Source organism: Hesperophylax consimilis, chromosome 10 (assembly GCF_061612785.1).
Source record: "Hesperophylax consimilis isolate HC1 chromosome 10, BYU_Hcon_1.0, whole genome shotgun sequence".
Lineage (NCBI taxonomy): Eukaryota > Metazoa > Arthropoda > Insecta > Trichoptera > Limnephilidae > Hesperophylax > Hesperophylax consimilis.
In genome coordinates, this window is record NC_142845.1 from 34,368,505 (window position 1) to 34,440,593 (window position 72,089).

Genomic DNA, 72,089 nt, shown 5'->3' on the forward strand with positions numbered 1-72,089 from the left:
CATGAAATCAAGATATCAAAATATTATTCAATAATATTGGATTCAACACCAGATATTTCCCACATTGACCAATTAACTTTCGTGATCCGATACATTCAAACCGACGGTACGCCCGTTGAACGTTTTCTTAAGTTTATCGCAAATGTCGGTCACAAATCACAAGACATAGCAAATGCTATTATTAAAACATTGGACATGATTGAAATTAATATATTAGACTGTAGAGGCCAGTCGTATGATAATGCCGCAAATATGTCAGGCATTTACAATGGATTACAGGCCAAAATAAAAGAACTATGTCCCCTAGCAGAATATATACCCTGCTCTGCACATTCGCTTAACCTAGTGGGTGAATGTGCCGCTGAATGCGCTCAAGAAGCTTGTTGGTTCTTTGGTCTCCTTCAAGAAATCTACACATTTTTTACAGCTTCAACTCAAAGATGGCAAACTCTACAAGCACAAATAATCCTAGGTAATGATAAAAAAAATAAAACTACTGTCAAAAATCCATCTGACACACGCTGGTCAGCTCGAGCAGATGCTTGCAAAAGTTTGAAAGAGTCATTTCCAGAAATTTGCAATGCTTTAATTGCTATCGAGAGCAATACAGAGCAAAAACGTTCTGTTGTATGTGAAGCTAAAGGCATAAGATTGAAATTAGAACGACTAGAAACTGCTTTCATGATCGTGTTTTGGGGTTTTATTTTAGTTCACATGAATAAAACCAATAAAAAATTACAGTCCGTTGATATTGATATTTGTACAGTTATTCAAATGTATGACAGTCTGATTCTAATAATTTCTTCAGAAAGGGAAAATTTTAATAAATATGAAGAGCAAGCCTTAGAATTCGTATTAGTCAGAGAATATGAAAAGGACATCAAGAGGATACGGAAGAGAAAACTCACAGCAGATGAATCTGCCGAAGATATTACTTTTTCATTATCTGGTCGGGAAACATTTAGAGTGACAGTATATTTAGTAATTATAGACAGACTTGTCGTTGAACTTCAAAAGAGACGAGAAGCGTACAGCAATTTTTATACCAAATTTTCGTTTTTAAGCAATTTGGTCAATTTGAACACCGAAGAAGTTCAAAATAGTGGTAGTATGTTACTAACAGTGTTGCCAACGAGGGCGATATATCGCCATTTAGGCTACTCAGAACGAGACAACAGAAACAATTCTCTAGCCACCCCCCCCCCCCATGAATTTTTTTTTCGGGACAAATTTTATTTTCTTGAAATTCTCTAGCCACCCCCCCCCCTCCCACGAAATTTTTATTTTCACGTAAAACCCACCTAACTACAAATTCGGCTACTTTAGGTACTTGTTAAAATTTATAATATGTGGTCGCTAGAGGGGCGCCGATGAGGTGCTTGCCTAGGGCGCTCTCAACAGTTAATCCGCCTCTGGCGGCAGTTGCAACCTTTATCTTTTTTCTTGATATGAAGATAGTTTATTGATTAACAGTGAAAAGTGTTACGCGATTCGATTCCAATTTACCTTAGCCGATATATTTATTTATAGTTCCCGTGAGCACATAGGCCATATGCCCATTGTATCTCTCATCCCATCTCCCAGTTTACCTCATTCCACAATCACCCGGTCCCTTTATACAGTTCACCAGGGGTGGCATTGGATATGTTGCTATGTCTTCTGGTTCCACAATGTGTCTTCCCAGGTCTCATCTCTTCTCTCCAATCTCCCTTGGTTCCCTGAAAGACCTACAAGAGAAGAGAGTCTCATCTCTCCTCTCCATTCCCCTTAGGTTCCGTGAAGGCCCCACAAGGGAAGAGTTCACAGTTGGCCGATATAATTATTTAAATTACCAAAACGAATTATTCGGCTATTAAAAACTGTGTCAAAACATCGATTTCTTTCGTGGGAAAATACAAAATGGTTACGATTTCCACTTGTACAAAAATACACTGTCTGCATCGTGCACACTTTTCTCCGAAACCTCATTTTCCATCTCTGTAAGTTTTTAGGGTAGTTTAACAAACATTATGTAAAAACTCTTATTTTTTAAATATTCAAAATTAATCTTGTGTTTTGGGGAAACCGATCGATAATACACACACTACGAAATATGGAATAAAATCTATCAACTATATTACCTACACACTCTATAACTCTCTTCCAAATATGTGACCGGTCGGTGGCTGAGTTGACATCGCGCTTGGGTACCACCCAGGCGTGGTGTGTTCGATTCCTCGGCTGGCTAAGTCCTCCTACAAAACGCAAGAAACATTTTCCGCTTACTGTGGTGGTAGTAGGAGATTTTCAAATATTGTCAGGTTATTCGTAACCCAGAAATGTTTATCTTTCTTTAAAAAAATGTATAAAAACAGCCAGCATAATCCAAAAATCTAAAGTAAGGTTTTAAAAGAATATTTTTTTAAAACATAAAAAATAAATACAAAACTAATAATTTTATTATCAAAATACCGATGTAAAATTGGACCTATTTACAGGTCCCACCTATGTATTGTAAGTTCCTCTCGTCCTACAATGAGTTTGTAACTCATCGCGATTGCTCTGGCAAGAAATAAAAATAATAAAAAATATGAAATAAAAATAAAAATATATTTATTTTTATTTTTATTACACAAGACTTAGAGGGTACATATGGTTTTTGTGATATTTCACCCTTCATGCTAGGGATGACCCTGTGTTATGGCGGGTGAATTTTACAGTTTGAACAGAATCTATACATTACTATGATATGAAAAACAAAAATGATGTAAAGCTAGTTTGGGTTGCAAGAAGAGAATGGATAAGTTAGAGGATTATAAGAAGATTATAAAATCTATTTACTAATAATTTGAGAAATTATTAGTAAATAGATCACACTAATTAATTATGTACATAAAATACCGCTAAGTTAGGGAGTAAGGACATATTATGTTTTGTCTGAAAGGTTATTAAATTGCTAGAGTGTAGAATGAATGGGTATTGTAGTTGTAATGTATTCCGTGTGTAAGGATCCATTTCGTACTTTGTTATTTTAAAGGAATGGGGTTGTTTCACGGTTTTTAGGTTTTCAGGGATAAGGTTAAAGATTTTAGGATCTAGGAAGAAAAATTGAGCTGACATGGTATATAGTGAAGGTACTTTGTAGTGACCGTTGGTTATTGTTCTGGTGGTGTAGTTGTGTTGTAAAAGAGTTTTGTTTTTATATTTGAACAGAAAATGTATTAGCGAAAATTTTAGGTGGAGTTGTCGTATGTTTAAGACCTTATACTCTATGAGGAGTCGAGTGGAGTGGTATCTTGTCGGTCGCTTGTTAATGACACGTATTACCATTTTTTGGGCTTTTAGAAGAGGTTCGATGGTAGATTGTGCACAGCCATCCCAGTTTATAATGCCGTAAGCTAGTAGAGATTGGCAGAGAGCGTAGTGTACAGTTTTAAGAATTGAGGTGGTAAGGATATTTCTTAGATTTTGAAAAGCATAAGAGAGCTTGCGGATGCGTGGGGTTAGACTGGCCAAGTGCTGATCCCAACAAAGATGTTGATCAATGATGACCCCCAGGTATTTTATGTGGGTTACTTATTCCAGAACTGGGCAATTACAGGAATAGCAAGTTCTCAGACAGGAGTGAATTATTATCTTCTGGTTGTTGGTAGGTTGGGTTGCAGCTGACAGACTGAAGGTTAAGAATGTTGTTTTTCCAGCATTAAGGGTGAGGAGATTATCATCCAACCATTTTTATAAGGTATATGTCGTTTTGAGCTATGTCGAATCCTCCTTTCCAGTTTTTGTGTCGGGATATAAGCACTGTGTCGTCTGCATAAGATATTAGTTTTCCGGTTATGGGAAGGTTACAGAGTTTATTTATATAAATGAGGAACAGAATATGGCCTAGGACACTTCCTTGTGGGACTCCGAATTGGATAGGTAAAAGGTTACTTACAGCTATGTTGTTAATTTTCACCGTTTGCGATCTATCAGTTAGGTATGATGAGAACCAGTTAAGAGTTCTACCTCGAATACCGATTTGAGTTAGCCTTTCTAGAAGTATGGGGTGGGAAACCGTGTCAAACGCTTTGGCTAAGTCTAAGAATATGGCTAAGCAGGAATCGCCTTCATCCAGGCTGTTAGTGATCTTATCAGACAAATCTATGATTGCAGATTCTGTGTTTAGGTTGTTTTGAAATCCAAACTGATTAGGCGAGAGAATCTTCTGGGTTTCTAGATGGGAGACAATCCTACTTTTAACGATTTTTTCAATGATTTTTGACAAGACACTTAGCAAGGAAATGGGTCTATAGTTTTCTATATTTGTTTTATCACCACCTTTTTGTATTGGGATAACCATTGCATGTTTAAGTTGATGAGGGAAGGAACCGCTTTTAAAGCTTAGATTAACGATTTGTTTTAACGGCTTAGTAATCAAGTGAACTACGTGTTTTATTATTTAGGGAGAAACATTTAAAAATATAATATACATTATTCGTAGAACTTAATAAAATGATTGATGCTTTGTGTTGGAAATATTTAATACCTAATTTGGCAATTTTGTTGACGTTTCAACCAAAAATAACACTATCGATAAAATGATAAAAAAGATAAACGATGTTGAACCTGGCTTTGATCCGAGGTTTGAGTTATCAAACAAATCGTTGGTTTATTATTTGGATTGATAAAGATCTTTTCAACATCTTTAACTCAGCTGCTAGTGGTAGATAAGATAAGCAATACGATAATTCTTGTACTATAATACTTCGTGGACATGACTAATAAATACGTCATTCAGTTTTTAGTACTGAGTATTGATTATTATCATGCGTGAATCACAGCATCTTTGTTTTTGTTAAAAATACATGGAACCTTTTGGAGTCTGATATCTTTTAGCTAATTTTCACGATTTTCTGATGCAAATAGTTATTTTAATGTATTTATGAACAATGATGTCTAATTCTGTAACTTGTCAACATGTAAAGTTGTGTCTTGAAAATTTAATTTTCTTGGGAAGGCACCCATCTACCAATAAAAAATCAGTCTAATGCCTATTGATCTGAAAAATAGCAAAAATAATTGTTTCAATTATTGGACAGGGTACCTAGAATAATTAATGGTATATTATTTTATTTATTTAATACATTACATTAGATACATGCATTTAGCATTAGTTATAACTGTATAAGTCTATTCAAAATAAGTACAAGTGTTATTATGAATTGTTCCATTTTTTATCCAAATTGAATAAATATTAAGTATTTAATAAATGTGCCATTTAAAAACCATGTTAACCATGTAAAATTTTAAATGACATTATTTAATAGTTTGTCAGACTCCACCCTCCCCAAGCCAATCAACCATTTAGTTAGGTATAATTGAACCGATGAAGGACATTTTGCATGTTTTAATATTTAATTCTTGGGGGATTTTTTATATAATTTCGGTCCTAGATATGCATACAACTTTTGATACTTTTCCGTATTCTGTACACGACTTCTTGTGATTTATTTATGATCAATTTTATCAAGATTTTCTAGATTTTTGTGTACGTGAAAAATAACATTTTTTATGTAATTTTGACGAACATCAAGTAGATTAAATTTTATGTAGAGCTGATCGATAGAGTACCTTTAGGGTTTACGCAAAATAACTCTAATAACGGATTTCTGGGCCTTCACAAGCGGATCTAAAATTGTTCTACCTGACGCTCCCCAACCAATGCAACCATTCGTTAAGATGGGGTTGAACAATCCGAAATATATTTTTCTTGGGTCTTGTTGTTTAATTATATTTCGTAATGCAAAGAATATGTGTATCATTTTTCTTACCCTTATTGAAAGGTTTTCGATTAGATAATTCCACTTTAGATTATTGTCTATAATAATACCTATATATTTGATGTTTTTTACACATTCCGAATTTTCACAGTTGCATTAATTCCACTTTCCGCATGTTTATGAGTTTGAGTCCATTCCTCTCTTTCAAATATAACCACTGTATCGTCTGCGAATGTAATAATTTTTCCACCCACCGTTAGTTCGCATAACTCATTGATGTAAATTATAAATAGAAGAGGCCCCAAAGTTAGTGTCCGTTACTCACCATGGATTTGTGTGGGGTTTATTGCTCACTCAGTACTGGTTCCCCACAAATTTTCTAAATGGAATTCCTAAGTATGATTCCCCACAATACTTTTTCATATCCATGGGGGAGGGGCGGGCGGGTTACTAGTTAATTTCTAAAAGAAAAAAATGTGATTTTAGAAAAAAATTGACCATAATTCAGAATATTTTTGATGACTTCGGTGGATTTTCGGATTTTTGCCGAAATCAGTATCTAATAGATCTAACGAAATATCGGTAGGTATGGGCATCGCTTCACTGGAAGTGTATGACTGCCTGGAATCATTCCTCCTGTCACAAAGAAAACAACAGGCGAAAAAAAAAACTTTATTTCACTTGGACAAAAGAAGGCCAAGTATTTGTTCGCAACACTGAGGATTCCGAAATCCTCAGAATTTCAAGTGAAAGTGACATATAAAATGTGACTTACGGTTCTCTAAATAAATCAATCAACACCTCTAGTCATCTCTATTATTATTTTAATCAGTTTTTGTCCTTCGATGTCCTATCAATCTATTTAATTCATATTATTAATCTGGTAAACTTTCTCAATTAATTTTTCACGTCATACCTATATTCTAATTTTATTTTATTTAAAATTTCTAAATATTAAAATTATTCAAATTGCCCTAATTTATTCAACTATTAAAATTATCTTCATTTATTTAATTTACTTAATTTTTTAAACCTTGTTATTAACTATTTTATATTTTGAACTTTTTTGTTGTTTGTAATTCTTTAATTATTTTTAATCATTTATCTAATTCAAATAGCTTGATAATGTCAAAAAACTTATTAAATTATTTTAAAATATTCAACTATCTCAATTTATTTAATTCCTCACTTTCCTTTGATTGTCTAAAATATTTTAGTACAAACAATAAATATATTTTAAACAAACTTATTATAATAAAAAAAATACTATTCACTCCTGTCCAAGACCTGATTCTTCCTGTAATTGCTCAAATTTGGCACAAATCACCAATTTAAAATATCAGGGAGTCTTGATTGATGAACATCTACTTTGGGATCAGCACACAGTCAGCATAACTCCCCGCATTCGCAAGCTATCTTATTTGTTTACAACTCTTGATTGATCAACATCTACACTGGGATCAGCACACAGTCAGCATAACTCCCCGCACTCGCAAGCTATCTTATTTGTTTACAACTCTTGATTGATCAACATCTACACTGGGATCAGCACACAGTCAGCATAACTCCCCGCATTCGCAAGCTATCTTATTTGTTTACAACTCTTGATTGATCAACATCTACACTGGGATCAGCACACAGTCAGCATAACTCCCCGCACTCGCAAGCTATCTTATTTGTTTACAACTCTTGATTGATCAACATCTACACTGGGATCAGCACACAGTCAGCATAACTCCCCGCACTCGCAAGCTATCTTATTTGTTTACAACTCTTGATTGATCAACATCTACACTGGGATCAGCACACAGTCAGCATAACTCCCCGCACTCGCAAGCTATCTTATTTGTTTACAACTCTTATAAATATCATAATTCCTAAAACTCTTACGAGTAAACCAGTATAATATGTTCTGTATCAATTTATATTATATACAGTAAATTTATTTTATTTCAAGATCTATTAAAATAAGATCCAGTATATAAGTCCCAGAGCTCGTACGTATGCCATCGACGATCATCCTCTTCCTTCTAACACGTCTTGTATGAAATGAAAAAGACAGAAGATACTAGAACGACGTCACATACGATCCTTCGCTGGGACTAGTATAAAATTATTAAAGGAATGTAAAGATGATGTAGCTATTTTATCGAAAAGGTTCACCTGACATCCCGTTGCTTTAATCATTGTTAAAAAGTCTGCCTACTCCTGCAGACACAAACTTTCGAAAATAACCTAAGCGAAACTTAAAATTATAACATTTTTTCTCATAAATACAAACATACTGACCTCTTCCATTTCATGGACATAAGTCAGTATAGAATAAATCCTATGTGCACAAAGTATGCAAATAATTAATCTTTTGTGCAAAAAACATAACTATACTCCATAACATCTGGAGCCAGTGCGACTATGACATCCCCGAATTGGGGTACGTTGTGAGGCTGAAGGTGGCGGGGAGAGGAAGGAGATGGGGAAGAGGATAGTGGGGAAGTACCTGACTGTTCAGATCTGGTCGCCAAACATGGCTAAAGCCATTTCAAGCAACGTTTCAATTCGGAACTATGGTCTTACACCAAAACAATACTTCCGGAACGTGCCGAAAATATAAATTTTGAAATGACACAAACCAATCAAATAAAATTTACTTGCGCACGCCGGAATTTGAACCCAATTAAAATATGATTTGATCGATGTGATTTTTAACAACAACAACCTATTGAGCAATACTTGTTTTCAAGAACTAACTAACTGGAAATGCCGATTCAAATTTGTGTGCTCCTGGTATTTTTTTGCTTTGTATGTATTTTATTATACCTTTTTCGATTTTATGTCCGGGCTAAATCTTCTCCGTAGGAAAAACTAAACCCTTCCACAAATGATCATCTAGTCCAGGGGTCTCCAAACTTTTCAGCCGGAGGGCCACATTGACTACTCCAGTGAGTTCGGAGGGCCAAAACCGTTTTAATTTCTAAAAACCCATATTTTCTGTCCTAGGGAGGGGGGGGGTATACAATAGAATTTTCAGGGATGAAAATATAGCTTTAGATAACGTAGCTTTGAAGATAATTTTTGATACTCGTTTCTCAGACCTTGATATCATTGCGAATCAAATAAAGATTTTTCAAAAAAATCCTCTTGATATATTCGCGCGATACTTGTGGACGCAATGTATTGGTGCCAAGTACCTCGCCAACGAGCATATTTATTTATTCGCACGAAAAAATTTGCGGAGTTTTCGCCCCTTCTGAGCAAGGTCTTAGCCATTAGCTGTCGCGGGTCCTTGATGACACTGGTCATAAGATGTCACGGGCCGGATGGAAGACACTGGCGGGCCGGATACGGCCCGCGGGCCGTAGTTTGGAGACCCCTGATCTAGTCAATCAACATTATGCAAGTGCACTATTCAAAATAAATACAAAACAATACAAGAACAACACGTCAACTCACAAGAGATCAAATGGGAAAATAATTCACCGACTCCAGATATTTTCATATCAGAGGGTTCGGCTCGGTAGAACTTCTAACAGGGCCTATAAATCCTACTGATCCCTCAGCATAAATATTTAAAAAATCTTTCGTTATCCTACATGTATTTAAAATGTCTGATTTTTGCATATTTATATATATATATATATATTAATTTTTTTTTTGATAAATCTAATACGCCTACATTTTTAATGAGAGAGCTAGGTATAATGCCAAAAGCCGAAGTTCTGGGAAGATAAAAGGTATGAATCTAGTGAGCAGTGTATCCAGGAGTGACGTACATATGAATATATCCCTCCCACTATGGCGCAAGGTGACGGGTCGAGAGACCAGTTGGAGATATCAAAGGGTCTCCCCAAACCAGCCTCTCCTGATCTGGCACGCCATGCAGCTGGTGGGCAGGCGCATCCTGAACACACCTCAACCCGGGCACCCCTGCTAATCATCACCAAACGTAGCGACATACTAGGGGTAACCTATGGCAGTGGTATCGGTTATCCTATAAATTGTCCCTGGCCTTGTGGTACGTAAAAGTTACAGAAAATCATACAAAAACTACTTGTACGTAATATTAACTCAATTACTTCAATGAGCTTGCATTTGAGTTTACACGAGGATTCCAATTGTTGACTCTACATTATAAATAGTGTAAGTCGCTAGCAATTCTGCACTTCGTTTTAATAGCTACAACAGCAGAAAATGCTCTTTCCTACAAATAAGTGCTAGAAAAAGGTAAATGCAATTGTAATACTTTCTCTTCTATATTTTCTAGCGAAGTAATCGATGCCTACATACACAGCTATTGACGTTTCTTGTCAATATTTTGATGTCCTTGAGAAGAGACAATACCTTAAAATAAAGCCAGAATCAAGGACGCAAGTGAAACATCTGTGCGTAAAAATATGCGACGCGCGGCTCTGATGTAGTAGACAGAGTTAAACAAAAGCTGACAATTTATTTATTGCATCTCACTATAGTAAATCATGCTTTTTTCTCATAAAAAAAACCTCACTAGGACTAAGCCTGTATAGAGGTTAACAATTTACATTTAAGTGAAGCAAACATAGAGTTATCACAAACATAAAGTAATCAGATGGGTAATTTGACAGTATATTGTAACAATATTTAAACCATAACCAATCAAAAAGAAACAAAGTAGATAATAAAGACGACTAGGGTGAAATGGGACTTGTATAAAATCTTATTATTTAAGAAAGGACAAGGATAAAAAAATATTAAGACAATCTAAATGACAGTATGATTTTTTTTATACAGGGTGTCCAGGGGTAAAGTGCGCTAACTTCAGTAGGTAGAACTTCTACCATCATGTAGAAGTAGAAGCAAAAAGACAAATTATTTTTTTTATATATTTTTTTTTTTTTTTTTTATTGTTGATACATTTTTTTTTACAATATTTCATATTTCAATTTAGTAATGTTGGCCTCACTGGGTTGTTTACCCGTGCTGAGGCCCCCATGTTATAATTAAAGAATTTATACATTTAAAAAAAAAATAAAAGAAAAGAAAAACAACATTAAAATAAAGATAAATTTAAAATAAAAAATAAAGATTAAAAATTAAAATACAATTATAACACTAAAAGAAAAATATCAAAAGAGAATGTAAATCGGCATTTATAATGATATATGTGTTTGTGTGTGTTGTGTGTTTTATATTTTTTTTTTTGTGTTGCGTGTATATGTTTTATTCTTTTATGTTATAGTATTTTGGTAATAATGTCTTTTTGTTCTTTAATCCATTTTTTTATTTTGTGTTTGAATTTATTTTTATTTTCCTCAATTTTTGTTTCAAGTGGAAGACTGTTGAATGCTTTAATAGCGTGGTATTTATGGTGTCTTTGTCCAAAGGTAGTGTTTACCGTCGGAGTTTTTATGTTTTCTTTGTACGCTTGTCTGACCGGTCTATTAGTGATATTTTGTGTTTGTTGGGGTTTGTTTTTTTGGTCGAAAATGTAGTTTAGTAGTGTTTTAACATATAATTGGCGTATATCAAGTACGTCACAGCTTTTAAATATTTGGTCTGTGTCGGTTAGTTAGTATATAGAAGATAACTCAACTGTTTTACCTTAAAACGTTGGAATGTCGAAAAAAAGTTTTTAACTAACCATCACGCCGTTTCTCCACAGGGGTAGGCAGAGAGAACGGACCGCCAAACAACTCGGTTTTGGGACACACTTCTTGCCTCATTCACATTCGTACATTGTCTCATATATACTCTTCTATTATTCTGACTCTTGACATGGCCCGAATCAAGTATCCGATTCACTTGATCGTGCCATGTCTTCCTCGGGCGTCGCTTACATCAGCCTTGCACTCTTTGTCTCTCCGGACATTATTTATTACCAATTCGTTGATAGCTTTTTTATTTTTCAAGTTCCAAGTTTGTTTGGCAGCTCTTCAAACCAACGTTACTTAACAGGAAAAATCACAATCATAACAAAATATTAAAATTTATTGATTTGTTTTTATAATTAGCATAACATAAGTAGATTTGTAAACCATCAAAAAATTCTTTCAATTTTTATTTCATTTAATAAATCACAACAAAATTTCTTTCTTTCTAAGTAGATAATTAAATACCTACCTTCTCTATTAACGGCTCAGGGTAATTCGTTCGCTTTTGGGAACAGTTCACATGGTCTTATTGAATTCGTTGTGTCTTCCATAAGAGGAAGCTACAAGCCAAAAATGTGTATATTCTTGGTATCCCTTATGTTGTAGGTAATAGGCATTCAAATCGCTTGACAAACGGAGTCTAGAAACGTTCGATTTCAAGCACAAAACTGGTTTTTATTTATTTTGTAAATAATTTTATAAGAAAGTAAAATAGTTAATCAAGTGAAACTGTCACAGATTATCTTACATATAATGCTGTATTTTTAAAAAGTTGTTTACTTTGGGCGTTCATACATATCTATTGCAAAAAAAAAATTAGTAGTTTACATTTATATTTTTTATTGAGTATTTATTATTTTATTTGTATTCTACTCAAGCGAAACGATAGGAAAACCTTCAATTTATCTAAAGCATATTTTTTGGTATTCCTAACGTACACCAATTCGTTATTAACGTTAATCAAAATAGTGGTAAATATTTAAATATTTTTTTGTTTGTTACTTTGAAATCTTGTGTAGAACCTTCACAGAACTTGAAAATCAACTTAACGAATGGTTCAAATTCTTTGAAACAACCCATCCTAAGGGTTATTTGAAATTTTTACGCATTCACAAAACCCTTATCTGTTTTGAAGCTTTAAGTACTAACCGGATGGCTATTTCTTTAAATATTTATTTATTTTACGAAAAATAATTTCAAAACCAATAATACACTGCAAAAGCGATAAAGAAAATATGGTTAGCATAATAAATTAAGGCGATGTACTACGTCGTGTAATATTTTAAATCGAGCCGCTATCAATAACACCCCTTACGTAGATGGCGATAAGGTTTAAATTTCCGCTTAACACCATCCGCCTGTTTTGATTTATGCATGAAAAAAACATGGCCAAAAGGTGCCTTTTATTTTATTTTGTGGATGTTCAAGCATAAATATTTAATTTGTTTCCGATAATTTTATAAATAAATTAATTTGCCACATTCGACAATAAAATCATAACCGAAAATGGGTTCGTAAGTAGGAGATTTTGAACTTTAAAGCAGTTTTCATAGGCCTTATGCATTATTTTTGTCTGGGCTTATAAAAAGACTTATCTAAAAATTACTCGATTATTTCAAAGGCCAAGATGTATTCTACTCGCAGTATTTAATTACAGCATCTGAAACATTTCTAGGCGACCAAATTTTCAAACCAAAAACACATTATTTTGCATTACTACGTATGGCATCGCCTTAATACGGGCTTCAAATGACAAATTCCTCTTTATCATGTTATTTCAATATCATTTTTAATATCGTCATGGACGTCTCTATTTTCACACATTTTCCTAGGAATTAAATAAACCATAAAACATTAATTGCTTCAAGCGTAGATTCTCCACTATTCAATAAGCCATGAATTTCGTAAGCAGAATGCAAAATGCACCAGAAACCACAAGAGTGCACAAGAGATACGTGACGTTAGCACGGAATTTGACGGTATCTCAATAATTAGTTAGTGGATTACGTTTCCACGGGCGGCGCTGAGCACAATTTATAACATTGCCATACGTTTCTATAATGTTGCTAGTTGCTAGTGATGAAATAGTATTTTATGGCTTTGAAAGGCCCAAATAAAAAAGCGTGACTTAAAATAAATTAAGTATTCGTGTAATCGATCTTTCAGACATTCCGACAAACATTCAGACCGCTTTAAGGTCGCCAAGTGCAAAATATGTCTTATCGACTCTAACCTAACGGCTAGGCACATTAGGCCGGAGTGACCGGTTAACCTTAAAATTACAAAAACGATGTATTTACATGTCACTAGAGCTCCTAACAAAGGACGATTTTTTAACATTTAATATTATTATTTATGGTTGCACTTTTTCTCACAATTTGTTTAAAGAATTACATTTAAAGTATTTGCATTGTGTTTGCAGATATTTTGAGATTTGAATACTACTCTTCTATGGAAGCTTTAGTTTGTGAGAGGAAGAGGAACGTACAGTACATTATTGCAGTTATTTACAATTAATTAATAATATGGTAGATACATATATTTTGAGATGTAGTAAGTACATTTCAATGAGAAAGTAAAAAAATCAATTATTACATGTATGTTAAATGGTAGGTAGCTAAAACGTATCTAAAATAATGTAAATAGTACATATAATAATTTTAACGTAAGTAATATTATAATATTACTCACATATTTTGAGAAGAAATTTTCACTTGTGGGAAAGTAATAAGATTAGTTTATTTTCAAGATCAATTTATGTGGAAACAACTTTTTTGGTAAGATTGTTTTTAAATAATTTTTCAGTGTTCAAAGTTTGAATTTTGCCATTAATGCTTCTAATTTCTTCCGGTAGTCGATTGAAAAAAGTTCTTCATTGGCAAGTATAATATTTTGTGCAAATGAAGTATTTAATTTTGGGCGTGGAAAATATATTTAAGTCGAGTACGGTTCTTAGTTAAATATTGGTACTTGTCTTTTTCTCTTATGATTTGAATTGTTGAATTATTAATGTACAGATCTTTCAAATAAAGGTAGGTACTTAAAATTCTTCAAATAAGCGATCTGTAGTCGGGTAGTCGCTGGGTTTTCTTAATATGATTTTTATTATTATTCTCTGTGTTGTTTCTCGCTCTTGCAAGTCTTTCAATAGACTTCCGTGAAAACAAACAGTGGCAACTTTTCTTAGACGCGAAGTGCATGAAACTCAAAATTACACCCGCGCATAGATTTCTTGGTGTCACACTTATTTACTAAAAAAATGCCCAATACAAGAAAAGATTTGTCGTGTCCTGTGTTTGGTTCCCAAACAAAGGACAAAATGGTGCTTACCAAGAAAGATGAGCTTTAAAAATATATTACCTAAATAAACACGACAAATTAATATTGTGATCAAAATTATTTTCATGAAACTTGCATGCTAATTTATTCACTTAGTCATAATTCATAACAATCGGCAGAAGACGATATTGGAATAGCCATTTTCAAAAATAGTTCATGCACAATCTTACATGAACTTGAAAACTAATTAAATAACACATCTTGCCTTTGGTTGTGGGCAATGCACGCTACTGGTAGGTGAGAATATGGTGGGAATCTGGGTGGTATTTCGTAAAATTTTCGCCACAACGCTAAGCAAATGTTTCACCTGTAGTTAATTATAATAATAATATATTCCATTTCACTTATTTGAATATCTTAGATCATACGGTCATAAATTAATTAATATATTTTGAATCGTAATAATTATTATGATTCAATGGGAAAAACAACATTATGCATTGTCATAATTTGATAAACCGGTCGGTGACTGAGATGATAAATAGTCGTGCACTCCACTTCCACCTCCACTCAGGCGCGTCGGGGACACGCAACATATTCCGCCTATATTGATGGTAGTAGGAGTTTTTCAAAAATTGTCGGTTTACTCGTAACCCGAGAATGTTTGCCACCCCTTATAAAAATAAAAATAAAATATTGCAATTGGTTGTAAGATATACCTACAAACAGTACCTACCATAGATATATTTCACTCAGTACCTCCCAACCACTTTCGACTTATTTCATTACTCTGTGCTACCAATCAATATTTTTTGATATTTCAGAATAATTAAACAAAGCTACTGAATACTATATAGAGCCATCTGTGGAAAGTTTTCGAGTGATGAATTATTAGAATCAAATAAGTTAGTGCAATGATTACACACACTTCCGATAGATGGGGTAAATCATTTATTCTTATTAGATTCTAACATAGTATTTTAAAATTAAAATAAATATATTTTAAAATTTAAAATGTATACTTTTTAATCATTTAGAAGTAAATAAAATGTTTTGTGAATAATATTTATTTAAAAAATATTTTCGTTGCGTAAGTACCCTCCTGAAAATTTGTGAATATGAAGTACCTACGCGATAATAATTTATTTTCTTGTTAGGTTGTTTCCGTGGAATCTGTCTGAAAACAGCAACATTCGCTTCAGTTCTGTCAATGTAGTAGGTAGTAGGTGCGGCCATGTTGATCTGCAGTAGAGAGCTATTTCATTAAATCTGTTTTGCGGGATACAACAGCTCCCAATATGCCCAAATGCGATGCCAAAACAAGATATATTCCTGCAACATTTGCCTGGACGCTGCTCTTGGGCACGACCACTCTTTTTTTCTATTTTCCGTAAGTCCTTTTGATTGCTTTCTTTCAACATCCTCTTTTCGTCGTTTTGACAACCCTAAGCGCTAATTAGATATAGGTTTCTATAAATAACGTGTTTAGTGTATTTCGGTGCTATCCGGCTTCCGAAATAATATTTTTTATGTTTATCCTACGTCTTAACACAATGGTTCTGACAGCCGAGTGTCTTTACGGTATGGTGCTCATCGCAGTTCTCTATACCCAGACGATTGCATATTTACACATTTCACGCGGTTTTATCTGATTATTTAGTTCACGCATCATTGGCATAATTCAATGATGAATTAATATGCTATATCACAACCACATGCAACTATTTAAATACTTCATTTCATGATATGACAATATGACCCACATTATTTTACAGTTCGATGTGTAGTTTTTCATATAGGGGATTATTAGTGTTCATTCGAGTCAATCAAATTGTATTTACAGTCCATATTTCATATTCTTGCGTTAAAACCGGAATGTTTTGATATTTGTACAATGTGGATACTGCTATCATTTATGATATTGATTTTCTATCGGAAATAAGTGACAAAAACACACGTTATTTACAAGTGCACACATTTGCTGTATTATGGCCAATATCAGTAGAAAATATGATAAATTCATTCCATTTAATGGTAATTGTTATTTTACATTTGTTTATTTTTCACTATTGGTTCTATTATTACATTGAACAACTTGTTGATTTTACAAGATTACAGTACATTATTACATTCAACCTTGATTCTACCAGTATGGTTTCCTTGATAGTAACATAATATCTACCTTTTATTATTTTAGTATCAGAGCAGAGTACTGGGCTTATCTTTTAATTTTACAAATTGTCGTTGGAGGCGGTATTGCTTATCCCAAAATGATAATCCAATAATCAGAATCAGAAATTATTTTTAACATTTTCAAGTGAGGAGTCATACCTGCTTAATTTGTTATGAATTTAAAGTGTGACAGATGTACTCTTCACAACATGTTTAAACCAATTTGTTTGGAGTGAGAATTGATTAGTCACACTACAGTCAAGTACTGGAGAAAGATTAATTATTTTATTATGCTTTCACTGTAATGCTGTCCGAAACTTTGGCTAAAGAAGGAGGTAGCACAACAAGGCATAATACCCCAAAAGTAATCAATCGTTTGTTTCCTTACTTTTGCTGTGAAAGTCAGTTCATTACATCGTAATCAATTTGTTACTATTTTTTTTACTAAATTACTTTAAAATTCTGTGGCAGAACTCAGTTAACCACAAAATTATTGTTCTTTAGTTTTCTATTTTTAAAAAAGCAGTGTAAAGTGTTGCCCAACTTATTTGAGGCATTTTTTTCTTTCTATAGTATTTTATTCATTCAACTTTCCATTTCACAATAATAGTAAGCATTCTGTACTTTTACAGAGAAAATAGATTATATTATCAAACATAATGAGTATAATGACTCACTTTTATTTGAAAATCTTTATCTCTGTGACATCATATTTGTTTTTGTAATAACTGATATCTTGTTGAATTTAAAGTCTAATTGTATGTTTTATTTTCTTACTTATTTATGTAATAGCAACAATTTTGAACATGTTAGGGCCCGTTCCCACTTCCGTTTTCAAATCGGGGGCGGGTCCCGTTTTAAAAACGGATGGCCAATGGCCCTGTTCACACTACCGTTTTAAAAACGGACCATACTCTACGAAAAAAAATAATTGTCGATTCAACAAAAACATGTTATTTGCTCATTCTTCAGTAATGGTGCGCAATGGACGACGATGAAGCTCTTGTTGTCATGTTGTACTTATTAAAAAGAAGAAAAAAAAGTGAAAAGAAAATTTTGGGTACACCCAATCATAGCCGAATGATTTTCTGTAGGAATTTTCCAAGTGTTAATTGGTGAGTTGAGAAGTGATGAACTAAAGTTCTTTAATTATTTTAGAATAATAATGATTGGATTATTTATATAGCGCCGTTTTCACCATGAAAAATCATCTCAAGGGCGCTTAATGGCTTAAGAGAATGTCTATCACTTCCTTTAACCATCTACTGGAATGAGTTTCAGAGAGCTTAACATATCAAAATACAAAATTGAGAAAGTGCATTTGTCCTGAAGAAAGGCTATCGATATTTTAAAGTAAGAAAACAATAACAACTCAAATATTTTTTATTATGTGTTTATTAAACTAATACGCTCTTCCGTGCATCTCATTAAAGATTTAAAATTTTAAAAAAGTAAACTTAAAAAAATAAAAATAAAAATTTTGATGTACAAAAGTTGTGTACACCGAGTGTTTTGTTTTTATTTAGTTAAAGATAAAATATTACCATACTCTTTCTTCGACCAGTGGTATTAAATTTTCGGGATTTTTTTCCTTATCCATTATTGTAGTTTTGATTTATTTACTTAACAAAATAACCAAATACAAGCACGCAGCGTGCCTGCTTCCTTGCGACAGGGAGCGGGCGGGGAGGGGTCGGGGTTTGGCGGGGACTCTGCCGGAACGACTGGACGACAAGTGTGAACAGCTCCATACAACACTATGAGCGAGCGTGTTCCGACACGATTTGAAAACGGACGCGCTGCGTAGGCGAGCCATCCGACAAAAAATGTCGGATCCGTTTTCAAATCGTGTCGGACAAGTGTGAACAGCTCCATACATCCACTACAGCCACTAGGGCATCCGTTTTGAAAACGGGACCCGCCCCCGATTTGAAAACGGAAGTGGGAACGGGCCCTTACTGTCTTCATCATTAGGGCTGTATTTTAAAGATATTATTATATAAATTAACTGTAATTTGCATTATTTCTTAGACACATATTTTTTCTTAATGATGATGGATGATCTTAATATAATTGCAGTGAAACTAAAAGACCAAAAGATTAAATGGAAAAATAATTGAGCCTTAAATGATTGATAAACAGTAGAAGTTTGAGATATCCTTCGTCTTGCCATAGATATTTTTTGTTTTTAATAACCGTAAGAAAAATTTATATCGACAACTGAGTTTAAAACTATACATACCTAAATTTACTAACAATTAGTCTCCGGCAAAATTTGTAACGGTACTTATTGTCCTAAGATTTATACTATATTCCTTCCTTTTCACCGAGCAAAGCTTTTTCTGAAAAGAGGAGAATTCGATTACATGCTGTGAGAATTGATCTGATTACTTCCCCAAATTACTAGTCAAGTTTCCTACTCTCTGGGCTATCCACCACTTCTACAGGATCTATTTGACTTGTTAAAACAATTGAGCCCTTGTGCTGAAAAATGCTTTATTGAAATAATGCTGTTTTTGTCTAAATACATTCAAATTACTCGTCTTTTATCCATCCGCAATATTTGTTTTAAAATCTCAATCACAGGTGACAGTGCAAGGCCTATGGTGATGGCCGGTAGCATGCTCTTTTTCCGTACAATGATAAAGTCAAGACACATCAGTCATTATTTATTTGAAACTGACGGTTTGTGCAATCGGCGCTTTGCATATTTGTTATTATTATGGTGATAAAGTTTAATTTCTGCATTATGTAATTTGTTGTAACTTTTCTGATTTTTAAATTTTAGGGAAAATCTTGGTAATAAAATAAAAAAATATTATTTTTGGAAATACGTCAAAACTTGCTTCTTGATAATTTAATTAAAATATGTAAAACGTGTTGTCTATTAATTGAAAAAATTATTACATACACATTTATTAGATTTTCGCTCTACTTTTATGCGCGCTGCAATCAAATTAAATGTTTTTAGAATAAGGATTTTCAGTATATTTTATTTTTATTATAAATACCTTATTTCTTTTATAAATGTCGATTTCATAGTTAAAATTCCGAAACAAACCCCGCCAAAACGATTGAAATCTGAGCGTGACGTCATCCCTCGGTTAGCAGTTAGGTCATGATTTTTTTTAAAATAATTTTTACACCGTAATAGTGACTTGTGTGCGAGTATATGCAGTGCGACTTCAGTGAGGTAGTGGTTTAAGCGCTGTCAGAACCCGCCGACCAATCATGAGGCGTTACGAATGTCTCACGGTTTTAATCGTTTTTAAGGGATGATTTATCAATTTATTCTATGTGTATTTATATATTATAAAACTTATATACTCTGAATCAGCGATTGTTGATCTGTGTCAATCATTCCCAAAGGGGTCTATATTGACCCCCAGGAGTCGATTTCGACCTGCAGGGCGTCATGACAGTGAGAAAAAAAAATTGGGGGTGCATGAGATGTAAATGGGGGTCCACGAGAGTGGATTCCATTTAGGCCAATTTTAGGACACATTTTTGGGAGTGTCACTTGTTTGTAGTTTCATATGGAATAGTTTTCAATGTATGACAGTGATGTAATATCTGAGGAAATTCTGAAATGTTGACGAAGTGGTCAAATTCTGGGAAAATCTCAAATATTCCGGTGAGAATCTCAAAAGATTCAAAGTTTCCAATTCAATTCAATCCCCTCCTCCCCACCTTAGGATTTGAAAATATTGTGTGGGGAATTAGTGCATTCAAAAATATTGTGGGGAATACAGTGCTGAGCAATCGAGAATACCTCATACATACAAATTCTGAAATCTAGGGATATTTCGGTCTGAAAAATCAATATGTAGTAGGAAAGCGGGGGGTCTACCCAAAACAGAAAAAATCGGAACGTTGTCTAGGGGACAAAAAATTTTGGGGACCTCTGATCTATATGAATATACATTATTTAAGCCATAATATATTTTTTAATCAAATTCTTTGTTCACTTTTTCACACATCGCATTTTTTCTTTATTAATTTTTTCACAAACGCTAAAATATATTTTATTGTTTTAAAAATAGTATATTTCCAAAATGATAGCTAGTGCTTGAAGACATTTTTAAGAAGTCGTTAATATTATTATTTAACTCTATTTAGTCATTGATAATGTATGTAGCTGATATATCAAAATCAATGGATCATTTAATTAAAGTTTGAATTGAACCCGGCTATGAAAACCTGCTGAATGTTTAGTCAACATTGTACCTGTTAATTTGCGCATTGTTGTGTTACAGACAACAATGTTATAAAAGAGTTACAATTACTTTTACTTCTATGCTAATGGCCACGTTACACATGGAAGGACATTTGGTGGGATTGCCGATTATAATGGGCTGTCTGTCATTACTTGTTACACAATCTGATAAGATAAAGTTTGTTGGTATTAATAACTAATGACAGCCTTATGTGATATGAAATCGAACTAATCAATGAACATTTACTAAGACTTAATATTGACACTCTAAAGCAGAGTTTCCCAAACTTATTTGGCTTTCTGTCCCCTTTTTAAATGTGTTTTTCGTCATGGAGTTTTTAAAATATCACTTTCGAATAACAATCAGCACCATTTTGAATTTTTGACATTTGAATGATGCCCGTTTAGCGTCGATTTTCGGCCTATCTCTGTTTTTGATCATATTGTGATCTGTCATCAAGCATGACTTGAATCTTCAAGTTTTTTTCAATCTTCAATCTCCCGCACAAGTCAAAAAGTAATTTTTTTCTTCTAACACAGCAAACTTATTTTGTGGCACCATTTTAATTGAAATTAATAAAATACTTCGTTTTTACCACTTTTATTGTTTATTACCAAGATGTTTCATGAGCAACGCTCACTTCTTCAGGGTTTTTAATAAAACTAATTATAAATAATAGACATAAACAATGGTGTCAATAGAGAAATAATAGACAAACATATCCAACTGGATGCCATTGATAAACTAGAAATTTTAGAGATTAGAAAGAGTGTGAATGCAAAATTGAATATTATTAACAATCAAAAATTATTTTTAAATGACCCAATACACTGGTCAACACATTTTTTGTCCCTTTAACTAAAATAGCCAAATCTGACAGGAAATTTCACTCTGATTTCAGATATGTGATACAGACTAAAATATGTATTAATTCACATTTATTCGTGATTTATCATTGATTTTTTTTATTTTTTGACCATCCAATTCACTTGGTCATGCTGCAAACATGAAAGAGAACTATGACAACAAGCTGCTGTTAACAAAATAAGTTTTTTTTTTTCAACCTTAAAAGCATTGACAAACTACTGAAAGGTAGTTTATTGGGATTTTTCTCTTTCCTTATATATTTTTTTTCTTATCTTGTATTATTTCTCTTTTTAAAAAAAAACCTCACCCATTTTGGGAATCGCTGCTTTACATCCTGTTTATGTCTTTTGATGCCAATTCAGACCAAAACGATTTTGAAAATCTATATAAATAAAAAATGTAAATGTTTGTTTGTTCAAAATCTTAAATCTCCAAAAGTTCTTCACAGATTGCTTTGAAATTTTGACACAACGTTGAATTCGAATGTGCCTTTTTATATACCTATATTATGTAGATGTCACCTGTGACAGGTAAAAACATGCTTTTTCTAAAAAAAAAAAAACAGCTCCATCTGTTGGACGTAAAAGCAACATGCGCTATTGTTTCTCAATCTGCACAGTCAGACTGAGCCACAGCAACGCGTGGCTGGGTACATTTAGTTTTTTTTATAGTATTGGTATTGATGTATTAAAATATATATGACCAGCAAACCCTTAAACATAATTCACAGTTATATCCATTCAACAAGTCGCCACGTTATTCTTGAACGGTTATGTTGTACGGTGCCAAAAGTTGTACAAATTTTAAGTTATTCATTATTTCTAAAATATTTTGAACAGCGACAATTGCGTGAATTTGAAAAACAAATAAAAATATTTTGAATTATGAAAGCATCAGAATTCAGTGCAATTTAACGGCTAGGCAGTAAAGTTGTAAACAATTTTATTTTAATGTTCCCCTGATTGAAATTTAGTTAACGCCAATATAGGCCATGGACTCATTAGCTAAATATTTTAGTACACATGGCGTCTTGATAATAACGCAATTCATTAACAATCTATTTGCAGTACAACATATTTAAATCTTTGACACATGTATTTATTCTTTTCTGGGGAGAAACATAAACAATGATTATTTACTATTAACACATTTCAAGCGGGCGAAAATGGGGTTCCGTCAAAGAGAAAATGAATTTTGCTTTTAACCGCCTTTTATTATCTTTCAAAATAATACATATATATATATATATACCACACCCCAACTATAAAAGTACTGTATATGTATCCCACACAAAAGTACTGTCTACATTATTCCACACCCCAACTATAAAAGTACTGTCTACATTATATCACACCCCAACTATAAAAGTACTGTCTACACGTATATACCACACCCTAACTATAAAAGTACTGTCTACACTTATATACCACACCCCAACTATAAAAGTACTGTCTACACGTATATACCACACCCCAACTATAAAACTACTTTCTACATATGTATACCACACCCCAACTATAAAAGTACTTTCTACACTTATAAACCACACCCCAACTATAAAAGTACTGTCTACACGTATATACCACACCCCAACTATAAAAGTACTGTCTACACGTATATACCACACCCCAACTATAAAACTACTTCCTACATATGTATACCACACCCCAACTATAAATGTACTGTCTACACGTATATACCACACCCCAACTATAAAAGTACTGTCTACAGTTATATACCACACCCTAACTATAAAAGTACCGTCTTCATATATTTACAAATATATACCACACCCCAACTATAAAAGTACTGTCTACACGTATATACCACTCCCCAACTATAAAAGTACTGTCTACACGTATATACCACACCCCAACTATAAAACTACTTTCTACATATGTATACCACACCCCAACTATAAAAGTACTGTCTACACGTATATACCACACCCTAACTATAAAACTACTTCCTACATATGTATACCACACCCCAACTATAAAAGTACTGTCTACACGTATATACCACACCACAACTATAAAAGTACTGTCTACACGTATATACCACACCCCAACTATAAAAGTACTGTCTACACGTATATACCACACCCCAACTATAAAACTACTTCCTACATATGTATACCACACCCCAACTATAAAAGTACTGTCTACACGTATATACCACACCCCAACTATAAAAGTACTGTCTACAGTTATATACCACACCCTAACTATAAAAGTACTGTCTTCATATATATACCACACCCAACTATAAAAGTACTGTTTACAAATATATACCACACCCCAACTATAAAAGTACTCTCTAAAATTAAAGCCTACTTTGTAATACAATTCCACAAAGTGAAATTAACGTCTGTTTGGGCCATTTATTAATGTTTTATGTGTATAAAATGTACATATTTTATTACATTATAAAAAAATAACAATTTCCGCATCTCCGGTGCCATAAGTGCAAGGATTTACTACCCACTCTACGGGTTTAGTATAGTTTCCTTTTGATCAAATATTCTTCCACACAAAAGACAAGAAGAAGGGAGACTTGTATCACACTGTTTATACATTGACACATTTATAGTTGGGACCTGCATAAAAAGATTGGTATACAATATTCATATAGAATTATGAGACAACAATACTTTTACAGCCATTAAAATAATAATAAGTGTTTTATTATCTTTATTTTTTTTGTAACGAATAGATATAATGATATCCTCACTGGGATCTCCCGTGCTGAGGATTTCATTTACATATGATACAAATATAGTAGTATGGATTAGTAGTAATTATAATACATTAAATATATGCTACTGGCATTATACCTAGCTCTCTAATTAAAAATTTAGGCGTATTAGATCTATCAAAAAAATTATATATAAAGATGCAAAAGTCGGTCATTTTGAATACATGTAGGATAACAAAAGATTTTTTAAATATTTATGTTGAGGGATCAGTAGGATTTATAGGCCCTGTTAGAAGTTCTACCGAGCCGAACCCTCTGATATGAAAATATCTGGAGTCGGTGAATTATTTTCCAATTTGATCTCTGGTGAGTTGACGTGTTGTTCTTGTATTGTTTTGTATTTATTTTGCTTATATAATGCACTTACATAATGTTGATTGACTAGATGATCATTTGTGGAAAAGTGAGTGGAAGGGTTAAGTTTTTCCTTTGGGGAAGATTTAACCCGGACAACTAAATCGGAAGTTAAAAATAAATATTGAATAGTGTTTTTTCTGAAATAATTATAAATATAATACAAGGCGTTTTTTTGTTCAGTTGAGTGGTTTCAGTTTGTATTTGGTGTCAGTATATTATCTATTTCTGATCTCCCTATGTTTTGTATCCAGCTTTTTATTTGATATTTAAATGTTAAAATATTGTTGTGAGTTTTGAATAAGGGTGGGATTTTGTTGTAGAGTTTAGTACCATAATATAGGAAGCTTTTTTGCCCAAATGTTGTGTTTGTAGTTGCTTGTTGGATATGTTTTTGACCTTGAGATCTAGTGTTTCTAATATATGTGTTAGTTGTTATTTCTTGTGATTTATATTTATGAATCTAAAGGAGTATTGTTAAAGTAAAATGGACCGGCGTAAAAGGTAATTCTACCCTTCCCGCCGGAAGCGTGTTAATTACTGATTAATTGTTAATTTAACGAGATGACGGGTGTATTAGCTAATTGGTAGAGCAGTTTCCTGGATATTATGAAAAGTTATGGAAACGCGTCCTGATTCTACCAAATCTTTTTTATAATAAACTCTGTATATGATAGTCATCAAATTGACAATCAGCACCATTTTGAATTTGAACTTTACCTTAACATGCCAGCTACAATGCCAAGCAACCCGCCATGCGCCTGCTGGCACATATTTTTGCAAATAATGTGTTTATATGTTTATAAAAATCGTGTATAATCTATCCTACGTAATTGCCCCAGGATAAGTACTTATTTTTAGAAAAATGTTTTTTAAAAAAAACATAAATTGAAGAAATGTGAAAATATTCTTGAGTTTTATTATATTTTTCCGCTAAATGAGCATTCTTCACAATAAAAATAAATCATGTGAGGTTTTCCTGTAAATAAATGCGGTACCTATGACCTTTGAAAATTAAAAATTATGACATTTGTCACAGATAAAAAATCAATGTTTGCTTGAAGAAACGACAAGCTAAAATAATATTAACCTTTGGAACACCCAACCCTTTTTGAGGGAAATCAAAAATGAACTCTAAAGTGTTTCAAGTGCAAGCGATTCTGTTAAAAAAAATTATGAACTTTCTCATGGCATACAGGTTTAAATCTCTTATCCTAAAATTCCAGCTTTGGTGAAATTCCGATGCCAGCAGCGCATGAACAGTTTGTCGGTGGAAAAAAAATTCTTGTCACTGGTGCACAAATTGTTTTCCAGAGATACATTGTTTAAAGGTTCAAAATACCATTAAATCCACTGAAGGTTTAAAAAAACTTACTTTATTATATAGTTACAAAATTTATTTTGGTTCCAATCAACTTCTCATTGTTTAGCAATGATCTCTTGAAATACCGTCACCTGTAATCACTATTGGCTGGCTCCTTGCCATATAAAACAACCCATTGAAATTAATATTTGTACATGATGTCCTTATGTGACTTTCTGAGCGTGGTGTTGCAAACTTAAACAGCTCATAAATACGCACTTCACATAATGTACTTGGATTAAAAGCAATGTGTCAGACCTTTCTAGTAAATTTGTATTGATACCATATCAAATAGTGCGGGGATACCAATACTAATGCCTGATAGCTTAATTGTAACCTCTCCCTCTTTTGAAATGACAGAAAGAGAGGTTTTAAAGTAGCAGTAACAGAAAGAGAGGTTTTAAAGTAGTTTGCAGCGATAGGACAATAATGATGTTCTACCAATAGAGTTGCGAACAATCCTCTATTGCCTATAGGCATACCACTGATTGCTCTGTTTTAATCTCTTCCTCTTATAAGACACATGCAAGATATATGAGTATCGCCCTGAAGGTCTAGATGGACGATCGATAAAGATCCATGTCAATATGATATTCACTAAATTCGTCAATTATGGTCAGTTAGCGATAGTTGCGAGAGGATAGCGATAGTTCTGACCAACGATAGGCAAATTTTAGTGCGACCTCCATAGTATCAGATAAGCTTCGGTTGACTGTCAATACACACTTCTTTTTTAGTAATGTTGTTCATTACGCAAATTTACTGGCTTATTAACGAATGGATTTGTACTAACGGAGCTCTTGGAATTGAAAGAAGTCGTGTATGCGGCGAGTTTAATCGCTATCGCAAACTAGAATGGTTTCTCCTGGCAGACAATATCTCAAAAATTAAAAACCCCTCACGTTCAACCGTTACACAACTTTGCGACAAAGTCGTACTTAATAATAAGTACTTATTACAGGAAGACGTATATATGTATCAAGTTTTGCTCAATTTCACAGTCGTAAAATGCTGAATATGGTGTTAACTTAAAATGGTTTTAAAAAAACGTCTGACATTTCTGGCAATCTTCCCAAACTTTGAAATGGACGACCGGCTCTTAACTTTGTGCAATTATCCTCAAATTTTATATCATTTGTGTTTTCCCCACAGATGTATGAACCGGATAAAATTGTTTATTTTGATTAAACGCCTTTATATAAATTGCCGTCAATTGATATATCTCTCCCGGCTACCGAAAGACTAACCGAGAGTGAGAGGAGTTCCCTTGCCACTCGGAAAAGAATGGGTTTCCTTGTTGTTTCAATAAACGCCACTTTTATTAATCTTACATGGGTTCTTTGCCTTTATTACCTGGATATAATATGAAACAACTACTAATTCTCCTGACATCCTTCTCATATTTATCATTAAATACAGTGGTCATACATTTATTGTGTGGGTATTTTCGCCATTTAGCATTTTCGTCACAGTTTGTAAAGCCCGGGCAGCGCTGGGTAATTCAACCTGTACGTAATAACGCCCAAAAATATAATGAGGAGGGAAGCAAATCTATGGAAGCAGCCATTTTGGCCCATTTATTCGTTTTAAGCTCAGATTATAAATCTGAGGTTAAAACAAATTAAAACCTTCTTTACTTACCCGAAGTTAAAAATCATGTATTACCCGAAGGGGGGTCACTATAGTCCCCCATACATCGGGGAGCGATCATGTCTCTTAATATTCCTTTTGCCCTTTCCGATACCACTCAGATATCAGTTAATTTTTTTACCACTAGCGGTCAAACATTCAAAATCGAGCGTCATTCAAATACATACACATTATTGTAACCTTTTCAAGTAAAGTGCATATTGAAGAACGCACTCGCGACTTGTTTGTGTTGAGGATTTTTTTTTTAGTTACGGTGGTTCGTCGAAATTGGATAGATATTACTTATAATATCTTTAAAGAAAAAAAGTAACAGGATGACCGAATAGGTTTTCTAGGATTGCCTAAATTAAAGAGTATGTGATGTTGAAACAACTTAGTTATCACACAAAGCTTTCGTTTGAGAAAGGTTAATGAAATTATGCCAAAAAATATTCCCGTCATAACAACATCATTGTGCTTCTTTTTCCGTGCCATTGTAACTGTTCATGTTGTTTTATCGTTTCGCATTTGTATAGAATCAACTAATATTAACCCTTAGTGTGCCGTCAGTTCCTACTTATCCAACAACTTTGAGATGATGATGCATAATAGTATTATGCTTATGTGCTAAAACAGTTTCACAAATACTATAAATTCAACGATTATTTTAACAACATTTTTTTTTTTCTTTTTGATCATAACGAGATTTAAAACCATGAGGGTGTTTTTTGTTTCATCTCCTTTCGATACATTTTAATTAATTAAAACTAATATCAGCTCAAAATCGCCGTTTTTAATTTGTCAGTTTGCTAAGGGTTGAGGTCACTTTACACTTGTGTCAATCTTGTGAGATCATTGAGTCTTCAGTATGTATTAATTTATGAAAACATACTGTTTACTTCTTCTGTGGCCTTTGTGGCATATTGTTCATGATGTCATGTCAGTCTTGTGTTTACGTCACACTATAGATGGTGTCTGGAAAATGAAAAACGGGAAACTGGTGACTCTACGAGAACCCATAAAAATCTTTTTTTTTGGCAACTAATGGATTAAACTTTAAGAGCCATGTCTACGCTTCCACGCGTTTTAAAAGACATTAAACACTGATATGAACAGCCTAACGACTGATTTTTTTAAATTTTACCGAAAAAATTCCGACTGAACAGATTTGATTCGCAAGATCAAACAAAAAAAAAGTCATCCTGCAAATTAAACCTCAAATGTGATGTAGATTCACCGATTTCCCGCTTGTACTGCGAGTTTCGGGACACCATGTACTATGGAGAATATCGATAGAATGGGCAACAACAACACAATAAAATTTGACCGAAACTCATTTACAGACATTTCAAATTGGGTTTATTGCAGTTTGGAACCTTCATGTAAATGTACACTACTACCATATGTCCAATTTTTATGGATTAACAAATGATTATAGCACTTTTTCAGGCCCTTGAAAAATCATGGGATATTATAATTATTGTGAAAACAATATTGTCAATTTTCTTTATAATTTAATTATATTTTTTTATTGATAAGTACAATTTTACCTTTGGAATGAACACTGTAAGTAAACATGAAAAATCACCAAATATGTCAAAAATTCAAATAAAGCATTATTAATTAATTATAAAATATAATCATTTTCTGATTATAGGTAGGTACCTACATACATTATCGCTTGTATGAATTCACACAATCAGTTCCATTTTGAAAATTTCAATGCAAATTTGAGTCCATTGAACGTGAATACACCAGACAACTGAAATTATTCGATAAAAAAATATATTTTGGGTTAAATAGTTCTCGTTATAGCATTAATTATCAAAATGGTGTGCTTCGTAGTAGTGTTATTATTTCTGCAATATTTAATTTGTATTAACAATTCTTATTATTGTCTGTTACAAAGAATAGAATGATTCTCATTATATTTCAGTTAAAATAATTGACTTACTAACCTTCAAATGTAAAATAAAGGTTTGTTTTGTCTGTATGCTATTATGTTTGAATTATATTTTGTGCAATAAAAACTTTTAATTATCGTTGAACATACTCTAGAAATTTGTGAAAATATCTTTATGTGATGTTATATTGTGTATCATGTTCTGTCTATCAGACCAGTTCTATTGCAGATGTTCATTGTGATTTATGTATTTTTTTATGCATAATATTAATGGTTTTTTTGTTGTATGTTTGCAGATGTCAGTACTACATATTCAGGCATCCATGGGTTCCTGCCTGCCAGGGGGTTATCACATTTTTCGTACTCGCAAACTTCACACTGGCAACATTCATGGACCCGGGAGTTATCCCGAAAGGTTAATATTATTTGTTAAAATTCGTTGATACATTAAAATTCCTCCGTAGATGTAATTTTTAGGTTTTTTGGGTTTTAAACTTGACTAGTTCAGGTAATTTTTCAGTTGAAAAGGTAAAATTCTATCAGACTGATATGGTAAAATCTTTTTTCTTTTTTTTAAACCTAAATTCAACTTCTTAATGAAACAGATAGAATTGGTAAAATCTAACTTCTTCCGTTTTCTGAAAAATTGGTCCTTCGAGCCGGATTCATAAGTCGATACGGTATTTACGGAAAAATCATGAACCGGCGGCACTGAAGAGACCTGAAACTTACATTATTCAAATAAAGAACATATTCCTATACAGATCAACTTAACAAATTTGCTGCCACTAAATATCGACGAAGTAAACTAACTAAAATTAAATTTCCGCGATACAACACAAAAATTGAATTTTATAAAAAACGCTTAATATTCAAATCTATAAGTTAACCAAAGAAGTATTAAAATGTACATTTGTATGAAACCAAAAGTTCTGACCGCAATTTGAGAAAAAATTATAAAATCTGTGATTTTTTTAATTAATTATTTTATATGAAACAATTAAAAAGTGAGATAACAATATTGTTTATAAACATTTGTGTAATAAGACGCATATTTTTTCATTATAAGTTCAGCGTTTAGATAAAAAAAAACTTAAGGTGAACCATTTTTTCACCTTTTTATGTTTGCATTCAAAATTTTAATATTTCATAAAATATATGTTTATTTCTAATAATAAAATTTGGAAGCGTAGTTCATTACCTTTTGAAAACAGTTTTTAGTTTTCAGATACGTTAAAAAAAAAATCCATTTATATAGATTTTCCGACCTTCTGACAGAATTGCTAGAGGCTTGAGGGGTTAACAAATAATAATAAAACAAGATGCCTGTATGTATTGTTTCAATTTATTTACTGAATTGAATTAACCTCACAACCTTAAATTATTTCAAAGTCAATGATTTTATCCACTGCTACAGAGGTCATCTTATCATTGGGTAATATGACATTGAATTCATTTTGTAATTTGATTATGATTAAAATATCAACAGTCTTCAGTAACCATTATCTTAATTTCATTTTTACTATCAGATTGATCTATAGCTCTCCAAGGCGTGATAAGAATTATCCTTTAGATTAAACTAAACTCATTTCCTGCAAAATTTCTATGAATTATTTTTAATTTAATGTTGTTATTATTATTATTATTATGTGCAGAGCAGGCAGCATTCTGCTGATGCGCTCATATCTGATTTCACAACAAGTTTGACAGTAATTGAGTTGTTTTAAGTTTGAACTAAGTCCTTTCTTCTCTCCAAATGTGAATCCAATAGAGCTTTGAATTGATTTATATTTGTTGCATCGATGACATGTTGTGGGAGTTTGTTCCAAGCATCCACTACTCTATTTGCAAGGAAGTGTTTTCTAGGATTAGATGCAAAAGTCGTTTTGGTAATTTGTTTAGTGTCCACGGAGATTTATATTTTTATTAGTAGTGTAGATTTCTTGGATGCCAGGGCAACTGTAATGTCCAGATAAAATTTTGAAAGTCTCAATCAAGTCACCCCTTTCTCTTCTTTCTTGTAAGGTTGGTAATCTTAGTTCCTTCAGTCTATCTTCGTATCGTAGATCTTTCAGAGCTCTTGGTATTTTAGTGAAACGTCTCTGTACTCTCTCTAACAGATTTATATCCTTTGCGAAGTAAGGACTCCATATTTGGAAAGCATAATGTTATCTACTAATTATTTTTTTAGTTTGATGAAAATATATTTATTATACTTAAAGAGGTAATAACGATAGTAAAATTATTTTTACGATATCTCCAAAAAGGTTATGAGCTTTCGAAGTTAACATTGGTAAAATGTATGTTATCGAAGGAAGAGACACTGGGTCCACGTAACGTACGCCATAAACTACTACTACGTTCCCAGGTCAACGTGCACACTGGTGCTACCACATGACAAGTGGTCTCTAGTTCTTAAGTACGCGGCGCGCAGACCCGTTTGTTGATTTTGTTTATTTTTTAGGTTATGTTTATTTGTTTTATTTGTCAGCAGACGCAATTCGTAGCTTTGTCACGTCTTGCGATTCAGAGAGCGTATTTGAAGATGATTTACTTAGTTTATTATTTTACTAGCTGACGTGTACTCGGCGTTATGAATTGTTTGGAGTAAATTTATGAGATTGTTAATTCTAGAATTTAAGGTTAAGCCAGCGTTAGCAATGTAAGCGCCCGAAAATATATTTTTTACGACTTGATTACAAAACATCGACTTTTCTCTACTTTCTATAAATATAATTTGCATGTATTAGATATATAAACCTTCCGGAAGAAATTCTCTAAATGATAATGAAAACCCTATCAAAATCCATTACATAGTTTATAAGACCTAACCGTACAAACAGACAGACGCGAATAGCGACTTTGTTTTTTACTAGCTGACGTGTACCCGACGTTACTAGGGGTATTTATTCATATTTTTACATAACTGTATGACTTTTGACTTTTCTAACGTATATAGATTTCTTATTTATTGCATCATCAATTTCAGTCTGGCTATCAACAGGGCGAGCGTGCTCGGGAAATTGGTATAAAATCATCGGTAGTTACGTCTATCGATCCGAAATTGTAAAGTTATCGATTTCACCGATAGAGGAAAGGTTCTAACTACCATACTGAAAGAATAGTACTCACAATATCTTGGATTTGTTGGATGATTGTTCACAGTATATTTAAATAGTTTGTACGTGTATTTATTGTTGTTCACGGTTGTATATTTGTTTGGCAACGAATCTGAGATGTTGCTATGTTGCAGGATTGGCTATTTAAAAAAGTTAAATGTGTAAACAATTGAAAAAGGATATTTTATGGATATTTACAGTGTTATCGATTACTCGTTAATTAAATATCCAGGATTCACGTATCCATACCACAGAATAGAATGGTTTCACGTCAAAACTGCTCAATTAGTTTTGTCTGCAGCAAGATACCAGCTACAAATAAGATTCTGTTATTAATGATCATCATAACTTTCCAGCTCCCCCGGATGAAGACCGCGAGGATGACTTCCGAGCCCCGCTTTACAAGAATGTAGAGATTAACGGCATCACGGTGCGCATGAAGTGGTGCGCCACCTGCAAGTTCTACCGGCCCCCAAGGTGCTCGCACTGCTCCGTCTGCAACCACTGCATAGAGGTAACCGACACCACATCTTGCCCCACTTTAGTCAAAATAAAAGGACAAATATAGGGTTTAAACACACGCAACACGTAAATAAAACGGGCAAAAGAGCAAGCTCTCTCTCATAATGGATTCCAGGCATCGATGGAAACAAAATATAAATTTTTTTGGTAAGTATTTTTTGGGTCTAAAGTGGCATTTTTAAATTCACTCAGAGTAACAACATTTATAATGCCGTACCTTGTAAAAACGAAATCTTAGATTCCACATAAGCCGAGGTCTACCATTTGAAGCACAATTTTTATTTCCCTTGACCTAACACCCTGTCTTCAAAAAGTTTAATGAGTCTGCACTTTGTTTCCAATTTACTAGTTTTACTGATTTTTTATTGATAGTGCACATTTTGACATTGTTAGTGCATATTTTGATTTGGATAGTTCATATTTGCATTCATATTTCGATAAGGTATTATATTATCCAATGTCTAGTAATTAACATTGTTGTATTGATTGTTGCAGACATTTGACCACCACTGCCCGTGGGTGAACAACTGCATCGGGCGACGCAACTATCGCTTCTTCTTCTTCTTCCTCATCTCCCTTTCCATCCACATGCTCAGCATCTTCTCGCTGAGCCTCATCTTCGTGCTCAACAGCAAGGAGCGCCTCTCCAATGTTGAGCCCATCGTAGCGTATCCTTTTACAAATCCGACTTCTACGTGTTATGTGTTATAGTTGTCAGCCAGGTAATCCAAAGTTTAAGTGTGTTTTGTTGTCGGTCGGGTAATCCAAAGTTTAAGTGTGTTTTGTTGTCGGTCGGGTAATCCAAAGTTTAATTATGTTGTTGTCGGTCGGATAATCCAAAGTTTAATTGTGTTGTTGTCGGCTGCATAATCCAAAGTTTAAGTGTGTTTTGTTGTCGGCCGGGTAATCCAAAGTTTAATTATGTTGTTGTCGGTCGGGTAATCCAAAGTTTAATTATGTTGTTGTCGGTCGGATAATCCAAAGTTTAATTGTGTTGTTGTCGGCTGCATAATCCAAAGTTTAAGTGTGTTTTGTTGTCGGCCGGGTAATCCAAAGTTTAATTATGTTGTTGTCGGTCGGGTAATCCAAAGTTTAATTATGTTGTTGTCGGTCGGATAATCCAAAGTTTAATTGTGTTGTTGTCGGCTGCATAATCCAAAGTTTAAGTGTGTTTTGTTGTCGGCCGGGTAATCCAAAGTTTAATTATGTTGTTGGTCGGGTAATCCAAAGTTTAATTGTTTTGTTGTCGGCCGTGTAATCCAAAGTTTAAGTGTGTTTGTTTTCAACTTTGTTTACCAAAGATTAAGTGTGTTGGGTTGTCATCCAGATAATCCAGTTTAATTATTTGGTTATCCGCCAAGTTATCAAAGTTCAAATGTGTTGGTTGTCAACCATACTTACAGTGTTCTAATGTGTTGGATTTCAGGCAGGTTACCCAAGGATTAAAAATGTATTTGGTTGTCGACTATATTTACAGTGTTCAAATATGTTAGTTGCAAGCTATGTTTATGAAAGTTCAAATGTGTTGTCAGGCAATTAATCCAAAATGTTGATTTATTGTTTCTCAGCTAGGTAATCCAAGGATCAGTTTACGGCTTGACACCGTTAACTAATGGAGAAACTAATGACTTATGTAACTGTTTTGGATATGTTACAATCCGCAAAATCTACACTAGCGACGCCACCAACTGCCAAATTTAATCATGTCAAGCTATTTATCAGTTATGTTAAAATTTTCATTTAAACCTTAACCCTTCAAGCCACAGAAGGACATTACTAGCCACAAACATAATATTCCATTTTAGGCTCTGAAGGACAGATCTGACCGGGGCGTCCATAAATTATAAAAGTATTTTCACCTTTTTTCTATAATGTGATTTGTTTGTCGTTAGAAAGATAAATAATTATTCTCCTCAGTTTGTCTCACATATTTATACATAATTATGTATAAAAAATTATATGGATAAAATCCAAAAAATTATCAAAGTGTATGATTACAAATTGGCGGGATTTTATCATCGAAGTTAAAACAGTTAAAAAATATTTATATATTTTTATTGTACAAATGGCATAAAAAGTGAAGTGAAGGTTTTCTTACTAACTCCCTACACAAAAGGAATGTGTTTTCTAAATATCGAATTCTTTCAAAATGAGTCAAATTGTCCCGGTAAGTTTTTTTGTTAATATTTTCATGTTTGATATTAAAATTTAATGTTTTACAAATATCAATGTTTATTTCAAATCTAATTTTATCTAGTTTCTAAAATGGTATTTTTTTTGAGACAACTTCAAAAATAAGAAGCGTGTAGAACACAGACATAGGAATTAATAGACGAGAAGATAATGGCGAGGGGTAAAATCAACTGTTGAAGAACGAAGGGAGTAAGGCTGACTGTGATTCGTCAATAAATCAATCTGACAGTAAATAGGCATCTCGCATTATAATATCACCATTTACTTCTTCAAAGTAAAACCTGCTTTTGAATGAATAGACATTTTTACATGGGAGCGCAAATTACTCGCCACGTTATGAACAAATTTGCGAAGTCCAAATTCGGCAAAAAAAATCGGTTCTATTTTCAGAGTCGAATATTTCGTTTAAGTATTTAGTTAAGACACTTTTATAAATGTTCATAATTTACTTCCCAGCAACCAACCAGCTTTGTGTTTCGCGTCCAGACGTTTCTCGATGTGATAGTAACAACTGATTCATATTATACGATGTGAATATGCTTAAAATAAAGTAAAATAATGCTTATATATGGAATGTAATACGACAATTGGGTTTATTCTCTTTTTCACATCTATTTTTACAAGTTTTCATAGTACAAGTCAACATTTTGCCGTGTTATTTCGTAAAATGAACCGATGATGCCTCGACCATAGTTCGCACAAGAATGATGACGTCACGTTTTCAAATTTCACTTGAGGCCATACGCGAGCACAGCCGGCGCCAATGGAACCGGTATGGGGAGTGGGGATAATACGCTTTTAATCACTTAGGGCAGGTCTACTAATATTCATATGTCTATGGTGTAGAACTTTTTTCGATACCTCGAGAGCATTTCGAAATTCCATGAAACTTAATCGTCCCGGACTTGTAAGTAAAAATACTATAAATATTAATGTTTATAATTTATAATCATTTCCAATATTGCCTTAACTGAACAAAACGCAGGATGGTGATAATGGGAATTGTGGCGCTGCTGGCCATCCCGATCTTCGGTCTGACGGGATTCCACATGGTGCTGGTGTCGCGCGGGCGCACCACCAACGAACAGGTCACGGGGAAGTTCAAGGGTGGCTACAACCCCTTCTCACGCGGCTGCTGGAACAACTGTTGTTACACGCAGTTTGGGCCGCAGTATCCCAGGTGAGCCACCTCATTACAACTGAATCAATAGACGTGTGATCTCTACAGATTTGAAAGATTACCGAATGTTATTGGGGCCTCTCCACTCCTTGAGACCAAAGACAGGTCAATGAAATCGAATAACTTTCCAAGGTATCTGTGGGCATATCGAGATATTCTCGATGAATGATATATTTTATATTGTTTTTGCAATTGAATATTTTTTTAAAATCTTTTGAATTAATGAATCACAAAGCAATACGATAAAAATATTTTATTTGTAGACTGGATTATCACTACAAGTTTAGTGCCATGTTTCTTTAGATATCCAAATGCATTGAATCTTGGTTTTCACATACCCTTGAGAATATTAAGTATTACGGTGCCCCCCGAGAGCGAAAATTCCGTAAATAAAATCATTTTATCTTCTTGCATTTCTTTCGAATTCATTAACCTCTTGGGCCCCACTGTTGCCGATAGGCTTAGTCAAAAAATAATTGGTAATCAATAATTTTTAATGTGTTGCCTTAAACAGTTCTCCAACTCGTCGTGGAAGGAGATTTAGAATAATAGGTTATTGTGTTTAAAACAGGGATTTATTAATAGTTTGCGTATTACAATGGTGACTTGATAGTCGACCTAACTAAGAGTTGGCTAAATGGGATCTGAAAACACCAAGTTTGTCTGGGAGCATTCTAACTGGTCCTGGCGACTACTGGCCACTAGCTGCCATCTTACAGACTTCCAAGCAAGCTCTATGCACTGCCCTCTATGAGTGCATCTGTGAAGCTCTTACTTCCCAACAACTTTATTTAGTAAAATTTGTTTAATGAATTTCAATTACGCTGTGAATAACCTAGCTTTATCTGATCTTCCTCAGCCTCCAGAGACTGTCGCGCGCGTCCCTGAAACGCGTGGGTATGGCAGGGGGCATCCCCTCGGCCATCAGCACCATCAGCCCCAACAGTGGCAGCCAGCAGGTGAAGGTCTACACGGCCGACAACAATGGCAGCGCGCACCGCCCCACCTCCAGCGCGCAGCACGCCCAATACAACAAAGTAAATATTTACCACCGCCTTTAAAATGCACGTCTGATGTTACGGCGTATTTTGTCATTTTAGGCAACACCTTCCTATATAAATGCCTGCACACTGGCAGCGCCTCTAGTGGCAGATTTTTGAATCTCAGTGGTTATGGTTTATAGCGTTTATCGATTATAAATCGGACAGATTGAGTTCAATACTCACTAACTGACTTACTGCCTTTTCAATATAAGGTATCCTTGAAAAGATGGCTGTAATACAAATATACTACGGTTTATTACTTCTTTTTATAAAAATCAATTAAAAAAGAATTTTGTTCATTTTTATAGCTCTGTTTTTGTGATGAATCATCTCATGCGCGCTTTGCAATGATTATATAAATCTAATACATACAAACATTGTGGGATGTGGTTCAAGATTTTCACGGCCAACAATATTATCGTGATTCTTTTTTGGGTTATTATGCCATGTTGGGCTTCTATGTGGTGATCTGCCCTGATAGTGGATACTGTAAAGTTGTCTGAAATGTCGGCTAAAGAAGGAGGAAACTCAACAGAACATAATAAGGCAAATTATTTTTTAGCATGTATGGCTTTTATCAATTTTCGTGTTTGGATTTTACCTTATTATGGGTAAAAAGTTGTGTTAGATCCAACGGCCATCTTGACTATCAGTGTTTGTGCATTTATAGGTTGATATTGTTTTGAGTCCAGTATTTGACAAAGGTCTACCCTTTGGCAAGACCCTTTTTCTGGGCCGGCTGATTTTCTGATGTATCCTGCTCGGGTTATATATCTCTGGCCCCTGAAAATGAATTTAAATCTCGTCAGCCACTGTTTATCATGGCTTAATTAAGGCCTCGCCAAGCTGCTTCCACACTTATCAGTTACGTGCTTTGCGCCATTGGTTTTTTTATGATAAATATTTACAGTACAGTGAAACTCTCTTAAGAAGTTTTTCAAAGGACCGGACAAAAAAAATTCTTAAGTGGAATAGGTTTTTTTCTAGTATTGTACTCATAGTTATCAGAATTATGTATTTTAAAATTTCATAGGTAGAATGAATTAAAAATATTTTATCGTTGAAAAAATACAAAAGTATTGATTTTGTTGTAGCCGGAAACGATAAAATATTTTTAAACTAGCTCAAGTGTACCCGGCGTTGCCGGGAGTTATCCTTAGGACATAGACGCATCTATCACCGTGGACTTTTCTGTAGGGCTTTTTAAGATATATAATTCCGTAGTACATTATTTTGATGTATCTCATAAGGTTTAGCCAGCGTTAACAATGTAGTGCCTGAAAAAAAAAAATTACGACTTGATTATAAAACATCGACATTTCTCTACTTTCTATAAATATAATTTGCATGTATTATATATGTAAACCTTCTGGAAGAAATTCTCTAAATGATAGTGAAAACCCTATCAAAATCCGTTCCATAGTTTACAAGAACTAAGCGCACAAACAGACAAACACGGATAGCGACTTTATTTTATAGTATTTAGAGATTAAGCCAACTGTCAAAACAAACAACCATAGATATACCAAACAGAACCGTAGATGCATAAATAAAATGTGAAATCAACTCGTTGGAGGCGTGATGCCACTTCCTCCATCTTTACACGTCCCATGCCGATCTGGAGAGCGCAGATCTGCGCAGCGATCTGAGCTGAACAGCGATCAGCAAAATATCTCGAGCTGCCACTGTATTGACTGCGTAATCTGCTTCAACAAAGTTGTACATTTTATAACTGTTGAGAAGGGTTAATTTCAGATACCTACCTATGTTGGGACACTAGTTTCCATTTATGATGGTTTTACTGTTGAACTTCTAAAACCTCGTAAATGGAATACAGACAATAATAACAGAGTAATAAATAAAACTTCTTAGGCTGGAAGCAGTTTTAGCTAAAAATTTGTATGTGGGAAAAAATTGCGATTTTGCATTTTATTTTTAAGTAATTTCAAGGGACCGAAAAACAAAACTTTTTAAGCGAGTTTCACTGCATACAAATAAACCTAAAAATGATAATATGTAAGTCAGATCTCTAAGTGTGAGTAATACAAATAATAATATGTGAATTTTGCATATTAGGATATACTAAAAAATATAGCAAATTAGAGATAGGTTAATTAGATGTTTTAACATTAATATATATTGAATAACTTATTAATTCATTTTTATGCATAATAATAAGGAAAGGTTTCCACTAGCAAAGTGCAGTAGCTTGGAGGGGGGTGGTTCAAGATTGAAAAATAAAAATTATTTAGATTTGATTAGTGATTTTTAATCTTAAGTATTTTATTATGTATACTTAGTGTACGGTTTATAATACCTTGTTTCTTGTTTGTATTTTTATATGGACCTTAGAGGAATTGCACTATACACCTCAAGGTCTGAACTAACTGTTTATTATTTTCTCACCAATTCACCAGTGTTGATTGATTTTCATACATTAGAAATTTAGCCAAATCTAGTTTTCATACTCTACTTTCAAATGATTTACCCATAATTTTGGCTTTTTGGCATCCTGTTTTGTCTATTTTTAATCATAATTCACTAATCAGGGATTTGGAGCAAAATATTTTTTCCATGTCAACACTAAAATAACTGCTCCAGCTTGCTGCAAATAAACTCCATTATTCATAATATGCATAAAGCCAATCTTGTAATCTTAAAAAAAACACAATACAGAATTTTCCATATAACAACCCAATTCAGTTTGCAAAGATTAAAAAAATATATATTTTTAACCCTCCCATAACTACACGGGGTATCTTAGTAACCCCACCATTACAATTCTCTTAATGATGGCGAAAATTAAATAAAGTGTTTTCCAAGAAGAGGTCTTATTTTGAATAGCCCGCTATTTCGGTAGATGTTACTTTTGAAGCTGTCATTTGACAAGTAGAAACTACGCCATTCATAAAAATGCAACGATACACGCTTCAACAACGCATTTAAATTATTAAAATTCACTATAAGAATGGTGAAAATTTGGCAGAGATGGTTCGTAAAACTTGAACATTTTTGGGTCATCGTGAAGCACCTTGTCGGACCGCAATACAGAAATTGGTGGAAAAATTCAAGCTGTAAAATCCGTGCACGTCGCTCAAGAACAGCGGAGAATATTGCTGCTGTAGCCGAAAGTGTTGAAGAAAACCCAGGTTTGTCCATTCCTCGTCGTTCTTTGGAATTAGGAATTCCACAAATGTCATTACACCGTATTTTGCATAAAGATTTGTGTCTTAAGGCTTATAAAGTTCAGTTAACACAAGAACTCAAGGCGGCCGATCATCAACAACGTCGTGTCTTTGCTGATTGAGTCCTTGAAATGCGTGATTGAAATGATCCGGAATTCCATAGAAAAATCATCTTGAGTGATGAGGCCCATTTCCACCTCGGTGGCTTCGTCAACAAGCAAAATTGTCGCATCTGGGGCTCAAAAAAGTTATTGTTGAAAAGCCTCTCTATCCTCAACGTGTGACTGTTTGGTGCGGTTTATGGTCCGGTGGAGTCATTGGACCTTACTTTTTCGAAAATGAGGCTGGAGCAACAGTTACGGTGAATGGATTGCGCTATCGAGAGATGATTAATGATTTTTTAATGCCGGAATTGGATGGTATTGATCTGGACAACGTTTACTTTCAACAAGACGGCGCTACGTGCCACACAAGCAACGAAACCATTGATCTTTTATGATTGAATATCAAAATAACACCTCTTATTGGAAAACCCTGTAGTTGCAATATTTTTTAATGTGCATTAAATAATCTTAGTATTTCCTTATTATAATGGATAAATGCATTGGGGTAACTCATTAACCCCGCTATCTTCAATTATCGAAGATTCCTGATGAAAATGATAGTGCTCCAGATTCAGGCCCAGCTCCCAACCCCCTGATCGTATTGTATATTATCATTCTCACTATCATTTTACATAGCATTTCATTAAGAAATCCATTTTACTGTAATTTCAATCTACATAGCATCCTTCACGTGTTAATTTCCAACATAAATTCTTGTTTATTATTTTCAGATTTTAAATTTTTGACATCTCCAAATACCCCCAAGTCCCTAAATTTGATATGAAATTGGAAATCCTTTGAACTAACTTGAAGACTAACAAATAATAACAATGAAAAGTATGTCCGTATTCAATTTGATTCTCATTTATTAATTATATTCTCATTGTTTTATTGTATATACTAGATTTTACATTTCATCCATAAAAATGATTTAAGTGTGACTAGTTCAGATCTCAGCTTTTCTTAATTTATCTTTTGACATTGAATGATTTTTACATTATATCGAGTCAAAAAGGATTAGGTACACTCACAATTCGGCTCATTACATTATCTTTGAAAAATGTGTGCATGTTCTATCTGTGATTATTAAAATATTGTTCATCCACAGACAATTATCATTACATGATAATTGTTGTAAAATTGTCTACTTTCCATTAAAGATATGAGTGGACGAATATGTTATGTTACTAAATCGAAGTTATGAGTAAATTGATGTACATAATGTATTAACAATTGTAGTCAGATGTCAAATGGTTATCAAAGGTCCATAAAATATCTGAGATTGTCCATGGAGTCAGGTGAAATAACACCTTTATCCGCTCATGTCTTAATTTATTCTATTTTAATTTTGGATACCTTTAAACTGTTCTTTCAATGTTTCTTCATATATTTTTTCAATTTTAATCCTATTGTGATGTGATATCACCTTTTATCAACTTTGCAATCCACAAAACTCAATAACGGTTCTTCTTACAGCTATCGCCCGGGCGCGAGGGCTCCGACACCGACATGGAGCCCCAGGGCACCCAGAGCGCGGACTGCGAACCCACACCCCCCTTGCTGCAGAGACGGGGCTCCAAGAACAACTTCTTCATGCCGCCCGGCGCTGTTGAGCTGGGCCACCCACATCATAACCAGAGGCATAGCCCTTATACGAGAGCGAGGTAAGTAATCTGACCTACCTTTCTTTGCGAGCGTATATCATCACGGCTACAATCCTTGGAAAGTCTTGGCCGCCTTTAGGAAACACCTCCACTCCACTTCCTTGTACATAAACTGCGCTAGTGTCCTCCACACCATTCAGCCACCTAACCGTTTACAACCGAGATGATACGAGAGTGAGCTTGTCTTTGAAATCTCTCTCTTCTATTGTAACCAGTAAGTCGCCCGGTTCTAGGGGATCATAACTAAGGGCTTTACTAATGTAGCACATTAAAATTCTGTTGCGAAGGGCTAGGCTTAGGCCTCCCAACACAAAAAAATTACACTGCCGACCATAGTTACATACGGTGACCGGGTATGTCATCAAAATGACAATTCAACACACCTCCAAAAAGTGATATAAAGTCATGAAAAGTGATGAAACAAAAACTAGGTTAAATAGGATACATATATAACTACTTTCATCACTTTTAACCCTATCCCTGCGGGAGACGCACGCCTGCGACGCACTGTACATGCCCTGTACGCGGGTGGCACATCTGTGCGACGCAAAGTTTCTTCGGCGTTATGGGTATGAAACATGCTTGAGCACGGTAAAACTTATACTCCTAAAAAATCTCACATCTTTACACTACTGACATCTTACGATATTTATCCATAATACGTATCCTAATCATGGATACAAAGATTTGAAGGGATCTTCCAACTCAGAGCGAAAAATGAATCAGTTTGAATTCTTCCCGCGTCTTTACACACGTTATTGCACAGGCGCATTTTATAAGATTCTCAAACAGAGACGCTCGCCGTGTAGATTACATTGTTTTATCGAATTATTGTTTGCTTTTTCGTGGATATGAACTATTTTAATTACAATGTACATTCATCTGATTTATCATATTTTAAAATAAGTTCAGTTACATACATTTATTCAAACTATTGAAGAAATATAAAATTTCGTCAGTGTTAGATTATTTTCAAATAAAGATACGTGGTTAAAACTTTTTTATAGTGAAAAATCAAGTGTAAAGTTGTACAAGTTTGACTTTTTATCAATTTTTGAAAGTATTTTTATTGCCAAAATACAAAATGTCGGGTCGTGGTCTTAATGACGAAGAAATATTTGGTGCTACTTTAGAAATAGATTCAGATTTTGAAATTAGTGACAGTGACGTCGATAATAATTGCGAAGCTGCTGAAATGCATGAAAGCCATGATTCTGCCGTTATGCGTTGAGAACTGTTTCAAAATCACGATAAAAAAATATATTAAGTGATACATATTTACGGTGACATAATAACAGAAAAATTATTTCATTATTTTTGTAAATTTAAGTGTAGTTATTTTTTATTATATGAACCTTTTTAAGTGTGTCAATATTTCATGTATCCAGTCAAACGCGACATCGCACCCATAAATCAACCACTTACATCGCACCACAGTTGAAGAGCTCTACTCCGGCATGTTTATAATCATGTGTAACCTTTTTTTTTGTTATTTGTTTTTGGGGTATTATGCCGTGTTGCGCTAACTCCTTCCTTAGCCTAAGGAAGGAGTTAGCGCAACACGGCATAATACCCCAAAAACAAATAACAAAAATACTTTTGGCCGTGAAAATCTTAAATCATATGTGTATCGTTATCCTTGAAATAAACATGGCCGCCCGGGCATACCATATCAGTTACATTATGAATATATACTTCGAATTTTTATCAAGCCCCATTGATGTTCGGATTGTTTATTTATACTTGAAAAGATAATTCAAGACATAAGCGACGTATTTTTTAAAACAAATTTTAAAATCCATGCGTGATTATTGTTTAAAGTCATAAATTAGATTGATGATAAATAGCCCCGCGTGTAAACGAAGTGATACAAATTAATGACGCATAGAAAAGGTTAATGACTCAATATCACTTTTTAAAGGTGTGTTGAATTTTCATTTTGATGAAATATCATGGAACCGTACATGATGAAATGACAGGGGTGTGAATTTCATGTACAGAATTACACAATATCAAAATTGCACATGGATAAAATTACATGTATAGGAATTACACGTCAAAAAACGTAACTTAACCTAACTTTTGTTTTTTCTTCAAATATGAAATTCTATTAGACAAATAACCTTGCATGGCCGTGGCCAATAGGCACAATCAAAAAATTGTTCCACTTAATATTGGGATATGAGGGTGCTCTCATCAAAATACAGAAGTAGCTATTCTGATGAAAGTACTTTCGGTAAGTTGTATTTTATTTTTATACATATTTAAACACATTATCTGGTAAGACAGTACAATTTACAAATCCATCAATTCGCAAAAAACAAGTAAGTATTGAAAATAGAATCAGCTGGCACAAAATTGTGTGTAATTCTGTCCTTGTATAATTCTGGCAGTGGAATACAGTATAATCTCGTTAATTCGAAATCCAGCGGTCATCAAAAATCAAATTTCGAATTAACGAATTCCCACTTAATTCGAAATTTTATGAAGAAAAAAAAAAAAAAAGACGGCGAAAATGGAGTTCCTCGGCCGCCCCTTCAAATTCGGGTGGTATCTTTGGAGTAAATTCGTATTAAAACGAATTATTCCCGTTTAAATCGAATTTTTGCAGCCGATTTTCGCCGCGAACGGCCCTTCAAGTTCAGTTATTCTAAGCAAATTCATAAAAATACCACACATTTCCGCGTAAATCAAATTTTCGCGGCCGATTAACATCACGGCCGGCCCTTTAAACTCGGATATTGGAAAAACACGATATATTTATGCGTAAACCGAAATTTCGCGGCGGATTTCAGTCACAGCCGACCCTTTAAATTCAGATAATTTAAGTAAATTTCGTAAAAATACGTCATATTTCCGTGTGAATTGAAATTTTGCGGCCGATTTCCGTCACGCCGGATCTTTTAACTCGAAGTAAATAATTAATTTACTTTTAATTCAAAGTAAATTTAGTAAAAATACAATATATTTCCGCGTAAATTGAAATTTCGGAGCCGATTTCTGTCGCGCTGGATCTTTGAAATTCAGATATTTTAAATAAACCCGTAAAAATGCGATATATTTACGCGTAAATTGAAATTTTGCGTTCGAATTCCGTCGCAGCCGACCCACTGAATTCAGATATTTGGTGTAAATTCATAAAACTACCACATATTTCCGCGTAAAACGAATTTTCTCGGCCCTTCAAATTCGGATATTCGAGATAAATTGGAAAAAATACGACATTCCAGTGTAAATCGATTCCGATTTACAAAATAATAATACTAATTAGCGCGATGTATAACCACATAAAAATACACTTTTTGGCATTTTACCGTTATGGCTGTCTTTTAGATTCAGATTTACGAAATTTTATGATTTATTGTCGCAAAAGTTTTTCGAATTACAAAAAACAAATTTTCGTGTGCAGACAAAAATAAATTTCGAATTAAGAATTAACGAATTTCGAATTAGAAAACCATTGTGTATAAAAAAAAAATTCTGTGGATATTTTTTTGGAGAAAATTTCGAATTACGCGTTTTTTCGAATTATCGGGGTTCGAATTAACGGGGTTCTACTGTATTGGTATGTGAAATTCACAACAATTTGGGTACACTGGATAATATTTCAACCTAGCCCTAAATTCAGTACTTAAAACATTAATTTTCATTTACCATTGCTTGTGTCATTTCTTTCACTTGCCTGTGCTACATAGGTTGAAAGACCAACTTGTTTTTAAATTTTATTCTACTGTTTTGTTTATTACATTGACTCCATACAGAAGGCCCAGAGGAAAGGTTGTAGCAGGTCATAAATTCCGCAAACCTTGCTGTTATATGTAATAATTGACTGGATATTGATTACATGTCATATTTATGGCTTCTTGTGGTTTATAATCCTCGGATTTTTGTAATACCCTAAAATTAAAGCTCTGTTAATCCTACGGTTCCGTGCGGAATGGAACAAAACTAAATTTATTTTATTTTTTCAAGAATTATTAAACTCCAGGAGACTACTTCCTATCACTGTGAAACAAGTCTTTTACCAAACTTCTGAAGAGTGGAAGATACTCTTTGTATAACCAACGCCTCTCCCATAGCTACATTTTGCTACGATTGCTACGTTTGGTTATATAACAGGGGTGCCTGGGTTCATCGGGTGAGGTGTGTTCAGGATGCGCCTACCCATCAGCTGCGTGGTGTGCCAGATCGGGAGAGGCTGGTTTGGAGAGACCCTTTCTCCTCCTAAACTGGTCTCTCGACCCATCGCCTTGCGCCGCCCGCAGTGGGAGGGATGTATTCATTCGTCTGTCACTCCTGGACGCACTGATTTCTAGATTCCTACACACCCTTCATACCTTTTTCCTTCAAAATTTTCACACTGTCCACAATTAGCCAAGTCTATAGCACCCCCTGTCAGAGTTTGTATGTAGTGAAGCAGAAGGGATTAGAATGGTCAGATGTGGTCAGTAAAAATCTATCGATTCTTACAAAAAAATCTATTGATTTATCCAAAATACTATTCTGTACAAATTTAACATTAACCAATCTCATAGTCGCCGCACTTCCGGGCAGCTAACAGATCCCTAAGGTGTTTGCATGCTCGCGTGCTTTACCGCTGAAGCACCAACAGTATATTCTGTATGAAATTAAATTACAAAATTTTCATTTAACACTGAGCATTGTCTATACACAAAATAATTTTCTTATGTATATACTTTTTCCCTATTTACATGTAAAAAATATTTTTGAATTGTTATCTACCAAGTCAATCCGTGAGAAATAGTTAGGATGCAGGCGAATTCTCAAGTTTAATTTAGTGGTTTATAAGACTATCTTTTAATTACTGTCTGTATGTATGTTTTCTCCTTAAATAAATAAATAAACAAACTATTCCTTAGAACAGAAAGAGTCCCGTGATCGCTGAATTCAGCATATTATAGACAGCAGTATGTATAGTTATTTATTTTGTAAGAAAAAAACAGATTTTTATTTATAATAGGCAAAAATAAATATATTAGAGGTAAAACATTGATTAGCTTTTTTAGAGCGTAGAGCATTAGTGGATAGGCGAGCGATAAGCAAAGCACAAGCACTTCACCATGCAGTCGCGGTGGTACTGAGCAGGGAATCAGGGAACCAAAGGAGTGGAGGTGAATAATTTGGAAGACCCTTGAGGCGCTAAGGTATTGCTGACATTGAAAAATATCGCAACCAATTTTTGCATTACTGGTTAATAAAAAGGGATTATAATGTATTTGCAGGCCGATGGACCCCTCAGGCCGCTACGGTGTAGAGGAGCAGCAAGCCCAACTGCAACTCCAACAACAGCAGCAGCAAATGCAGCAACAGGCGCTTCAAGCCCAACTTCAACAGCAGATGCAGCAACAACAGGCGCGCCAGCAGCAGATGGCCATGCAACAAGGGGGCATGCAACAAGGGGGCATGCAGCCCGGAGCCATGCAGCCGGGGGCCATGCAGCAGGGCGGCATGCAGTCCCAGCAGCAGCGCCCATCGCCCACCATGCAGCAGAGGATCAAGGCGCTGGGGGTGCCCACTCCGCTGGCTATCAACAGTCCTGTCCGAAGGTGAGTCGCGAACGGAAACATGATCGTCTAATGATGTTTGCTAGTGATATCTGAGTTGAGAAAGTGAAATCTTCTGGCCATTTTTGATCACTGCTAAATATTTCATGGAACCTAATTTGCCTTACAATGTTATGCCTTTCATCAAGGACTAGTATTTACTAGCTTTGTCCGAGGTGTATGTATAATATTATACAGTGTCCAGAAACCCGTAATACAAACGGGAAGTTGGTGAGTCTTCATCACATTTAGAGCCGATTTTGTGGCATAACTTTTTTGATTTGACATTTTCGAGTAAATCAAGTCCGAAGATGGAATTTTTTTAGATCAAATTTGAAAAAAATCAGTCATAAGGTAGTTATTATCAGCGTTTTAATATATTTTCAAATGCACTGAACTGTAAACCCGGCTCCAAAAGTTTTTGTTTAACCTTTTAGTAGTAATTTTTTGCATTCTCTATGTGATGTAAATTCATCAATTTCCCGCTTGTGGGCTTAGCACGCACTGCAATTAAACGCAGCGGTTTAGGAATAGCTGAAAATGCCAAAACCGCGTGCAAACACGCGCTGCAGCTGATTTTTTTACTTAATTCTAAGTACTATTCTTAACTAGGAGACGTAAACGCCCTGTGATTGGTCGGAAAATCTAACAAATCTTACACTGCTACCTCACGAGTTGGTCGGCCGCATGCATTACAACATGGACAATTTTGTCCAAGGTTGCACTGCTTAGACTTGCACACGGGGTTATCACTGTGGTATACAAATTATTTCCAAAAAAGAATTCATATTTTCTGGAAATTTTATAATATTTAAATTGGGATTTGTTGATTTCATACCAACCTGATTGGAATTGACCTTGCTGTCGACCGACAAAACCGAGGTACATATGAAGTCACGCATGCCCTGTCAGATTTTGGTAGTTTTGGCAGATTTTGAAAAATGCAAACTTAAAAAAAAAAAATTATTTAAGTTAGAAGGTGAAATTGAAATTGAATGGAATTCCTTATTTATAGTCTTCTTAATGAAAAATCAATAACGATATTTTAAACAAAAATTACAAGAATATTTTTACTTCTCAACTCAGGTCCACGGCTAAAAACCATGTTGCAGTTTATTGTATCATTCAAATATCTATATGCAATACATTTAACCTGTTTTTTGGAAACTTAAACATGATTCTAATATACATTCCCTGGCATCTACAAATGTTGACTACTACAGAATTATTGATGTGAGATATTTTTTTTACTAAGTGTATTGTATATGGATGTTTCCAAGCATCTATCTATCACATCACGAGCTTGGTGTCATTCACTCACCAACATTAAGACTCCTGGCATGAAATATATCAATCAGAAGGTAACAACCATTCCATCATGGAACCATTCTACTTTCACTTTGTAAACTTTGAACTCAAAAACAAAATCATTTTTGCACCAACAGTTAACATTTTGCTTTCGCTGTTACGTGTTTTCCAAATTAAAATTTATTATTTCAATTTTTAGTTACAAAGCTGAAAATCAGTTTTGCCAAGTTTATTTGCATGCCTCCCTTTTGTGACGGAATGCCTGATTAACAAAAATATGTCTTGGAGTGTGTTTTGTCTTTTTTTTATTATGATTGTTTATCTTCTATCTGATTTTATGATTTAGTATTTTTTTAATGTAACATGGTGTCCGGAAACTCATTTTGCAAAGAGAACTGTGATAAAAACTAAATAAAATATTCATCACTGTTCAGGCAAGTCACCAAACCACAATATTCATTTTTCAGATACCCTGTATCGTCAGTTTTCTGCCAGAAGTCATTAAGTGACATTTTTGTCCAAAGTTGGATGTCACAACCTACCTATTTTGTCATACTTTATCCAGTAATTAATTATTTATGTCAACACATTATTTATAGCTAATTGAGAACTCTAATAGTCACCCAAGTGTATATAATACCAATAATTTTTAATACAAAATCACGAAAATATTTTAATGGCTTTTGAAAGTGTGATAATTTGCGGAAATGTACATAAATTATGCCTAGAAATCACTTAAACATTTTGGTGACTTCTTGCGAGACAAAAATATTACCATTTGTTGTTTCATGTTTCCAAAAAGTCCTTATTTTCCTATTAGCACACTTCGGCCGGGAAGGTAGTTCTACCCGTTCGGTCGATTGATGCTTAAGACCGGGAAGGTTAGTTCTACCTTTTTCCGGCCTCATTTCAATGGCATAAAAGACAGAATTATTATTTTTTTATATTAATATCATATACCAATCTCTTTGTTAAGGTCTCAACTATATGTACATAATTATCGAATCGTAATGCAAGTCTTCTTTTTATATTTATCTTCGTGCCTTTCGTTTACATCGGTATTTTAACAAAGGATAGTATATTATTATTTATTATAATAATTCAATTCCTGGAATGAGCGTTTTTATGACCGTGAAATCCGATTCGACACAAACTATCTCTGTTCCGCCCCACTCAACTCCTATGTGCAAGCGAGCGAGAGATGTCGGGCGTATTTAAAGAAAGCAGGTATGGGCAAATACCGATAGGCAGACCGTAATAAACATATTACAAGGTTAACGAGTTGCGTTTCAAATAATATTCGATTTTCATTTAGTACTTTTATAGCTCGGGTATGCTGAGTTACTACGTAGAAATTTTTATTAAAATATTTTTGAAGATATAGCCATTTAAAACAAATCAAAGAAATTCAAGCGTAACCTTTACTTTCGCCCGGAGACAGCGAAGCGCCATCGCAAAAAATACCCAGAAGAAATGTGTTAGTATGAATAAAACAAAAAATTAAAATTCCCACATAAAAGCAATTGTAAAATATCTTTGTTATTTATTTAATATCCGTGGTATAAATATACCATACACAATAATTGCGTGTCACAGAATACAAGCATAATCAAACACTGGTAATAATGTAAACAAAAATAACAATTGTCGCATTTGATCATAAAATGACAACAGAAAGTATAAAATAAATTCAAGCTCTAGAAGGAGATACAAGTACATACAAAATATTATAAACGTGTTTGAGTAGACTTTTTTTTTTTTTTTTTTATATTTACTCCACACAGGAGGCCCTGAAGAAAATAATTTCCCTCAGGGCCTATATCATCTTTGGGGATGCTGTGTGGAGGGTCTTTTTGTGGAGAGGAAGGAGTGAATATGGGTCTTGAAGAGTCCCATGTTGTAGGAGGGAGGAAACACCGAGGCCGGCAGTTCGTTCCACAGCCGAGCTGTTGAACTTAAGAACGAATCGTAGAAGCGACCCGTTCTCATGTGACAAGTGTCAACTGTGTACAAATGTTGGGCGCGCGTTTGGCGTGTATCCCGACTACGCACCGGTGCCGAAGGGATCAATGACGCTAGTTCCTCAGAGCATCTTCCATTGCAATACCGATAGAACAAGGACAGCATACCTACCTGACGCCTGTGCTCTAAAGATTGCAGTCCGTTTGTTAAGATTGGGGAATCTATCAAACGGACCGCCCGTTTCTGCACAGAGTCAAGGGTTTTTTTCAGGTATTTTGGGGCTCCAGACCAGAGATGGCTGCCAAATTCGACAGTAGGGCGCACTTGCGATTTGTACAGGGTGAGCAGTTGTGTACTATTAAAGTATCTGCGGGCCCTGTACAGTACGCCCAGCTTCTGAGAGGCCAACTTTACTCTGGCTTCGATGGAGCCCCCGTACCTGAGCTGGTCACTTATAGTTACACCAAGCATATCAATGGAAGGCCTGTTCGGAAGATTGCTTCCGTTGAAGGAGACTAGATTATCATTCAGACTTAGGTTTAATTAATGATTTAAAAGATATTATAGTATAGCCTTTTTGTACCTAGCTTCTGTGCAGTTAAACAGATCCGCTACATCTGCATACCTATTACTAACTTCATGTAATCTAGGTTGAAATGCTCAGTCCTGGAATTGTTACATTTAAAAGCATTTTAGAACGATTAGCTCTTGTATATGAAATTCAATGATGTTAATTAAATCAAGGCTGTCTACACTACCATTTACAATTTTCAACATAAATATTAAGTCAGATATAATTAGAGCTTGGATATAACCAATCAAATATAGCAGAAACTTAGTCAATTATCTCAGATTCAACATTTTGTTACTCAAAAGACTTCTGGCAGAAAACCGACGAAATGTTCAAAAGCCGAAACTGACCAAAAATCGACATTTGACAAGGACAGTTCATCAAATGTGACGAGATAAACAGACTGAACCCTCGAGTTACTACTGCCAAGTGCGTACGACCATGCCTCTAGCACCACGCTTTTAAATGAATGTCTCTACGATAAAGAGCTCCGTGTGTGCCCATTATTCTATAATATGTATTGTTTGAGTTTGTAAGTTGATGAGTTTCCGCTCAGCATGTGTACGATTCCTTGGTTGTTTAATGCATTGACTAATAAATCACCTGAGCACTTTCCTGCTATCCTAATCCTGCTTGCCCTTTCCTTTGCAGGTAGAAGTTCTGAGTGGTCAAGTAATTTTTGTTTTGTAGTTGGCCTAAATATACATTACCGATGACAGATTGTTGAATTGAATTGTGTTTGAAAGGAATCAATTAAGCTGTAAATATACCAGACAGTTCAAGACTGCCTCTTCTTTGGGTAAGGATATTCCTTTTTTATTATTTTCTTTTCTTTTCCTTTTTTGAGTATTATTTTATAGCTAAACACATGAACATTTTCAAGGTGCATACTTTTTCTTACTGCGAGAACTCAATTCATGTTAATCAAATTGTAAAAGTTTTGTTTAATCCAAATTATGACATGTATAACTTACGGTCCATAATTGGATACAAGTACAAGCAGTGAAATGGTTAAATGATTATCGAGATTTATTTTTGTGATATTTGGTCCTGTTGCGCTTCCTCCTTTAGCCAACAATTCAAACAGTAATTACAGCGTACATCACCAGGGCAGATGGTCACTATATCGACACATCAGGATGTTGGAAACTGTAACATTGTCCGAAACGTTGCCCGCAGAAGGAAGGAAGCCCAACATGACATAATACTCCAAAAATAAATTATGATAATATTTTTTGCCTTAAAAAATCTAAAATCATATCAGGCTAAATGCTGTTATTTTTTTTAAGTAACTTTTGTTTGAAATAAAGAGATAGGCAATGACGTTACAATATATGTAGACGCGATGTAGAAATCTCAAATTGGCAAGCCAAAAGCAAGACAATTGTACTGCTTTTGATTTCGTAGTTTTAGTACTAAACTGCCAAGAGTCGCGTAAGGTTGTGTGCTACCTCTAAGTAAATTGCATTTAAACAGTGCAACAATGTCCCCGTGCGTGATAAAAAAAAAATTGTTACTCGGCAAACACCAGTAAAAGCTACGAAAGAAGATTTCATTCGTAAATACACACAAATTATTTTATTAGTATAAAAAATACAATTATTTGTATTGTTTCCCGAATATTTTCAACTTCATCAGTGAAAGCGAGATAGCGAACTTATTAACACATAAGTATAAGAAAGACAACCTAATAGCAGTAGGTCGTCTTTTAGTGCAAGCGAGTAAGCTTACCTTGTTATCTCCGTCACACCCGTGATGTAGAATGTAGTATTCTATGCAAATAGTCGTTTATTTCGTTCATACGCACTTCTTCACACATAAACAATGTATGAATTAAGAATTTACTGGAAATATAAGAGTGTGTCTTACCTGCCACATTTTATCTTGAGTTTGTCAGACAATACCGAGTAGTTAGAAGTATTGTAACGTCATTGGAGATGAGACATTTTTTACTCCATTTTCTCTTAAAATCTGAATGATGCATTTTTAAAACCTGATATAGAGATGACTACATTAAATTTTGTATTTTTCTTGAAGAGTGTTCTCTAGTTAGTAGCACTTATTACATTCCTTTCTGCATATGATTATTCAATCACCCTCTACCATAAAACATCCATATCACATACAAATTCACCAACCAAAACCACTAACTATATGTATTTCTTATATTCTATAACATTTATGTACATATTATTATACTTAATTGCAATTATACAACAATCTAATGTAATTGCATTGAACTATCGCAATCTTCTTCATCTTTTTACATAAATTAAACGCTTTTAGAGCTTGCGAATTAATACATTTTCTACTTGTGTCAGTTGTCAAATTCTGAAGTGAAATTCAAAAAAGTGTTGCAAACCTAAAAAAAACAACTTTACTTAAAAATTATATTTCACTTCTTATTATTTGTATTTGATGCAGCCAAATAAATGGAGCAAAATAAAATGTTTTTTTTTATATATTTCACTTCAATCACAAGCATCGTTTAATTCCCTAGTTCATGTTCTTTCCCTGTGATGTTTTCAGTAATTTCGGTTTGGAATTTGACTTCTGTTTGCCATGAAAAGAAGGAATTTACACCTAACCTAATCTGGTAGGGATCTTTTATACTGAAAATAATATACTTAGCATAATTATATATATATTTATTCATATTTGGATTATTCATTTTTTATCTGCATGTAATAATACTCTTTGAATGACATTATTGTTTTGTTTTTTTTTGTACTATTTTTAATGACATTTGTTAATTTTGTTACCAATGATTTAAAATAATACCTAATTGACAATTCAACCCAACAGAAAAATAAACATAGTGGAAGATACTCTCAGTATCACCCTGCTACGAGACCACCATTCAAAATCGACAAGTTGTTTGAAATGACTTTAGCTATGTTTAGTGACTAGATGTGATTATGACAACTAATCACAAATGATAATACACCCCTGTTCTACAAATCTTTCAAATAAACAGAGTGGAAGATACTCCGTATCACTCTGCTACGAGACCACCATTCAAAATCGAAATGTTGTTTTATGTGGCATTAGCTACGTTTAGTAACTAGATCTGATTGGCGAGATACTTTCCCAACCTTCTCCTCTCCTGTCTCTCCACCACTTAAAACTTACAATGTTCCCAAAATGGGAATGCCATAGTTGGACTTGCTCCAGGCATTTTAGACTTTAGTGCAGTATAACAGTATATGATGTCTCAAATTATTATGTATTTCATTTGAATGGTTGTTACTAATTATATATTGTTTGTTTTATTTGTCTATCTGCTTTCTTTTGGCCTCCAAAACATAGATGGACCTAACAACATTCATTCACTCAACAACGGTAAAAACATGTAAAAAGAATGTGTTTTTGTGTGCTATGCGCTGGTTTTACGATTTCCTGAGTAGCCACTGTTACATGCGCTAGTTTAATGTTTTTCCAAAGCTAACATGATACATCGTATTTTCATTTTAAATCTAATTCCATAACCATTTTGTTTGCCAGCTAACTTTTTCATAATATTATGCTATTAAGGTTAAACGTAACATATATTATAATCTACACTTTCATAGATGGCGTTAATTTAATTATTTTATTAAAATACAGTTTTTGCAAGTTATGCTTTAAAATGAAGACGAATTATTTGTTCACGTCTGTACACACGCAATATAAATATATAGTTTGGTATACACGGTGTCCGGAAACTCGTAGTACAAGCGGGAAACTGGAGAATCTACACCACATGGGGAACCCAAATAAACATAAAGTTTTTTGATTTGAGCATTTTCACAAAAAAAAAAAAAACCAAAAAAATATATTTTTCAGCTATTTTAGGGTTAAAGTTTTTTCTGGTGGTTAGGGTTGAACAACAGATGTTTTAACCCTGCAGAGCAGAAATATTTTATGATTACACCGGATTAAATGAAGGGTGATTTCAAAATAATGCTTCAAATCCGAGTTTCTTCATTTGTTTTACTTTCAAATAGTTTTAATTAGTTGGGTACTTTGATCTTCATTAATAATTTATAAGAATTTGATTAAAAAAAAAAAAAAAAAAAAAATCAACTTCTAACTCGATTTACTCGATAACGAAAGCTCAAATCAAAAAAATATATACTACAAAATCGACTCCAAATGTGATGTAGATTCACCAGTTTCCCGCTTGTACTACGAGTTTCCGGACACCCTGTATAGTACTCAATTCTTTAAAGAAAGGCATACAAATACAAAATTATATCGGTAATTCAATCCAATACTGTATATATTTACGCGGTACTAAGGAAAATTCTAAAAGTTCCGGTTAGAACTCCGACGGAAGAAATATTTAAAAACATCCAAGTCAATGTACAATAACTTTATTCAATAAATATTTTATTTAAAATTTTAAAAAATATGTCAGAGCAATAAGCCAAAATATACTCATTACTCCCAGTTTGAACACATCTTTTGGACAGAGAAATATTAAATTCTATGCTACGAAATTATACAATACTCTATCAAATTAAACAAAAAAAATAATGGAAATGAATATATTTAAAACAAAAGTAAAAACATGGCTGAGGGAACAAAGTGATATTCACCTTACAAACATTATGAAGACGATGTAAAGACAACTTGAAACTAAATACAAAAGTTTAAAAACTACAGGCCTCAGGACAGGAAACCCTAGTGAGGAGGACTGTGAAAAATAAAATTGAATTTATACCTATATTATACTTTATACCTACATCATGTACAAACTTTGTAATTGAGACCAATTAAAATGAAATTAAAAAAATTGTATGCCTTTCTTTGAAAGATTTAATGTTTTGTATTGGCATAACTATTTATTCATATTGCGTATGTACGAGCGCAAACGAATATTCGTCTAAATGTTTTAAAGCATAATTTCCAAAAATGTGTTTTAATAAAATAATTACATTAACGACATCTACGTAGCGTTTACCTTCATTATGAACTTTGAAATCATCCGTATCTTAAGGAACATTTAGTTTCATATCATGAAATTCTGCAATGATTTTCCCACATCACATTGTTGAAGCGTTTGGTATTTTGGTTAATTTTTTGATTTGATAACTTACTTACTAGTAATAACTTGGATTTTATTAGTATATGTGCAGTTCGGTAGGTTTTATCTTTCATCACACAAATACTGTTGCCAGTTTCATGCGTGTTTTAAAAACGCATCATAGAGTTTTCATAAAGTAGAACATTCTTCATTCATTAAATCTCATTTGGTTTTGTTCATTATCTCACTATATATGTATTAACTCCACACAGGAGGTATGTTGGGGATGCTGTGTGGAGGGCATTTTTAAGAAAAGCGTTTGTGTGGGACTTAGGGACGTGTTGTAAGAGGGAGGAAACACAATTTGCACAGCCATTCTCATGTGACAAATCAATGTTAAGGGTGTAATATTACAATTGAAGCATTATTCAAGATGTTTCTTTCCCTTTACGCAATTTTGATTCACGTATTATAAATCTTTATTACACTAATAATATATTTTATGATTTGAAAAGGTTATTCAATATAAGGCTAATGCTCATTAATATAATTTAGATCCAACCCCGGAACACCGACGCAGCCCCGTCGACCCGACTTCATCGGGGTCAACGCGGGAGGCGGCCCGGGCACAGTGGGGCCCGGCATGATGGGCAGCATGATGATGGGCGGCGGGGGATACTGCACCGAGCGCCCCGTGCCGCAGCACGCCTCCCCACAGCGCCGCTTCCTCTCCGAGGGGGAATTGGCCCGCGCGGGGGCGGCTGGGGCCCAGAGGCACACAAGCGACAATATCCGGGAGCTTGCGGGATCACCACAACGAGGCGTGTATCTTTGGAAAGACACAAGTCCTGGACAGCCGCCACCGCGGGAGTTCTACCGTAGTCCGCTCTCTCCGGGCGCACGCCCCCCACCTCCACCTCCGTACCACCCCGCGCTGAGAGGCGGCGTGGCTGTCCTGCCCACCCAGCCCAGCCCCCACGCCCCTCGTCGCACCCAACACCACCCGCGCCCCATGAGCTTTGTACGGGCGCTGGAGGTGTCGGACTCGCTGGAGCAAGGCGCGCAGGCAGCACCGCAGCCCGCCGAACGCGCCTCCGTGTACGACATGAACTATGAGATCTCCGTATAGGGATGGCCCCGGCACTAAAGGTGCCGCCCCTCCCCCCCCGTATTTATTTCGCCCCCCAGTCCGCCCGCCCTCCCCAGTCAGTGGTGAAGTTAACACGTGCCATTTTGTAATTCGACGTTATGTGTATTAAGTGTAGACCCTGGAGCAAGTGAATTAGCGACTAACGTGTGTGTTGTGTCGATGTCAGTCGGTAGGAGCGCGTGTCGTGTTGTGTGGAGACGATTGGGGCCGGAGGAAATGTTTGGTTGTTTCCACGAAACGACGTGTGATTCTTTCGCTAACTTTTGACGATATCGGAGTAACCGAACAGACGACAGTGCGTTTGATAATTAATTAATAGTTAACGTAAGATTATCCATTTCTGATTATTGTGTGAATTCACGGTAGGTGAGGTAAGAGAACATGTTTTATCCCGAGACTCGATTGGCTCGGTTCTGTCACCATATTCTAAATGCTTCTTCCCTGTGACATGGGGGATCAGGACCTCTCATCGAGCCTTAACATAATCAACATGTATGTACATATTGTATTGTATATTGGAATATTGTTATTTTGTATTCTAAACAAACAAATCAACTGTATCATAATCATGCGATACTTTGTTTTTGATAACAGCCTTGTTTTTTGACATATTTTTTGTTTAAAACCTAGTTTTAAACAAGTGAAATACCGAAATCATATTTTTCATTAAATGTAATCCGAGAGTGATAAATGTATATATTGTAAGTGCAGCATTAGGGAGTGCCGGATACTACTGTCATTTTATCCAAAGACGACATCCCACTCTGTAAAATATTAACGCCTCTTGTACTTCTTATTCCATATCATTTTGAAATTATAATTTATGTTAAGTTCCTTGCGACCTTTTAGAGTGGATATTTTTGACATTGACAAACACCCCGTAATAATAATACCTCTCGAACAGACTTATTTTACTATCTATAATAATTACGGTATCATACAATTATTTTTTTATATATACTGGTATTGTATGATGGGTGCAGTTAGAGTGGTAGCAAGCAGATTTAACTTATTTGAATTATATGTAATTGTTTAAAAAAAATACTTGTTTTATTTTATTTATCATATGTCGTCTCACCCATATATCCAGGGATACTTCGTGGCTAACACGGCCAATCTGGATGTATTCTTTTTTTTTTATCATCTCCACTTTTCATCAGTTCTGGGAAGGTAAAGGGTACGAGGGTTGGGTAGGAATCTAAAAATCAGTGCGTCCAGGAGTGACAGACATATGAATATATCCCTCCCGCTGCGGCCCAAGGCGATGGGTCGAAAGACCAGTTGGAGAGGTGAAAGGGTCTCCCCAAACTAGCCTCTCCTGATCTGTCAGCTGGAGGGCAGGCTCATCCTGAACACACCTCACCCGATGAACACGGACATCCCTGCTAAATTACCAAATGTAGGTCTTGGTTATCCAATAAATGGTTCCCGGGGCGGCGGTACCCAAAACCGCCTTCCAAACTAAAAACACGGTGTCCTTCTTGAGATTCTGTTTTTATTTACGACCGCAGTAATGTGGTTAATGATTACGGTTGATGAACCTTGTATTTATTTATTATTATTATTTTTTTTTTATTTACGCCCTAATGGGCTTTTACATGAAAATATACATTTACATTGATTACAATAGTTGAACATAAGAAGATAAATGGAGTTAATTGTAAGAAAGCAACACATATAATAAAATTTTGTGCAAATTAGCAAAACACTAATAAGATGGATTCAATATAAAATATACCCAAGCATGAAATAGTAAGTAAAAGAAAGTTCAACATAAAAAGTAAGTAAGTGGGTGTGTTTAAACCCAGTATTAATTGTGAGTTTAACAAATCGATAAACCAATATAAATTAGAGTGTAACTTACTCGTGAGGTAAAGAACATTATAACAGAGATTTAAAAAAAAAAAAAAAAAATAACAAAATAAGAGTTGCACCTGTAAAAAGCAAAAACTAATAGAATTTAGCAATATCGACATGAATAAGAAATAATAAGATCTGAGATGGAACATAGTGTTATGTATAAAAAGTAGTTAGTAGGTATATGCATACAATTATAAGTGTATAGTAGAGCAAATAAAAAACAAACAAATATGGATATAATTTACTTGAAAGGTTTCGAATGGGAGAAGATGTAATAAAATTATTAAAGCTATAAAAGTTAATTATTAGCCGATAGAATCGAAATAAGTTGCCTTTTAAAGCTCACAAAATTGTCAAAACCAAACATATCTATAAGTTCACAGTATTTATTCGCAAGGTTGTGAATTCTAGGAATTGGTGAAAAAATAGAATAATTAGTGTTGAGGTTCTTGTTAAATTTAAAAGTATCTTTACTGCGAGTTTGCCTAGCAGGAACATTAATGCAAATAAGTTCCAACAAATTAGGGCTGTCAATTAAAGATTTAATAATTTTGAATAAAAATAGCAAATCAATTAACACTCTTCTATCAGATAATTTAAGAAGTTTAGTTTCAGCAAGCAAGTTATTGTAATTTATAAATTCGATTGGAATTTTCATTTTAAAATTAATGTACCGAAGGAATTTATTTTGTACCTTTTCTAATGATTGAGAATGGACCTTGTAGTACGGTGACCATACGGTGGAATTGTATTCTAATTTGCTTCGTACTAACGAGCAATACAGATGTTTTAATGTTGACATACTTTTAAAATTTGCTCCCATTCTCAAAATAAAACCTAGTATTCTCATCGCATCGCTTGTTATTTCATCGATGTGTTCGTTAAACTGTAGACTCTCGTGGAATATAACACCAAGATCACGAATCTGTGATACACGAAGAAGATTAGCACCATTCATAAAATAGGAAAAATTAAGTGGATTTTTGCCTTTGTAAAAACTGATAATCTGGCATTTACCTAAATTTAGTTGCAAATCATTGACAGAACACCACGCACATAGTTTATTAAGGTTCAACTGCAAAATTGCGCGATCGTCATCGTCTTTGATTATTCTGTATATCTTCAGATCGTCGGCAAATAACAGGACTTTAACATTAGTAAAAATATTAACAATATCATTGATAAACAAACAAAATAATATTGGGCCCAAGTGAGATCCCTGTGGTACTCCGCTCGAGGCAGCAAATGTATAAGAAGTAAACGAATCTATCTTGACTGCTAAGTACCTTCCTAATAGATAACTCTTAAACCATTCCAACATGCTCCCTCTTATTCCCAACAATTTTAGTTTACGTAATAATATTTTGTGGTTTACTTTATCAAATGCCTTACTGAAGTCAGTATATATGGAATCAGTTTGATGTGATGCATTAAGGGCATTAACAATATCATTCGTGTACAATATCAAATTGGTAAGAGTAGATCTACCTTTAATGAATCCATGTTGAAGGGGAGAGATGGTTCGATTGATTCGGGATATCAACTTATCTAGTACTAGGCTTTCAAAAAGTTTGGGTAAAGTAGACATTATACATATTGGCCTATAATTTGTTACTTCGCTCTTATTACCTTTTTTGAAAATGGGCGTTAAAAGACTAAACTTCCAAAGGTCCGGGAATACACCTGATGAGAGTGACTTTGTAAATAACTTATGAATAGGATATGACAATGTATGCATACAATTTACTAAAAACCTGGGCGGAACATTATCAGGTCCTGCGGATTTTCGGGAATCAAGACTCTTCAGCTTAGATATAATATCGTCTATGGTTACATTACAGTCAGATATATCAAGAGTTTCAACCAAATCAAAGCACGAAATATTGCTGTCTTCACTTGCATTAATGTAAACGCCGCTAAAAAAATCAGCAAAAAGATTAACAGTTTCCTGAAGATTTTGGGATAATTTAGAATCGAATGACACACTACTAGGTATGTAAGTACCATTTTCTTTTTGGGATTTAACATATTTCCAAAAGAAATTTGAGTCCATGATAGAGCCTTCGACATCACTAATGTAATTTTTGTAACATTTTGCGGAGAGCTTATTGCACTCTGCCCTCAATTTTTGAAACGCAGTATAATCGATGGCCAGGCGACTTTGTTTGAATCTCTTATGAGATAATTTTTTGAGGTAAATTAAGTCTATCAGGTCTTTTGAGAACCATTTTGGGTATAGAGTTTCTCTGTAAGTCGTTAAAGGAACAAATTGTTCAATTGCAGAATTAACGATGAAGTAAAATTTTTTAAGGTGTACATTAATATCATCGTCGCTATCAAAGAATGACCAGTCAGTCTGTTTAAGGAAATTTGAAATTTTAACATAGTCAGCTTTTTTGAAATTTCGAGTTTCTACTACCTTTTTTACGATAGGAATTGGTTTAAGATTAGACATGCATATTTCTAGTGGTGGATGGTAAACATCGACAGGTAATAGAATTTCGGTACTTCTCACAACACAGATGTCAGACACATTTGACAGTGCCAAATCCAACGTACGACCTCCTATATTAAGAACATTATTACACTGTGTTAGACCTAAGAACAGTGCCATATCTCTAATAACACGAATATTAACATTAGAACAAGAATTGACAGAATTCATATTACACCAATCATAATGTGGCAGATTGTAATCACCAACTAGAAGTAGTTTAGTATTAGGATATTTAGCACAAATTGATTCAACCTCGTCGCAGTGATTGCTGTAGCTTTGGACATCAGAATTCGGAGGTAAGTATGCACATCCCACTATTATTTTACCTCTAGAAGTGTTCACATTGACAAATAGTTGCTCGATGGATGTGTTTTTTGTGGATATTTTTGAAGAACTGAGATTTTTTGAGATAGCAATGGCTACACCACCTCCTCTCGTTTTGGCACTTGTTTTAGAATTCCTATCCATACGGTAGATGTTGAAATTAGGGAAGCCTAATTCGGCAGAATTGATTCCTGAGTCGAGCCATGTTTCGGTTAAAATGAAGATATCACTGCTGATAGTTGCCGCCGAAGTCAGCAACATGGGAAGTTTAGTGCGGATCCCTCTCACATTTTGGTAGTAGCATTTTATTTTTTGTTGTTTCAGTTTTTTGGCGCACATTCAATAATTTTAGGTACAGAGTTCACATATTTGATAGTTATATTGGTTTCACCGTTGTTCTTCCTCGTCTCGAGTTGTTGGCGTAAATCTAGAAGTTGAGTCCTCTGCAATGGTGTTTGGTCGTTACTGGCCTTTATACCGTTTTTCAGTTTTGCGTTCCTGGTCAAAACCTCACGAGCCGAGACAGAGTCATTGAATTCGACCTTAATCGGTCTAATTTTGTTGGACTTTTTTACACCAAGTCTGTACGACTTAACCACACTCGGTATTAATTCATTATTTATATCACTAATCGCTGAAACTACTTTATCGCTGTCCATTTTAATAATTGTTGTTGTTGATTCTGAAATACTTTCGGGAACATTAAATAAAATAATGTTCTTTGACCGGGTTTTTCTTTCCTCGGCCTCTGCGAGCAAATCATTTATTGAAGATGAAGTATTTGTCGGGTTAGTAACAATAGACTGAGTATCCGTTACACTTTTTAATGTTGACAATTCTCCTTCCAACATTCCCATACGAACAGCCATCAATCCTGTGGTTCCTAACAGATCCGTTGTTATCGGGGTAATTTTACCCATTTGCTCCTTCGTAAATTTGTTGCCGGGGTCATTAATAATTTTTATCAGCGAACAGAGTAGATCCTTGGCCTTGGTCATATAGTTAAGAGAGTTCTCGTTTAAATCCATATTAAAATTTATTTAAAAAGAGTTAAAAATATGTTAACTTTATTCGTAATTAGTTTATACACAAACGCCTGTTTCCCGCAAACTGTTTAGCACTATTCAAAAGTGACGACACTTTCGACCAATGGCGATAGTAATGACGGACTGATAATGCGCCTGCGCGTTTGGTATGTTTACCAGTTGAAAATTGTTATTTTAATATTTTTAAAACACAGCACTGCACAGCACACACGATAATTTAAAAATCTAACTGATTGAATATTTCGAAGATGAAGTGATTTAACTACTTCGACACTTTTTGTTGTGTTTACTTGCAATTTTCTAATGTTTTGGAAGTTTTAATGTGGAGCGTATTCACTATCTGTGTAATCAATGACGGTAGGTATTGTTGTATAAATGACTCTACAACTGTTGTAGAGATTGAGCAACAAATCACACAAAATGAGGATTAAATTGAGCCCAATGGCATCTTTGCTGTGCATTGTTTTTCTGATTAAAATAATTATTCTTTACGTTAACGTTACAATACATCTAGACTCATTATTGTCTCACAAACTCGAGATAAAATGTGGCAAGTAAGGAACATTTATGTTTGTAGTAAAATTTTAATTCAAACATTGTTCGTGTATGACAAAGATAAGTATACAAAGAATATGTGGGTATGAACGAGATAAACGACAGCGGGCGACATTTTCATATTTGCGTCAAATACTACATTCTGTATCACTTGTGACTGAGATAACAAGATACGCTTTCACTATAAGACGAACACGGAATTCTGTATGAGATGACTGACTGCTAATCAGGTTGTCCTTCTTGTACTTATGTGTTGCTAAGTTCGTAATCTCAATAATGGATCTGAAAAATCTTCGGGAAACGGTATAAATAATTGTATTTTTTATAATAATAAAATAATTTGTATTTTATTTTTTGGAATAACCTAATGGGTAAAACCTCAAATTGAAATATTTATTTATTAAAGACAATATTAGCGATTCCTAAACGAAAAGTTAAAACAGAAAAATCAGAGAAAGATACGGTCACATCTAGGACTCGAACCCAGGACCCTTGTCTTGCCGGGGCACCTCTCTACCAACTGGGCTAAAGGACCCTTCGGATTTAACTGTATCTGATACAATTAAACATTGTCTTCAATAATTAAAAAATAATTTGTGTGTATTTATGAATGAAATCTTATTTCTTAGCTTTTACAAGTGTTTGCCTAGTAACGAAAACATTTTCTCATAGCACACAACCTTATGTGATGCATGGCAGTTTAGTACTAAAACCACGAAATCGAAAGCAATACAATTGTCTTGCTTTGGGCTTTCTACCTTAAGGTGAAGCTATAAGTGAAATCACTATTTAGATTAATCTTTACTACGAATTGGTATAGGTTATCAATATCAAAAATATACTATGGATACATCAAAGCTTGTTCTATCGCTTGACTTGATCAGAATTAAAATAAAATTGTTAATCTTCTTTTTCAAGAGTTTACTATGAACTCGTATAAGGAACAACTTTTAAAAAATACTGCTCTATGGCTAAAACATATTTTTTGGTTTTTAAGTGACATTTTCAGCCTTTTTCGAGTGCCAATATCCACTCACGGAACAATGTTGAACATTCAAACACTCAACATTATGAATATAATATATTTTTTAAAGTTCATAGATATTTGTTCAACGTCCCGCCGAACATTGAGAGCTTGAATGTTCAATCTCCACTTTCAACCAATCAGGAGTCGGCTAGTTAAGATGAGCGGCCATGTTGGTTTTTAGTTGTTTTCTAACCAGGGGGGTACCTATAACTCTGCTTAAAAACGTCAACACGAATTATAGACATGGTAAAAATCTATGTTTGTGACGTAGGCGATGTGTATTTTTTTTGTTTCTCGCTCACTTTACCATAAGACTCGTGCGCCAGAAAGAGAGGGTTCGCAAACGGTGTAATGCGTGTTCTCGCCGCTAGGTGGCCGACTCATGCTTCCCGCCATTTCACTAAAAGCAAAGTTTGACAGACGCCGTTGTTTGTCATCATTGTCAAACATTTTTAAATATCTGGTTGTGTGAAACATTTCATTTATGTGTGAAAATGCCTACCGATAAAGTCATTAAAACTTGTTGTTGTTGTTGTTGTTGTGTGAAAGGATGTTTGGACAGAGACTCTATTCGACACAAGTTTCCAGCCATAACATCTGAAAGTCGATTTCGAGAATGGTGTTGGAGATTGGGAAGATTTGACTACGTAAATTGTCCAATCTTAGCATCATATGCAACAGTTTGTGGTTGTCATTTCAATATCAGCAGCAAACGCAATCGCACTGGAGCTTTAAAGAAAGACGCACTGCCTACCCTCAATCTTCCTAGTATTCAAAAATATGTTGATTTACCAAAAGAAATTCAGACGCATGGTGACAAAAATACAGGTTCGAATCTATTTTTAATCTCGTTTTAAGCGTTTCATCCATAACTAATCCCTCAGGCAATTTTGGGAGACATTAGATACAGACAAATACTTTATTTTGGTTAATCTTAACCTCTCATTTTGCAATGTATTGGCTCTTAGCAGAACTGTAAAAATACAGATTCGGTGGAAAATATTTTCGAATTACGTTTTGTATCTGTTTTATATTACTTAAAAGGGAATAGCATTGTTAGTTTTGTTCGTCTAATATGTCAATCTTTACTTCAATTTCTTCAAGAACTATGATTTTTTTTTTTCAGAAATGAGTGCAGGACCCAGTCATGTCTTCTCTGCAACCAGCAGCATTGCTCTTGCCGCACAGGGGATGGCAGAACATAGATGTAAAATATCTTGCATAGGTGACCCATATGATCCCACTAAGAAATTTGCTATCAACGCTCTTGAAATTCATTATGTCGTCGAGTATGTACTGAATTATAATTGCGAAAATTTATATCTTGTGCCCGTTATTGAAGAAACCATTGCAAAATATATATGTTTTGATTGGCTTAATTGTAACGAACATAAAAAAAATTATTCAATTCATTATCAAAATTACTGTACCATTTATAATCAATGCATGGGTGTACCGATGTCAATAGAAAATTAATTGGCAAGGATACACTACCATACAATGGACCTGACGTCATGAAGAAAATGGCAGTACTGCGACATTTAAACTATGCTAAATATAGGAAGAAATGGTTGTCATAACTAATTTATTTTAATAAGTTAAAACCAATTAGGACCACAATTTGTTCCTATAAGCGTCTTTTAAATATCATAGTACTGCCATGCTCCTCATTAAATCAGGTCCATTGTATGGTTGTGGTGTATCCTTGCCAATTCATTTTCTATTGACATCTCTATATGAGTAGTAGAATAATAACGAAAAAATAAATATACAAGTCGAATATTGTTATCGTTTGTAATGTTAAGCCTAATATTCTCTGATGCGGAGTTTACATTATTCAGTTTGGCTGTATTAGTCTGCAGCCCATTTTCAGTCACCGATTAGTGTTAATAAAAATATAGTCGAATTAGTTTATTTTATATGTCTAGTTTATATATAGTTCTACTTTTTTATTACATACTTGACATCATAATGAATATTCTCTCAACACCTTCTTTAAATTTTACTCTTGTATTTGGTGTTTTTATTTGTTATTATTATACCCTATTTATTTATCAGGTGCCAATATGTATTGTTAAAACAATAACCTATTGTTAAATTTACTTTTCTGTTTACACTGTTACATTCTTTTTGTTGTGTACTATTCCTAAGTTAAAAATATCTAAAAGGCATATAAAGTTTTTAAAACTAAAAAGTATTATATACTTACTATTTATATATGAAAGGTATAAATATTTAAGTAATAAGATAAGTAGGAGGGAAACAAAAATAATAATAATGTAATTAGACGCTAAAACAGTAGGTTGAATCGTTGACTGCCTTATTGACAATATTTTTTTCAATTGCCGTTGGATGTTGAAAGAAAATAACTATCATTTCCAACAGCTAGTTTTATATTGATACAGTAATTTCACCTTCTAAATGTGTTTTGTGCTTATATTATTGTATTTCATGTTTATATTTAAAAAATAAAATTATTGTACATATAATTATGAGTTTGCTTTTCAGCTTCCTTCTGATAAAACGCTGTCCTGAGAAAATGAGCTGTAAAGGAAGTTACTTTAAAGGTCATTTCTTTCTTAGGACAGGGCTTTATCAGATGGGACCTTGTGGTCTTGGGTGACATTTTACTTATGTTTTAGGCTAATGAATTGGGTTTTAGGTAGGTTCCGAAGCAGAATTAAATTGTCTATGGTTGCGCCTTTTTTTTTAAATTTCCTCTATCCTTTGTCGATGGTGTGGTGTGACGTCGGCGATGTGTGGTGTATTCAAATTTGCCAGATCTATGGTTAAAACTTGACGAAAGCAAACGTATGGAAAGAGGGCGGAGTTATCAATCTATAGATAGTTGATTTATGTTTCTAACTAACCCCGGAGTTCCACTAAAAATACGTTTAATTGCGAATATATACTGTTATTGAACTGAAAAATGACATCGACCAAAGAATCAATAAACCTTAGACCAGTAGCTCAAATAGAAAGGTAAGTCTTAAAATTATGTTATTTATAGGGCTTACCATATTTTACACATACTTTTTGAATTTGCTGGGCGAATATACAGAATGCTCCATTTATTATTTATTTACACTCTTAGAGCTTTTACCTAAAATAAGTCTTACTAAATTATATTAGTGCATTAAAACTTATTTTATTCAAGAAATAGAAAAGAGAAAAGGACATGGAAATGTGCAAGAAGTTGACTGTCCTCATAGTCTGATTGAAAGACATTAACGACACATATTTAGTCCGTTATCACTGCTGAGATCGCTGATGAAATCTTTCAATTTTGAATTCATTCAATTAAATTTCGATTTTTTGTCTTGAAATTGAGAAGCAATGAAATTTTCCTTTTCCCAAATTCCTTACTTCAAAACTAAATTCATTGCTTACAATAAAAGTGCTTGGAATCTTGGATCAAAATAAAACACGCTTTTCTGGAGACCCTACTTCAAGAAATATAAGCGATCTAAAAAGTTCTATCAAAATTTTGTCCAGTATTCAACTTAAGCCTCCTAGCAGTTCTATTTCGAAAAATAAAATAGACGATATAAAAAGTATGTACAAATATATGCCAAAAGTTGACAAAACATATATTCAAGCATTATTAAGAAGGCTTGAAATTGAAGACCCCGAACAAGGAATTGAAAAAATTGCCGGAACGTCACAAAAAAAAACAAAAAATAAATAAATTAGCCTAAAAAAATTTTTTAAAAACCAAGAAAAAAAGAGTACCCACAAATAAAAAGGATTTTTTTTTAAAACTCAGTTTTTCCCTAATTATATGGGTACAACAGTGTAAGAAATTAAATGTTACTTCTCTAATAAATAATATGTGCTTGTTTACTTTTGTGTTTTTTCCCTTTTCACTTTTCTTTAAAAATATAATTTGTAAAAAAATTGTCTTAATTATAAATACAAAAATCTATTTATTTTTGCATTATGATGTAAGTTGGCTCTAAGGTTTGTAAATCCCGCACATTCTTCGATTCCCGCGGGATTGAGAAATGTAATGTAATGATTTGGATTGCAAATCCAAGAGGCCTCGAATGTGGAACGAGCTAAGATAAGGTATCCATCTTTTCTTCTTCATTTTAGACGGGCCTCTTCAATGCCCGCATTAACAAAACTCAAAACCGCCCCTCCTTAACCCATCTCACAACGTTGCCCAGCCGGGTGGCGATATAGTTCCCCTACGGAGAGCAACACTCTTTTGAGTAGTCACATAAAAAACAATAAATAAATTCTTATGTAGGAACTACAATAAAACCAACTACGCACACGACTAACAATAATAAATGTATTGTTATATTAGCGCAGACCCATAAACAAATGGCGGGATATTATAATTTTAGGATTTGAAGAGCTGAAAGAATTTAAAAAATAATATTTTACTCACGATAATCAACATAAATAATAAGCTCACGGCAAATAAGACCTTTAGAAAGAAGAAAATTATCTTTCTAAGCTAAGTAAACTTTAAAAATTACAAATGTAGGTAACGAAACAAAAAAAAAAACAAACACACATTTCAAAGAATTATTAATAAATTTTTTCAATTTAATACTAATCAGTTCCAATGTTCAACTGTAAATTCAACTTGAATAATTTTACACATCACTCAGGTTTTTTTTTAATGGAATACCGCACGCAGGCTCAACTGCTCCCAACCGTCTGGAGCCAGTGAGACTATGGTATCCCCAATTGGGTTATATTTGTATATTGTGAGGCTGAAGGTAGTATGGAGGGGAAGGAGGTGGAGATGAGAAGGAGAGGAAGGAGAAGAGAGATTCAGATCTGGTCACCAAAGCCTAAAGTTGAGTAGCGCCCTTTGTGGCAGCTGGACGCGTCATGCCGTCTCCAACCGCTTTGTGTTTTTTTAGTATTTTCAAGGGAAACGAGGCAACATCCCTTTGAAGTTATTTTAAAAATCAGTGAATCAACCTTTTAAATTAACTTACCAATTATTAATGTGACTAGAGTGCAGTGTTTCAAAAATGAATAATCGAAAATCGTGCTAAAAATATTCTAAATTCGCTGAAGTTGAACTTGGGACGAAAATCGGTAACTGTAGGTACGCCAGATGTTTTCAATGTTATTCTTGGAAACTCTGAAAGCCCTAACAAGTGCCCAAGGTGATTTATTATCCCGTCCGCCGCCTTTTATTTCGGAACAATGCACCACTAACATAATCACCAGAAACAAGTGTACAAGGAGATGGACTTTCCGAGCGTCACAGCGGTGCTGCCAAGGTTTGTTATCTATGTGACAGCGCTTAATTAGCAGCAGACACATACTTGGACGGATGACGAACCTCGTGCTGGCACTGTTGGTGGCGCGGTGCACTCTTTCGCTGCAGTAGCTGGTCCAGTTTCCTCACCACCTGGGATTCTTGCTGCAGAGTCTCCATCCTCTTCCTTCGTCGAATGTCACAGCGGTGCTGCCAAGGTCTGGAATCCATGAGAGGACATTGTGTCAGCGCTCTATTAGCAGCAGACACATACCTGGAAGGATGACGAACCTCGTGCTGGCACTGTTGGTGGACGCGGTGGACTCTCTCGCTGCAGCAGCTGGTCCAGTTTCCTCACCACCTAGGATTCTTGCAGCAGATTCTCCATCTCCGTGTCACCTGTTTCTGTACTTCATTTTATTTAACTTAATTTCAATTTGTAATATTTATATATTTTTTTTTTTGTAATATCTGCATTAACTGTACAGCGCCCCTGAGGTGATATTTCGCAAAAGCGGCGCTATAAAAATCATACAATAAATAAATAAAGCCATTTCAATTCTGATGGTGGTCTTTACTCCTTATCTTCCACTCTGGAAAGTGCCACAAATAAACAATATGTTATTTTAAATGAATAATTTGTGAAATAACACAAATGAATCAAATAAAATTTAAGTACGCCAGCGTTTGAACCGGCGACCTCGGATCTCTAGTCAAGAGCGTTACCCCTAGACCACGGAGGCCGTAATATGTACGATGTAAGAATATTTCACATCACGCATGCATCGACAACCGATAGTAGTATATTAGCGGTAGGTACCTTTGTACTTGTACGTTGTTTTCAAACTTACACAATATTTGGATGATTTATATAGAGCAGTTTTTGTGAAAAATCAACTCAAGGACGCTGTGTGTATCTTTGAAAGTAATACTTTAAGTCAACTACTACCTAAGATAAAAGTAAAGTGTTTGAAATCTGAAAATCACCTGTATATACAATTTACCACTAATTGGCTAATTGAACAAAAAATATCTCAAACTTATGGGAGCCGAATTGTTCAATTTCCAGAC

General features: G+C 34.3%; 1 protein-coding gene across 1 annotated transcript; it reads left to right on the forward strand.

Moving 5' to 3' along the window:
• Positions 1-15,854: 15,854 nt before the first annotated feature.
• Positions 15,855-59,639, forward strand: Zdhhc8 (zinc finger DHHC-type containing 8). The gene is made up of 9 exons (XM_089636866.1): positions 15,855-16,037; positions 30,206-30,324; positions 33,385-33,542; positions 34,046-34,218; positions 36,729-36,923; positions 37,783-37,960; positions 42,732-42,919; positions 48,163-48,486; positions 57,888-59,639. Exons 1-9 carry the CDS (start codon positions 15,946-15,948, stop codon positions 58,459-58,461), a joined length of 2,001 nt encoding a protein of 666 aa, XP_089492992.1. The 5' UTR covers positions 15,855-15,945; the 3' UTR covers positions 58,462-59,639.
• The last annotated feature ends 12,450 nt before the right edge of the window (positions 59,640-72,089 follow it).

Excerpts from the sequence above, each read along its gene's own strand:
- Zdhhc8 (XM_089636866.1), top strand. The coding sequence starts at position 15,946 with ATGCCCAAATGCGATGCCAAAACAAGATATATTCCTGCAACATTTGCC. Across the intron at positions 36,924-37,782 it reads TTTGGGCCGCAGTATCCCAG|CCTCCAGAGACTGTCGCGCG; the intron begins GTGAGCCACCTC and ends GATCTTCCTCAG. Across the intron at positions 42,920-48,162 it reads AGCCCTTATACGAGAGCGAG|GCCGATGGACCCCTCAGGCC; the intron begins GTAAGTAATCTG and ends ATGTATTTGCAG.